This window comes from Gymnoscopelus microlampas (genome assembly GCF_963454915.1).
Source record: "Gymnoscopelus microlampas genome assembly, chromosome: 7".
Lineage (NCBI taxonomy): Eukaryota > Metazoa > Chordata > Actinopteri > Myctophiformes > Myctophidae > Gymnoscopelus > Gymnoscopelus microlampas.
This window is the reverse complement of record NC_139944.1, coordinates 50328429-50389623: the sequence shown is the minus strand read 5'-3', so window position 1 is coordinate 50389623 and position 61195 is coordinate 50328429. Positions and strand designations below refer to the sequence as shown.

The 61195-nt window shown below is 41.2% G+C and overlaps 2 protein-coding genes across 3 annotated transcripts; one reads left to right on the top strand and one right to left on the bottom strand.

Moving 5' to 3' along the window:
* The first annotated feature begins 470 nt into the window (after positions 1-470).
* On the top strand, positions 471-40030 carry pusl1 (pseudouridine synthase like 1). 2 transcript variants are annotated; one of them, XM_084061255.1, is made up of 8 exons: positions 471-716; positions 1409-1469; positions 2114-2301; positions 7163-7312; positions 32564-32734; positions 37291-37345; positions 37882-38044; positions 39921-40030. In XM_084061255.1, exons 1-8 carry the CDS (start codon positions 658-660, stop codon positions 39983-39985), a joined length of 912 nt encoding a protein of 303 aa, XP_083917381.1. In that variant the 5' UTR covers positions 471-657; the 3' UTR covers positions 39986-40030. The 2 variants fall into 2 exon arrangements, with proteins under 2 accessions (XP_083917381.1, XP_083917382.1); XM_084061256.1 differs by lacking the exon at positions 32564-32734.
* Positions 40031-44591: 4561 nt separating this feature from the next.
* Positions 44592-57511, bottom strand: ddx19b (DEAD-box helicase 19b). The gene is made up of 12 exons (XM_084061229.1): positions 57317-57511; positions 54621-54660; positions 54258-54398; positions 53134-53269; positions 52884-52976; positions 52619-52721; positions 52386-52500; positions 51445-51622; positions 50618-50855; positions 50042-50204; positions 47342-47533; positions 44592-44931 (listed from the first exon to the last, which is right to left on the bottom strand). The coding sequence occupies exons 1-12, from the start codon at positions 57371-57373 to the stop codon at positions 44870-44872; spliced, it is 1518 nt and encodes a 505-aa protein (XP_083917355.1). The 5' UTR covers positions 57374-57511; the 3' UTR covers positions 44592-44869.
* Positions 57512-61195: the final 3684 nt, after the last annotated feature.

Sequence of the window (61195 nt, the reverse complement as noted above, 5' to 3'; positions counted from 1 at the left end):
TTCTTGTGGTCAGGGTTGCCATGTCTGCTTTTTATAAGCGACTTTGGGCTTGTTTTTCTGTAAAGTTGCTTGTAAAATATTGGTTGTTCAATGCGGGTTGCTGTTTTTTTGGGTTTGTTTCTAAAGTGTAGTTGCTTATTTGGCCTCGTTTCCTAATGTTGTTTAAACAAACCTTTTGACATCAAGGACCCCCAAATTAAATGTGTTTGTCCACGGATTTTCATCAAAAAATATTTTGTGCCAGGGACCCCACCGCCCACCCCATACCAAATTCGTGTTCTTAAAATGTTTAAAAAAATATTCTAAATTATTTACTTTTTGAAAGTAAGTTTGAAAATAGCAGATCTACATATTTTTCAAATAGCCGATAGACCTCGTTGCTTATATCTCTTGCAAAGTCTGGCAACACTGCTTGTAGTTCACCGCTTCTTCGTCGCACATTTGTAGTCCTATACCAACCGACCCCGAACATGTGAAACAGCAACACAAACCTCCCTGTGATTACAAAACCAACCTCTATGGACTTCTATGCAGATGTAGAATCGTAATAATAAGATATTTTATAATATGTATACAGTTAGTTAACCGTTTAGCTTTTGTTTGTATTGCTTCTTTGAGAAACATGCTGAAGAAGTGTGACAGAAACCTTGAAGGATCATGGTGCACAACTGTCCACGTTATCTCATCTTTTTTCAATACATTGGAACAAAATACAGGTACAATATTAAGCAAAACATTTGCATATTTGTTAACTAGAGAAACCTCTGCATTTTTTGGGGGTATTGTGGTTATAACTTATTAATAATAATAGTAACTTATGCTTGCAATTAATCTAGTGGTGTAAATTAACTAAATACATGTACTCAGTCTCAAGTACTGTACTTAATTACAATTTTGAGGTATATATATATATTTCTAAACTTTATTCAGTATTTACAAATGTCAGTACTCTACCCCAATACATCTCAAGAGGAAAATATTGTACTTTTACTCCACTACAATTTATATGAAAACTTGAGTTACTATGGTTACTTGTAGATTTTTATTATTATTACAACACACGCTATATATATTTCGGCCATTTGAAAACAGCAGATCTACAAGCTCACAGTGCGTTGCAGTTGTGAGGCTATTTTCAAAAGATTTGTTATACATTTTGAACTTGTGAAATTAGACATTCTGCACAATGAGTATACTTTTGGTACTTTAAGTATATTTTGATGCAGATACTTCTGTACTTTTACTCAAGTACATTTTGAGTACAGGACTTATACTTGTAACAGAGTATATCTTATCTACATTGCAGTATTGATACTTTTACTTCAGTAATACATGTGAGTACTTCTTCCATCACTGACTGGTATTATTTGTAGTGTTTATTATGCTTGTAATGCATCTCTCCTTTCAGAGGCGTGGTGAAGGTGCCTCCACAACAGCAGGAGGTGAAAGGAGTTCAGGATTACTTGGAGGTATTTAATCATCTATCCATGTCACTGTTTCTCTTTTCTCTGGCTGTATTTATGGTCTCATTGATCTTCAAATGATGTCTAACAGCAGCACACAGCAGGCCAGTAAATAAAAGCATTAGTGCCAGAGAAATTTTACCCCATTTTCTCCCCAATTTAGTCTTTACGCCGAATGCAAGAACGCTTGCCCCAAAACACGCTCGCCCCGGGTCAAATCCGGCGACCTCGGAACGGTCGCCACCAACGTTTTTTTTTAAATATATTTTTGGTCTTTTCTGCCTTTATTGATACTGTGTAGACAGTAGACTGACAGGAAATGGGGAGAGAAAGATGGGGAGCGACACACAGCAAAGGTCGTCGGCATCAGGATTCGAACCTGCGACACGCTGTCAGGCAGCCTAGGTCATTAGCAGCCTAGGTGCCCGGACCGCTACGCCAGCTGTCCAGACCAGGTCGGTAAAACGAATAGAAGAACCACTGGGGCGTGCAGAAAAATTGGGATTTGGGGCGAGTGTTCTGGTTACCTTTACGGCAAGACGTTTCGCCCTTGTGCGGCCAGACTCATATCCACATGGAAAAATAAATTGGTGCGAGTGTGTTGTTTTGGGGGCGAGCGGTCCGGTTACCCTTTCTCTGTCTCCTTGCAGGGTGCACTGAGGAAGCTGAAGCCCGTCACTCCAGCGTGTGTTTACATCTCCAGCAGGACAGACGCCGGCGTCCATGGCCTCTCCAACTCGGCACACTTTGACCTCCAGCGCAGGGACGACAAGCCCCCGTTCACCGAGGACGTCCTGGTCGGGGCCCTCAACTTCCACCTGATACCAGAGCAAATCCAGTGAGTCCCCTCTTTGTCCTCAGATTAGGGCTATCACTATTATTACATAATCGCCTAATCGCATAATTATTATTTTTCGGCTAATTCCCATTGGGGTCGCCACAGCGGATCATCAGTTTCCAGCAGTTTTCTGCGTCTTCCTCTGTGTCTCCTGCCACCTGCATGTCCTTCCTCTCTCACCGCATCCATGAACCTCCTCTTTGGCCTTCCTTTGCTTCTCCTCTTAACTGGCAGCTCCATCTTCAGCATCGTTCTCCCAATGTACCCTTCATCCCTCCTTAAGTGTCCTTAAGGGTCTTGATCAAGCAGCATTATTAATGTATTGTGCTTTTTAGCCACTGAATTGCTAATCACAAAAGTGGAGTATATACAGCTTAAGTTGAAGTAAGGATTGGTCTGAAAATAATCAGGGAACCCTGCACTTTTTGTCCCCATTCCTTCAGGAAAAAAGGTTATTAGGCCATTTGTTTCCTGAGACAGTGAGGGCCCTGAACTCAGTTCAGGACATGAACACAACTTAACTGTGTCCCCTGGTGGCGTTTTTATGCTCCAGACACATTCATTTTGTTGGAGTATTTTTTATCTCCGCCAGGCCGAAAGGCATGGCGAGAGTATGTTTTATTTTTTTATATGTTTATGCTGATGTGTATTTGTATTTCTTGTCTTGTCTACCCTGAGCAAACAAACATCAAGACAAATTCCATTCAATGTTTCATTGAAATGGTTATAAATTATTCAATCTTAAATCTCGGAAGACAGAAACCAACTGAGCATCTTTTCACGCAACTGGATTCTGTTTACACGGTCTTATTACAGTATACTGTATGATCAGAATCTGGTCAAGGCCTTTTGCTCACGAAGAGACAGGCGAGAAGAATAGTTGATGTCATTATAGCATCTGTGTTCCCTATTTTTATCGGTCTTTTGGGGGGAAAAAAAGAACACTTGAATTGAAACATTAAAAAATAGAACATTCATGAAAATCCTGGAGACCAGGGTGGTTAATGTGGTTTAAATGAACTAAGTAACAACACAATGATGTCAGTGCATGTGGTTGGTAGGCCACATGGCTACTTTGAATACTCCCTTTGAATATTTTGTGTGTAAGTGTGAGCGTGCGTGCACTGGTTTCATGGGGCAGGTGAAGTGTGTCACTTCATGTTGGGCTAAGCAGAGAATACAGATGCGGGTGCTTCCTCTTTACCGCCTGGGTGTCACACTCAATCTACTCCCTGGGAAACGTAACCTAGTTTCCTCAACACACACACACACACACACACACACACACACACACACACACACACACACACACACACACACACACACACACACACACACACACACACACACACATACACACACACACACACACGCAGATATTCATGCCAAGTGTAGCCAGAAAAGACATCTTTGATGTACATTGTACTGGCATGTTTTCATATCCATGTGCCTGCACAGTTGTTCTCTCACTCCCACACACACACACACACACACACACACACACACACACACACACACACGGGGGGTCCCCAGCTAAATGTGTGAAAATAGCATTTATACTTTGGTTATTCAAAAATAGCAGATATACAAGCTCATGAGCTTGTAGATCTGCTGCTTTTGCTATTTTTGAATTTGAATCCTGAAAAGTAACAGTTCTGAACATATGAGGTTTCCACCCGTCAGAGATGATATGTTATATACAGTACACCCCCCCTCCTCAATTCTACCACTAATAATAATCATTTATCATTTTTAAAATAGGACTGCGGTGTCAGTTGGTTCCAACCAGTTTGTTCCGGTTGGTTGTAAGGAGAAGCACGGCCAGGGGAACTTTTTTAGATTCTTCTTAGACACGTTTAGTTTTTTTGTCCCCATGTCAACACCCGAGTCCTTTGTCTTGCCATGCAGTCCACTTAGCACATGCTAAGTTCCTTTTTATGAATGATTTATTTAGACTGTTCTAGTATGGCACAACATGGCACATTTCCACTCAGTGCCAGCTTAACGGATGTGTTTTAGGTGCTGAAGCACAGGGCACCAACCTTGGGGGGCGAAATTTAGAAGCAGCTGCTGCTGAAGGAGCGCTAAAACGATGAAACGCGCCGGTGAAGCGTAATTTCTTCCTGTGCCGTACGAAATTGTCAGTATATTTACTCATAGTTTTAATCATCATGCCATGGTTTTTATTTAGCTTTTATTTAGTTTTCATCTGTGAAAAAAGATAGTCGACAAACATTTTTCGTCATAGTTTTAGTCGACAAAATTAACACTTCTGCAGACCAGTCTATACAGCTTTAATCTGCTATCTAATGCAGCGGTTCTCAAACCATGGGTCACGACCCAAAGTGGGGTTGCGGGAAGGTGCCTTTGGGGTTGCGCATTGGCAAACCAATTTTTTTGTTTTTTTTATCATCAAGAAACGGTAAAAAAAAGGAAAGTGAGGTTGTCGCGACCAACGTGAAGAGGGCGGCCACTAGACTCCTCATACATGGGGCGATGGGAAAAATGTTCCCTCATAATATGGGGTTGTGGTATTAAAAAAGTTTGAGAACCCCTGATCTAATGCACTCTTTAAACAGCGGGGACATTTCAGACTTTTCTCACTCCACCTAGAAGACAGCACTACGCCAACAATTTTGCCTGAGCCTGACTACACCTCGTTTTAAGACCCAATAACACACCCATGGGTGCACAGATGGGCGCAAGTAGCCTACATTTGGACGCTGGCTGGACATGCCATGACAATGACAGCTGCATCGGCTGTAAACCTGCAATGACACACGTGCGCCGTGCTTTGCCCCCAGGGTGTACGACATAAGTACACCCACCGCCTACACTCCATGTCTCGTTAAAAATATATAGAATCATTATCCTCTCTGAAGCAGGCCTATTGCATAACCCATGCCAATATGTGTGTGCATATGCATATGTCGGGTGGGAATCCTCATATGTCCAAAACTGTTACTTTTCAGGATGGATGGAGGGGAAAGGAACTGGTTGGAATAACGTGTTCCTTCCATGCGCTACGTCCTACTGGGGAAACTTCCCCCGGTCAGGTGATAAGAAGGCTTTTTAGCTCTCATGCATTGAAGGAGGCATGAGCTCGGCTCTTCATAGGCTGGCAGAGGGAGTGTAGCGCCCAGGATTACTTAGACAATTGGCACTGGGTGAAAAAGAATTGGCTCGCAAAATCGTGGGATAAAAATGTAGTAAAAAATATATATATTTAAAAAACTGAAAAAGTTGCAGATCCACAAGCTCAAAACGCGTCGCTTCGCGCCACGTTTCGAGCTTGCATATCTGCTATTTTTGATGCATCTCTGCGACGCTGTAGTATGATCAAGTAGGGCCATTAATTTGTGAAAAAAAAAAGTTAGAATATGGAGATAAGAGGTTTCTTTCAGCCCCACAGCGACGATATGCAGTTCTAGAGGAAATAGCCTATGTTAGCTCTGCTCCCAGTGGAATCACATCAAAAGACTCCCCGGTCTTTGCTTTCTATTGTGATGCTAATCATGTTTGTTTGAGCCCCTGGCTCTTCAGGCCCTCTGGCACTGACATTCACAGCCCTTTTATCATTATGACAATGGATATGCTTTTGTGAGTTTAAAGCTGTGAGGCTGACATTTAGGACAGTGACATTTGCTCTGTTTTTTTTTGCTTGTTGGCATCAAATAAATGGGGCTTTTAAAAAACTGTTCCCGTTTTTTGGGTTGTTCAATCCGAGGAAAAACATGGAAATAAAAACGAACAGTCATGAAAAACATGGAAATAAAACCAGTTAGCAACAATCAATTATGTTTTTATTTTATTTTTTTATACCCTGATAGCTCAGCTGATAGAGCACTTACTATGTCAAGGCTAAGTCCTTGGACCTAAGGCCCTGTACTGCAAGTCATTCCCTCATTCCCATCTCTCTCTCTCTCTCTCTCTCTCTCTCTCTCTCTCTCTCTCTCTCTCTCTCTCTCTCTCTCTCTCTCTCTCTCTCTCTCTCTCTCTCTCTCTCTCTCTCTCTCTCTCTCTCTCTCTCTCTCTCTCTCTCTCTCTCTCTCTCTCTCTCTCTCTCTCTCTCTCTCTCTCTCTCTCTCTCTCTCTCTCTCTCTCTCTCTCTCTCTCTCTCTCTCTCTCTCTCTCTCTCTCAATTTACGTTCATTTCACAGTAGCATTTCTCTCATGAAATTGGACACAGAGCTCATATGCTATTAAAAGTTATTTGGCTGACTTTTTAATCTCATTCACTGAAACCTAATATCTCAACACCCCTATACGCCCACGCCCTATACATACTATGTGCTTCGTTGTACAACAAATAGTGAAAAAATGGCCGGATCTACAACACAACACATTTGTGAGCTTGTAGATCTGCTATTTCTCCATCTTTTCTTCGGCCTATAATGACCCAAAATAGGGTCGCGATAGCTGTGTTTTCACTACAGTGCCAGAATTCTTCCAGCTAAATTGCATAACTTGCTGGAATGGCAATGGGAGAGACTGTTTTCACATGCCCACCTTGGCAGCAAAAGTTGTGGTATTGCCTGATAAGCAACCGTTTTCATTTGTTTATTTTCCAACGGTATAGTGCTTTATACTCGCGCGAGAGGTGACTGTAAGCACGCGAGATTGTAACTTTAATCCATCGAAAGAACAGAGAATAAGCGAAGCGAGACCGTTCATTTTCACGGGGACGCAGGGTTAGTTGGCAGTTAGTTCTGTTTCTAGCCTAAAATCTCACGTCCAAGACGACATCTTGAAATGTCAACATCGCTCGTTTCTTCTTTTTTTTTTTACGACCACATTAAATCATACAATCAAGACAGCTGTGTGTGCATCGACTGACGAGCTTCTCTTTTCATTCTGCCAGGATCACTCACGCCCACCGAGTGCCGGGTGACTTCCATGCCCGCTTCAAGGCCCTGTCCAGGACCTATGTCTACAGACTGGCCCAGGGCGTGTCCCACCGCTCTCTGCTTCCCCTCACCGAGCACAGTCTGTGCTGGCCGCTCCGCAACACGTGAGTTCCTTGTAGCTTAATACCCAATGGTGGAAAAAGTACTCAACTTTTTTTTTTTAGTATCAATACTGCAATGTAGAAAAACATTCGGATACAAGTAAAAGTCCGGTAATCAAAATGTACTTGAGTAAAACTACAAAAGTAATGGCATCAAAATATACTTAAAAAGTACCATAAGTAAAAGTACTCATTATGCAGAATGTCCCATTTCACAAGGTATCATAGTGCATCTTTAGAAAATAGCAGATCTACAAGCTCACAACGCGTCGCATCGCGACGCGTTGTGAGCTTGTAGATCTGCTATTTTCAAATAGCCAAAGTCTAAATAGGGCTGAAGGGCTTAATGCATGTTTTTTAAATTCAAATCTAAAAAGTAACTAGTAACTAAAATTTTCAAATAATTGCAATAGAGTAAAAGTATAATATTTGCCTCTACTCTGAGATGTAGTGGAGTAGGAGCACAAAGTATTGAAAATTGGACGCACATGCACGCAGGCATGCACGCACACACACACAGCCACACATAATAAGCTCATATGAAACCACAGCAATAGAGCAAAACAACACATGAATAATCCACAACGTTAACACAGAAGCGCCACACATGAGCCGCAAATTAGGGCCAGTCAAACAAAAAGGGCTTATCTGAGCCGTCATAGCAAATAAAAACAAACAAAGGCGAGAGAGTTGAGGGTGTGTATGTGTGTGTGTGTGTGTGTGTGTGTGTGTGTGTGTGTGTGTGTCTGCTGCTTAGTAGCTTAGGTGTTGTGAATGCGGAGGAGGATGTTCTTTTTTTTGTATCCGTGATAGGAGTTGGTGGTGGGGGGTGAAAAAGCACATTTCGAAAAGCAACACGCAGTTATGAGCGTATGAACCAAAAATATGAGATCTACAAGCTTGCGATGCTTTGTGAGCTTGTAGATCGCCTATTTCTCGGCAAGCTACGCCGGCGTACGTTGGCGTACAAATCTTGTGTGTGTGTGTGTGTGTGTGCTCTCTCACTGCTCTTCTTCTTTCCTCACTTTTTGGGGAAACTAGGCCAAGTTGAGCTGCAGGCTTAGACACACACACACACACACACACACACACACACACACACACACACACACACACACACACACAGCGCAGCACCCACGCATCATCATGCTACTCTCACTATGTTTCTGTCTCTCGCTCTCTCTTGCCCCTATACTGCACTTTGCTTTTTTTTGCTGTCACTCTCTCTCCCCCTTTCTTTTCTCCTCTCAAAACAGCTTCTTTCTCTCTCTCTCTCTCTCTCTCTCTCTCTCTCTCTCTCTCTCTCTCTCTCTCTCTCTCTCTCTCTCTCTCTCTCTCTCTCTCTCTCTCTCTCTCTCTCTCTCTCTCTCTCTCTCTCTCTCTCTCTCTCTCTCTCTCTCTCTCTCTCTCTCTCTCTCTCTCTCTCTCTCTCTCTCTCTCTCTCTCTCTCTCTCTCTCTCTCCCCATCCTGCTCTTTCCACCTCACTTCTCTCCCTCAACAGACTAGTATCAAACGTTATTTCTATCTGACTCATTGTGCCCTTCCAGGGCAAAATTATGTTTTACGTGTTTAATCTGGTCTTCAGTCTAAACTTCTCAAAAATAAATTTGACAAACAAATATACAGACCATACACATTTTCAAGACCCATTACATCATCATTTAGTCAGAAGATCATTCAAATCTGATATCAAACGTGTCCACAACAAAATGGTGGCTCTCGCAATGTCCACAAAGCTCTGAAGCCAATGAGAAGATAGGGTTGGGATCCGGAACCATAGGAAGCCGGAGGAACCGGATCCAACATTGAGAAACCGGAATCGGTTCCATCACAATTTGGAACCGTTTCAAAGGACCACCATAACAACTCTGAGAGTGTTAAGGAATCGGGCCGTTAAGAGGGAATCGTTAAGTTATCGGAATTGTAGAAATCACACCCAGTGTGAAGTGAGTGGTGCCTTTGATGAGATAATTCCGCGAAGCCAGTGTGTGTGTGTGCATGTCTTTAAGTGGCGCATGTGTTCCACTGTCTCCTGTTTGTGTTGAATTAGTGTAACTGGTTTGTGTTGCAATCAGCTGCAGTTGTTGAGGCCGTGCTCGGAACGGACACTTGAGGCCGTGCTCAGACGGACACGCAAACACACAAGGTCAAATGTAGGAGTGGTTGGCACCACTCAAAAATCATAAAGGATGAGGATCCCAACCCTAATGAGAGATGGGGAGATGTCATGGGGAGGACAACAAACAAAGTAAAGTAAAGTTCCTCCAAAAAGCATAGGGAACTCTGGTGTGCCAGTCTTAAATTATCCACACAAACACCTCTCAGCATCTCTCTCTCTATCACATCATACAGTATTTAACCCTTTGAGTCCGGAGAACGCATCTCTGTTATTTTAAGATTTCTTTGGCTATTCAAAAATAGCAGATCTACAAGCTCATAGCGCGGCACTGAGTGCCGCGCTATGAACTTGTAGATCTGCTATTTTTTGAATAATTGTGAACATTTGTGCAAATACATGTCATTTTGGGGGGTCCTTGACATGAAAAAAGTTTGAGAACCACTGATATTATAGCAACATCATTTTGTGTTTTGTTTTTAACTGTTAGGATTTAGAAGACATTTGTAGAATCCCCCAGAAGCAAAGATTTGAGTTACAAACGTTTGCCTTAAAAAAAATGTATTCAAGGATTTGCACACATTTTCACAGTTTTAATTTTCAAAAAATAGCAGATCTACAAGCTCATAGCGCGGCACTCGCGCTATGAGCTTGTAGATCTGCTATTTTTGAATAGCCAAAGAAACCTAAAAATGACACACAGATGACGCGTTCCCGGTCTTAATGGGTTAAGAAGCGACGGCAGTCGGAGGAGCGCCCTGGAGAGGCTGGCTCCAGCGTTGGCGGAGGTTGGCATGCTTCGCGGCACGCCGTCTCACGTGGCGCGACCCCTTCACAAGACGAGACCCAACCAAGCATCAGCAATTTACATAAGTTCAATGAATAAATTACTCAGCTCTTGATGGCAGGAACACTGAGACCTAGTTAGCTGTGTATATATCCTGACCTTTTCACTTCTGAAATACCTATTTTCTTTGAAACATTCACTCTTACAGTACTTCTAGGAATAATTAAAGATGAAAAGCCTGATATTAAACCACATGAACCCTAGCGTTCCTATACGGTTGATTTCTGAGGAAACCACTTGGGTTCCGTTTATTTTACTACGGTATGAAAATGTACTTGTAGAGACTTGAATCCAACTCGTTTTGACCCTTCTACACAAAATCTCTTCGCCTAGAATAGCCGATCTACAAGCTCACGTGTTGCAACGCAACCGTGGATGAATTATAGACCAGGCCAGTGCCCAGGGGCCCTTGACTACCAGTACCAGGGGCCCTTGGGCAATTTACTCAAATGTATATAGGGGATTTTTTTTATATAAAGATATACATTTGGGTCTTTTTTTGCCTTTATTGATAGGAAAGTAGGCTGACAAGAGATGGGGGGGGTGACACACAGCAAAGGTCGTCGGGATCGGGAGTCGAACTTGTGACACGCTGTCAAGCTGGATTATCAGCCTTTGTGGTATGCGTATGGACCGCTAGGCCAGCGGGCGCCCCCAAATGTATATAGGTTAACTCTGAAATACATACAAGACCCCTCCTATAGGCCTTAACAGGGCCCCCGGCCATCCTATAGGGCCCTTTTAGACTGTATATCCAGTAAACAGGTCTCTACAGGTGCTTTTTCTGACCCACAAATGCCTTACAATCAAGGTTATTATAGTTAACGAAAACGAACGAAATAACAAAAACTAAAGGTGAAAAAACATTTCAGTTAACTAAACTAAATAAAAACTAAAAGAAAAGAGAAAAACGATAACTAACTGAAACTGTATTGTGTGTTTACAAAACTAACTGAAATTATAGTCAAAATACCCTTAGTTTTCGTTTTAATAAGCCTTTTGGATTGAAATTAATTTTATTCATTTCCCCACCAGTTTCACTGCAGTTTGCGCGACCGTGGGTACTCTGACTGAGTTCGCCCCAAAACACAGTCGCCCCAGGGCAAATCCGGCGTTATTCCCCTGCTATGGTACGGGGGAGAAATGGGGGCGAGCGTGCTTTGGGGCGAGACTTCCGGTTGCCGTTGTTGTTGACTTTCGGCACCGTGAGCAGAGCAGAGCAGCACGTTACTTTGGCATAATGGCGTCGGCAAAACAAGTTGGGAGAAAGAGGCAGAGTCCCATATGGGATTTATTTGAATACAACAACGAGAAAGACTGTGTATTTTGTGGGCTTGTGTGTCTTGTGGAGAACTATTGCATTCCAGCCAGCACGCCAATGTAGTTCCCATATGGTTTCAAGGTGGGCTAAACCATATGGAGCCCATGTCGGCAATGTCAGCGGGATCCACTTGAGTCCCAACTGGGATGCCCTTGTGGGATATACGTGTCTTCTACCTGGGCCTTAGGTGGGCCTCAACTAGGCAAGTTTATGTGGGACCGAGGCGGGTCCTAACTGGGTTTGCCCATGCGGGCTTTAAGTGGGTTCTACCTGGGCCCTAGGTGTACCCCAACCAACCATAGTGCAGTAGCCATCGCTCCAAATGTTGTGAAGTCAGGGCTATCAATACTGCACATTGGGGGAGGAGGAGGGGCGCAGGGCAATACTCAATACCATCAACATTCTTAGCGATCCCACATTGTTTCTTCAGGAACAGCACTTTCTAGTTATAATGTATTTTTCTTTGCAGTTACATATTGGATGATAATATTGTAAGATACAAAATGTGTTACTGAAATATAGTATGGAATTAAATGTACCGTATTTCCCAACTGAAATGATTGAAATCTAAATGATTGAATTAAACACATCATAGCAGATCCTTTGACGTCACAGTTTTATTTAAAGTTAAATGAATGGATGATTAATGGTTGAAACAAACAGTTTGCATCAATTCAGGACATGCTATTAAAGTGAACTGACTGAAAAATCATAAAGTTGCAACATTCTAAAGTTTTTACCAACTTGTCTGGCTGATAGAATAGATGTTGGCATCTCTGACTGGATTACTGCATTTAGTTCAATCTGATAGAAAACAGAATATATAACTGATAATGTTTTCAGAAATCAAAGATGTACTGTACTGTTATAAAATACACACAGATAATAGAATTTCTGCTTCTATGTTTGACGGCAACTAGTCCTTCATACTTTTAGCTACAAACTACGTTCCAACTCTACAATGTTCGGCCTACTTAGGACATGTCGGGTACCATTTGAATTTTTGAAATAATTAGTACTTTTAGAGATATTTCACTTTTAATTGCCAAAAAAATCCCATTCATTTCAAAGGGGAAATTCATACGTTTAGCTAGATCTCCGTTCTGACTCTACAAAGTTTGGCCTACTTAGGACATATCGGCTACCATTTGATTTTTTGAAATAAGTAGCGCTTTTAGAGATATTTCACTTTTAATTGCATAACAAATCCCTTTTATTTCAATGGGGAAATGCCATTTAGCTACAGTGGAGCATAGCAACTGCTTGTTAGACCCTAGCAACACCATATTAGAGCCTAGCAATCACATATTATACCCTAGCAACCGCCTATTAGACCCTAGCTACCTAACTTGTCTGCATGATAGAATAGATGTTGGCATCTCTGACTGGATTACTGCATTTAGTTCAATCTGATAGAAAACAGAATATATAACTGATAATGTTTTCAGAAATTAAAGATGTACTATTATAAAATACACACAGATAATAGAATGTCTGCTTCTATGTCTTTGTGGCACCGCGACCCATGATGGACTTCTTAGTGTTTCTCTCAGGTTGCAAAAGCATTATATAACACTTTGGTCCAAACAGTACCACCAAAAGGCCAAAACTAGATGCTAAAATAGCAAATACCTCCACTACATCTGCATATTTGCCTGGAGAGCTGATATATGCTGGGATGAAGGCTATCCATACGGCACAGAAGATCAACATACTGAAAGTGATTAACTTGGCTTCATTAAAGTTGTCTGGAAGATTCCTTGCCATGAATGCTAAGACGAAGCTGAGGAGTGCCAGTAAACCAATATAACCTAGTAACACTGCAAAACCAACTGTTGATCCGACTTCACACTCATAGACAACCCTATCAGTGTGGTATTGTGTGTTTTTATGAGGAGTTGGTGAGGCAGACACAAGCCAGGTTGTGCAGATTATTGCCTGGATGGAAGTAAGAACCAGAACTGTTCCTCTCTGCTGCATGGCACCAAACCACTTCATAATGTCTGCGCCCCCAGGCTTGGAGGCCCTGAACACAGCCAACACCACCATAGTCTTTACCAGGATACAGGAGACACACAGCACAAAGCTGATCCCAAATATTGCATGCCTCAGCTGACAAGTCCAGAGTCTGGGACGGCCAATGAACAGAAGGGAACACAGGAAGCACAGTTTGAGTGACAGCAAAAGTTGGAAGCTGAGTTCTGAGTTGTTGGCGCGTACCATGGGTGTGTCTCTATGATAGATGAAGATTCCCATGACAATGGCACTGATAAGTGTGCCTAGCAACGAGATGGTTGTCAAGGAGATACCCAGGGCCTCATGGTAGGAGAGGAACTCAATGCGCTTAGGGACACAGTGGTCACGCTGGGGATTGGACCAGAGTTCCTCTGGACAACTGGTGCACTCTGTAGAGTCTAACAAAAAGATGGCATTAATGGGACAGACAAGTAAAGTATCATACTAAAGATAACCTACATTGCTTCATCCTACAATATCCTACTATAATACTATCCTACTGTAATTGTGGAAATGTCTGTCTGTCTGTCTGTCTGTCTGTCTGTCTGTCTGTCTTCATCCATTTATCTCCTCATTGAGTCGATCTGAACTTGCACATGGGCTTTGACTGAATAGGGCGGCTATGGTTTGAGCCCATTGTTGCAGCCAGCACCACTGTGAAGAACTTTGTTTATCTATAATGATGAAACTAAGAGAGATGACAGCGAAAGAAGAGACTAGCGGAGATGGCAATAGTTTTGTGTCAACGTAGATTGGGATCAATTCGCTTTGCAGGTTGCAGTTCCGGTCTAGAGTGGATACGGAAATGGCTTCTGTGTTTCCATGTAAACTGCTCAAAAAAAGTTTGGAAACTTAACTTCGGTCAATTATATCTCCCCTTTAATAATACCAATTGGTATTGTGTTTTATATAATTTTTATCGTTCATTACAGTATTCACCTTTACAAGGAGGTACAGCTTGTAAGGATCGGGCATTCGTGAAATGAGCAACACAGCTAAACGTCTGGGTAGTGCCTCCAAAAAAAACCCAAATATGCTTCTGTTGGTAATCGCTCTTGTTTTGAGCGACCTGCCAGCACACACCTGCTGAGAGGTGTGTGCCAGTAGTCACAGGTGAGTGACTGGCACCTGAACATGGGTTCTGCAACTTTGTTGAGTTGGAGTGTGTATGCTCCAAGCAGTAACACTTCCCCCATGGAAAGATGCCACTTTGTCCCTTCAGAATAAGGCCCATGCAATAGGGCAAGTGAAGCTGGTGTTCCGTTACACAGATTACGCATTATTTGATGTCAGTCCTGGTACCATTTACAGGCAGGTGTGTGCCAGTCACAGGTGTGTGACTGGCACCTGAGCATGGGCCCTGCAACTTTGGTTCCGTTGTGCAAATCTTGCCTGGAAATCTATGGTTCCTCAGTGAAGCAAGGGGTCTTGGGTTGTTGTCTTCCTTGTTGACTTCACCAGTCTCACAGAACTTGGTCCTAAGTTTGCAAATGGTACCAGGGCTGACACCAAATAATGCTGTCACTCTGCATAACGGAACACCAGCTTCACTTGCCCTATTGCACAGGCCTCATCCTGAAGGGACAAACGTGGCATCTTTCCATGGGGGCAGTGTTACTGCTTGGAGCATACACACTCCAACTCAACAAAGTTGCAGAACCCATGCTCAGGTGCCAGTCACTCACCTGTGACCAGCACACACCTCTCAGCAGGTGTGTGCTGGCAGGTCGCTCAAAACAAGAGCGATTACCAACAGAAGCATATTGGGGGATTTTGGCAATTCTTTGCCAGGTGCTACACGTTTTGCTGTGTTTCTCATTCCACGAATGCCCAATTGGTATTATTAAAGTAGAGATATAATTGACCGAAGTTAAGTTTCCAAACTTTTTTTGAGCAGTTTGTGTTCGTGGAAAATACTGGATATAGTAGGAGGGCTCTAGATAGGATCTGTGTTCTGAACAGTAAATAGAAACCAGGCTTTCCAACATTACTGTTGATGTAAGGTTAGTGGCAACAGCTTCATACTGTGGGTAAAGGGTGGAATTTAGCCTAGGGGGGAACATTTAGCCCGGGGAAACCTTAATATATCTCTCTCTCTCTCTCTCTCTCTCTCTCTCTCTCTCTCTCTCTCTCTCTCTCTCTCTCTCTCTCTCTCTCTCTCTCTCTCTCTCTCTCTCTCTCTCTCTCTCTCTCTCTCTCTCTCTCTCTCTCTCTCTCTCTCTCTCTCTCTCTCTCTCTCTCTCTCCCCCCCCCCCCCCCCCCCCCCAGTGTGAAGTGGGCGGTGTGTGGTCATCACAACATGACTCACTTAAAAAAAGGATAGGTGACTTTTTTTAAGTCCATACTGCTATTCATAGGGCTGCACATGTGTCATGCGTTTCGCTAGCCAATCACAGTCCTGAATTTGCAAAGTCAGCCAATCACATTACAGCTAGTGGTGATGACACTAGCTGTAATGTGATTGGCTGACTTTGCAAAAGTATAGATTTGCATTGACTGTGGAAGGGTTAGGGTTGTAGACTGCGTTGTAGACTATTGGCCAATCACGGTGCAGGATTGTAAGTAGTGAACTTATTCATGAATAAGCCATTTATATACATCTGTAAATGATTATTAAATCATTTGTAATGACCCATTATAAAGCATTTATAAATGTTTATAAGCAGTTTGTAGACTATTAACAAATCATTAACAACCTGTTTGTTGACATTTGTAAATTATTACTAAAACCTTTATAACTATTGTAACAAATCATTTATAAGGTATTAGTAAGTTGTAAAACTATTCATGGATAAGCCATGTATAATACATCTGTAAATGATTATTAAATCATTTGTAACTGATGTTATATAATATATACAAGCTATTTGTAGATAAAGAACTACTCATAGACAAACTACTTATATACATTGGTTAATGGTTATTAAATAATTTATAATAACATTGTAGAACATTTAAGAATCATTTAACCATTATTTAAAACCATTATTTTTTACTCAAGTTTGTTCATCATTAAATAATGTCATTTAAATTGTAGGAAATCGTTTGTAAATCATTTATAAAGTGGTATAAATTGAGTTTTTTCGTGGTTTACAGGACATCTCCTTAAACATGTATTAAGACTTCATAAATCATGTGTTAAATCTTTGTTCTAGCCCAAGGCATGAACAACAAATAATTTCTAAGCAATTATTACATATTTTCTAAATGTACAAATTAAACATTTAAAAATGATCTGCAGATCATTATTTCCACATGATCAATTTTACTTGACGGTAATTTGGGAAATGTGTTTGTTCATTTTTAACATATGTACTGTACTAAATCCTTAGTACTGTACATGTTATTATGTGCCCTATAGTAAAGTGAAGACAGTTCATCATTTACAACTGTCTGTTAATGTGTTTGTTCATCCTATAATACATTTCTAAACCCAAAACCCCCCAAAAAAACCTGCCACTGTGTGGGACTAAACACAAAAACAACATATCAATGTCACTAACAAGACACGCCACAACGTGCAGAATTACTACGCGCAGTCTGTAGGCCACTTCATACTGCTCAGCACACATCTGCCCCCTCGCAGCATAATTAATTGCAGCCAACACAAACTCACAACATTACAGTCGGCCATGTTGTTCCTTAGCGTCATCGCCGACCACCGCCCAACGAGACCCAAGTGAGGTCAGACAACACACTCCATATTTGGGCATAGCTCCATTGGGAACATCTCCTATTATGGCTTTATATATTATAGAGACCAACAAACACAAAGCACCGCGCAGCGGATAGGGGGGAGGGGCGTGCAGCGCCCCGACCCTCTAGTGTTTAACATTGTAAAACATTCATAAAATATCTATAAATCCTTAGTACATGTTATTGTGTGCCCTATAGTAAAGTGAAGACAGTTCATCATTTACAACTGTCTGTTAATGCTGTTTGTTCGTGTTTAACATATGCTTTGTAAAACACTCCTAAAATATCTATAAATCCTTAGTACATGTTACTGTGTGCCCTATAGTAAAGTGAAGACAGTTCATCATTTACAACTGTCTGTTAATGTGGACTTTCTCCTTACCTGTTGCAAACTACAGTACCTGGCTTTCATGAATGCAGACACCAAACAATTACTAGAATTATCTTTTATGTTTTGCAAATTATTCGTAAGACATTCGTATAGAGTATGTAAACCATTTGCAAACGTAATTGTGTGCCTTGTTGTAAAGTGAAGACTATGCATTATTCTTTCATGTTTACAATTATTAGTAAAACATGTGACATCAAAAAGTGGCAGAAGTAATGTTATAGAGTATAAAAGTATAAAACAATTTATTAAGATAAAATGTAACAACTCTCAGCACACAGAACTGACATTTAAACAAAGACATTCACCACAACAGAATCACAGAGTAGCAGCTTGGTGCCTCTGCAGTCACCACCTCCCAGTGCAAGTTAGCTTTAGCTGCTAAGCTAAACTGCTAAGCATGGAGGACATTACTAGCCTACACATCAAAACAACATTGTGGAGACAAACAGCCAACATAAAACATGAATTAGATATATTTCTGTCCTGTCTGCAACTGCATCACTGTTCAATTCCTCCCTAGTAAGATACTGCAGGTGTAATGCAGGTAATCAGTGTTGCCAGATTTTGCAAAAGAAACAAGCGGCCCAGTCTATGAAAACAAGCCCAAAAGAAGCAACTAGGCTCAGGCCCATGATAACGTCTGCAAATGGTTTACTCTTTATGAATGTCTTGCTAAACATGAAAAAAAAACTCCCTAAAAAAAATACATTTATACCACTATGTGAATCATTTCCAAATGATTTCCTACACATTAAATTACATTATTTAATGATGAACAATATCGAGTATAAATAATGTTTTAATGTGTTTTAAATAATGGTTAAATGATTCTTATGTTCTACAATGTTATTATAAATTATTTCATAATCATTAACCAATATATATAAATAGTCTGTCTATGATTAGTTCTTTATCTACAAATAGATTGTATATTAAAGGCATTGTGGGGAACATTAAGCCTAAATTTAAAAAATATTTATATTTTTTTTTTTTGCATTTTCCCCCCTCTATCAGCCACTATATAATGATGCTGGGGTGTTTTCCTGCATTGAAACACAGTACTCTTTCTGAAAACCCTATTTTCCCTGCATTGTTTGTAAACAATGTTTGTTTGTGCAGTTCGTTTCCCGGCCACCAGGGGGTGATGCCTCCATAGACTTCCATAGACTTCCTTACCACCCGGACAAACATAAAAACAACAACAACAATAGGGAAAATAGGGTTTTCAGAAAGAGGCCTGTGTTTCAATGCAGGAAAACACCCCAGCATCGTTATATAGTGGCTGATAGAGGGGGGAAAATGCAAAAAAATAAATAAAATAAATTTAGGCTTAATGTTCCCTACAATGCCTTTAACATCAGTTACAAATTATTTAATAATCATTTACAGATATATATAAATGGCTTATTCATGAATAGTTTACTACTTACTAATACTTTATAAATGATTTGTAACCATAGTTATAAAGGTTTTAGTAATCATGTAGGCTACAAATGTAGTGCTCCGAGGTTTTGGGTCACAATGAAGAGGTAGTACACCAAAGACCAAACATCCAAATCACATTGATAAACCAGCGAAGTTTGCGTGATTGCTCAGTGCGTGTATGTATCTAGATCGGTGAGTTGTAAAGGAGGGGGGTCTCAAGATTTATGTTGGGAGTTGCAGGCCAAAAAGGTTGAGTATGAGAACCACTGGTCTCTCTAGTCTGGGACAGTTGCAACGTGCTTCATGCTGAATGGCAACATTGGGTTCAGAGAGTCTGTGTTGTTTGTGTGTTCTTTGCCTCTAGCAATGATCTACTGTATATGCAATGTAATCTATTATGTAAAAGCCTGCCCGGGGAGTGGCCGAATATTGTAGTAATCGTTATTAATAGCGTTATAAAATAATATCATGCTTACAAGAACATGGGTGCCAGATGAAAGTGAAAGTTGCAGTCCTTAGTCTCTAGTCTGCATGTAGTTTGGGTGTGAATATCTCCGGGTATGGACTAATATAAAGTAAACCAACCTGTCTGATTGCTGATCTCTCCCTCAGAACAAACAATGCAGTCAAAGCAGCATACAGGTTCTCCTTTCCTTAAGGCCCTCCAGGTTCCAGGAGAACAGCTCTCACTGCACACTGACCGAACAGGCTACAGAGTAAAGAAACCATAGTCAATTTCAGTCTTAAACTAAATTACATTCACATCATGAGCTCAACATTAGCATTTCAGAAAGCGGAAGTGACCTTTTTGGAATCAAAGTTCCAGAAGATTTTGTCTTCATCAAGGATGAATTCCTCATCTCCAGAGGCTGTCTCCTTGAACACACCTACATTCTGAACCTTTACACTTCCATCAGGGAGCCACACCCAATTTGCAATATCCCAGATTGGTAAAGTATAACCATTTTCATCAAATGATACTTGTTCCCCAATTGATGTGGTGAAGTTGACCTTTTCCAGGTAATACGCAAGCTAGAAATGGTGATGAGCAAAATTATGAGTTATGAGTGTGTGTACACACACAAACAAATTACATTTCCTGTATACAATATACACTATATACTTACGTGTGTGTGTGTGTGGTGTGTGTGTGCGTGCGTGCGTGCGTGCATTTGAGTCCAACTAAAAACATTCACAAAAATGTGAATTCATACCACACCTGCCATGGTTGTATTGAATGCAAACTGGCACAGCTGTGCCCAATGAAAGGCCCGTTCCCTGGCACACAATGTAACATGTCATGGAGGGCATGGGCCAGAGCATACACAGACTTGTACACATTATACTCTGTCCTTATTGTTGACATATCCAAAAAGTCTGGACCTAATGTGACTCTGTGAGTATTCTTTAGGTCCTCTTGTCCAGTACAAACCGGTAACCCCCACCACCACCATGGTGGAACGGGTGTAAATGTACACCAAAATGAGTGCTCCCAAAACTCCCTCACCTGAAGAAACACCATGATGTCTTAAGCATAAATAAAATAAAATGTGAATGACTTTAAAACACAGTTTGAAATTGGTAAATGAAACTAAATGAAACAAAAGACTCACAAAGATGTTGTAAGGGATGTTGTAAGGATGTATTTTTGACAAGAAGTCCTTGAGACCTGGTATGTCTCCATGGTGAAGGGTCGTACCCAGGAGGCTTGTCATGACAGGCATGTGCTCGGGTCTCAGGAGATGTTCGGCTGTCGTTGTGCTCGTATAGGTTATCCATTGCAGACCTGTCACGTTCTGCTTTATCAGCTGTTGTGTTGAACAAAATATATTTGAGTATATTATTGCTAATACCTTTCATTGGTTAAATAAACATATTTATAAAACCCACAGACAAACGTTATAACAATTAGGTAGCCTATAGCATTGAGATGTGTGAATGGTGTGATCATCTGTTTGCTTATTGTGCAGAATATTAACCTACTTACGCGACCCAAAGCAAAATAAAAGAAAGTCAGTGTAAAAAACTAAACAAAACAAAAAAACAATAATACACAATTACAAAATGATGACCTAGAGAGTAATTGAATTGCATTACAAAAAAATGCTTGCCAAAATGTTTTACATTCCTTATAAAATTATGAATCCCCAAATTAAGTATCATAACTCCAACCTCAGGCATGAGGTGGCCCATATATCCTAGAATTACAATGACAACACGAGCTGTTGATTTCTTTATCACAGTGACAATCCTCTGAATTTCATCATCGTCGAATTTCATGGGCACAAACTCATAGTATGCCAGACAACCCAACCCAGTCCGTTCCAGCTCAGACTGGAATACTCGGTCGACCGCTCCATCAGGACTAGTCAACAATCCAACCCATGTCCATCCAAACCGCTTCATAATCTGGAGAAAAGCTTTCACCTGCTGATTGATTACAGAATGGGGAAGTGTTATTAATCACATAGTGGTACGTCAGTGAATGAATCACCAGATTCCACAAATAAAAGGAAGTGATCTAATCATTCTCTTTTGACAGTGACACTGTCAATAATAGGTCTTTAAAGACCGATCAGCACCAGCAGTAATATACTAGCCTACTTGATATCGACACATCTTTAGAAATTTACCGGAAATCTGGGACTTGGGACTGTTGTAAAGAAGGAGGGGCACCGCCGGTGCGGCTCTAACAAGGAAAGGTAACCGACCTGCAAAAGGTACAAAACATCTGAAATATGCTCTTTTTTAACAAATGCCCTATGCAAACAGAGATTATGAGCATGAGAATACAACAATAAATATTGTGGGATAAGCATTCGAATAGACTCATTAAATGAGTGTGGTATAAGCAGCAGAAAGCCGACAATTCAATTTCAAATTGTAGCCTATCATTTGATTGAGTGATGATGAAAAAAAAAGAAGACTGACAAAGGAATTAACCATCAGACTTTGCGGATTACAGAAACATTTGAATGACAGAAATATGATCGAAATGCATTTTATATTATTGTTGTAACCTTATATATTGATCACAGTGATTGATAGAAAAGGTTTACGGTTATAATATTATACATAACATTGTGAATATGGACTCGGGGACATTCGGATTCTTTTCACACCAAGCACGATAACTATAACTGTAACAATAACAATAATTATGTGGGCATCCACACTGATGAACATTACATTCTGTAAGTGGCACCAAACAGTAACATCTGCACCGTTCAGCTGTGTGAGCCTGTTTCTGTGTCAGAGCCCACACGGAGGGGGGGAAGGGCGGAAGGGGGGTTGGGAGGTGGGGCAGAGAATGAGAGTGAGAGAGCGTGAGACAGACAGACGCAGAGAGAGAGAGAGAGAGAGAGAGAGAGAGAGAGAGAGGTGTGAGTTCTCAGATTATGGCAGAAGATTGGGAGTTTGCAGTCCTAACTCCAGACAAGTAAACTGTAGCCTACTCCTGTAATAATATTGTTACTTTAAATATTTAGATATTACTCAAATAATAGCAAAAAGTACTATAAATACTCAAAAGAGTACAGAAATACACAAAAGTTAGTTGAGTAAATGCAACAGAGAGAGATATTATCTCCATCTTGGTGGTGCTGAAAAACACATGCAAACAGGATATATTAAAAATCCTTAATTATAGGGAGGCGAGTAGCCTACCCAGGTAATGCCTGCTAGGATTACCTATTAGTCGTCTCCATTATTAACAAAACTTTACGAGGCTGAGTGAGAGCGATTGCCTGACCTTTGTCATTAGTTGTGGCACGGACTGTGCCACCCACTTCAGTAAGAATGATTATTAAAACAACATATTTATAGTTATCGTTATAGTTATTGTGCTCGGGGTACTCGACCATCTGCAGACCTGCTTCACACTCCATGCAAAATCTGCCTGCCCCACTCACATTCTCTGCCTGCAAGCTACAATGCATTTCAAGCTGTAAAAAAAAAAAAAAAACTAATAAAATAAAATAAAATAAATATATTAAAAAAATAAAGTATAATCAAATTGGTGATGGTAAAAGGGGATTCAAGTATGAAACTTACCATGGGCACGCTGTACAAACATAATACATTAGCGATGACATGAGTATATGTCATGCCAGGATCACTCAATATTCCGAGCACTGGGGGTGAAACACCACAGCTCTCATTCAATTGAAACCGCTCCTCTCTCCCATTGACCAATGACAATGATGCATCGAGTGCAGCTCTCATTTTGCCACAACTATCATAGAGATCATATCCCAGAGTCACATTGGGTAGCAGGCTGGTGTTCTTGTTGATCTCATTAATGGCAAAGATCATGGTCTGGGCCTCCCTGAAATTCTTAAAGGAAAACCTAACACACGAAAGTCCACTGTAGGCCTAATATTGAATATTTATCTTTGTAGAGATACACAACATATTATCTATAAAAAACAAGTTCCCCATTCTCTTGCTTGCTACTGTATTTGTGATACTCACCCTTCGCAATAGGCATCCATGCCATCCTTTGGCTTGGAGGTGTAAGACAAATCAGGGTAGTCCGGGACACCATTGTGGATATGAAATGAACCACCCAGAACAAAGTCCCCAGCCTTGTAAAATCTGTTGAGATGAAACTGTGCCTGTGACTCACAAGAAGAGGAAGGAGAGGAAGACAAAGCAGAGAATGAAGAGAACAATATCAAGATCAAGTACGAGTATGAAAGCAGGTGTATGTCTGGAGAAGCCCTCATGACTGCCCTCCTCTTTCTAACCCCCTCCCCCCTTTTCTAAATCCTTAGTCCAGTTGCTAAGTTTTATACACAGTGCTGTGCCATCCCCTGTGCCAACGCATCTGTGCTGTGCCATCCCTAGCTGTGCCAACGTATGCCCCTACGTAATCTTTCACAACACCCATCTGGGCCGAGGTAGAAGTATGGGCAGGACTTACCACACAGTAACAATCCTTCCATATCAAAAGTGTGTGTGTGTGTGTGTGTGTGTGTGTGTGTGTGTGTGTGTGTGTGGTAATGTGCACTATTTTGCCAACTAGTCACCCACTGATTTTAGAAAATAATTTGTATTAAAAAATAATAGTAACAATCACGTGTGGCCATAATGTTTGTTTGATGTTCTGTTAGTGTTTTCCCATGATGCTTTTAGGGCAGAGTGGAATAGCCTGCATGTTTTGATCTGTGGGTGCATGCAAACACACTCTAGCCCCAGAATTCACTCTGTTGCCGACTAGTTGGTACTATTGAACTGGACCATTAATGAGGTTCAGGCAGAGCCGGTCCACCCTACACGCACACTACGCAGGTTGCGTAGGGCCCCGCCTACCCGCCGATCAAAGAGGCCCCCTCTCCGCCCCCTCCCTTCAGCAGAAAATAACGTGCATTACTGCGTTCACATCAGCGTAGGCTGCGCAGCACACTAAAACCGAAATAAAGTAACAAAAAAAGTAACTTTATCCGCGGGAAACCCGAAAAAAATCACGCGCACTAGGGACACATGCACGCGCGCGTGTCCCGTATCCTGCGTAGGGCCCCTGTGGAGTCTAAACCGGCACTGGGTTCAGGCCCCTGTCATGTGGTGGTGAGTGAGATCACAGGCAGGCCCAAATTGGGCCCCTCATCCACAACCACTCCAGCACATGATCCATGTCTTAACAGCCTATACCCTCTTTTCAAGTTTTTGATCATTATCAATAACTGGTCTTTGAATTGCTTCTTCTGCCCACCAGCTGGTCAGCGTGTAGCTGGCCGCCATAGAGGACTTTACATGGGTGCCTGTGACAGGCCATGCTAATAACCCAGGCCCAAGACACCTGAGTTGATTGTGGTTCAGGTTAGACTCCACACTGCAACTGCCTGCCGGTTCCAGCACCCTGTCGTCCCAAGTGATGCTGATGATCTTCCAGGGGCATCTCACATGGAAGGCCTCCAGGCTTCTGAGATGACGGCTGTAAGGTGGCCCACGCCTCACACCATATAGTAATGTGGAGATGCATACTGCCCTGTATACACTCACTTTGGGTGTGGAGACTGAAGTCGTTGTTCTGGAAAACCTTTCTCCTTAGACAACCAAATGATGTTGAGGCTTGTTTGAGTCAGTTTTGGAACTCAAGGGTCATTGTGCAGGTGTCAGATATTATGCTATCCATATATATAACACACTACGGTCATTTAGCAGACGCCTTTATCCAAAGCAACTTACAATAAGTGCATTCAACATAGGTAGGGAACGAAACTACTAATAATTAATTATAAAACAAGCAACTTAAGAGTATACCTAGCGCTAAAGTAAAAGTGCAATATATCAGCTACAGTACCTACTTTCATAAACAGATGAGACAAAATAGGAAAATCAAATGAGCAAGAGCTAAAATAAATAAGTGTATCGAATAAACAAGATCCAATAAAACAATAAAACAAGAGTTCGTACAACTAGTTAACAACAAGTAGGCAATGCGAAGTGGAAGGATAGTGTTTCCTGAAGAGGTGGGTTTTCAGCTTGCGGCGAAAGATGGGCAGTGACCTGACATCAGTGGGGAGTTCATTCCACCACTGTGGGGCCAGAACAGAAACAAGAAAGAAAATGACTTGAAGTCATATTCTACCAGGTGCTCTGTGTGTGTGTGTGTGTGTGTGTGTGTGTGTGTGTGTGTGTGTGTGTGTGTGTGTGTGTGTGTGTGTGTGTGTGTGTGTGTGTGTGTGTGTGTGTGTGTTTTCATAGACCTGATTACTTGTTTTTCGGATTGCTTGTTTCTCTCGCCAAACCTGGCAACAGAATTTGCGACGCTAAACGCTAATAATGTTTTTTATATAAGTGGTGGCAACATTTTTAGACACCACACAGGTCTTCCCAACAATAGCGAAGATTGAAGTCAGTGTGAACATGGCCAAATAATAACTTAATAGCCAAACTAGGTCTAATGAAGCACGCTAGCATTTAGGCTAACTGTCCTGCCTGAGGACGCAATACAACTTACACTGTCTGCAACTGTTACAGTGTGAATGAGGGGAGCGGACAGCGGAGCTCTGTTACTGTGGGGGGCGGGCCGTCTCCCCATTCGTGTGGCCATTGGCTTAAAGGAGTGAAGGACAGCCAGGACAGCCAATGACAAATAGTTGTCGTTTACCCATAGCTTGGGAGGACAAGGTGCAGAGTATGGGAAAATATCCCCATTGGCTTAAAGGACAGCCAATGACGCAAATGTGTCGAAAATGTGTCGAATGACGCAAATGTGTCGAAAATGTGTCGAATGCAAATCTGTAATCTGTCGAACTCTGCCTTGCCGATTCTTAGACTCAGGCGCTCTTCGAGCACCTGGTAAAAAGCTGACCGCGTAGATCGGCCAGAAGGACCACTGAGCGACGAAGCAACCAGTCGCCCTGTGGCGGCAGACCGAAGTGGTCGGGTAGGGGTATAAGCATCGACCATAGCCCGGAGATAAGAAGGAGCTGTTCCTTTCACTGCCACCTAGCTAGCACCAGGGTTTTAAACTGGATGTGATTCGCTACGGCAAGCCAGTGTAGAGAACGGAGAAGGATAGTTGTGTGGCAGAACTTGGGGCGGTTGAACACCAGACGAGCCGCAGCTCTCTGAACAAGCTCCAGAGGTCTGATGGCAGACGTCGGGGCACCAGCAAGGAGGGAGTTGCAGTAGTCCAGACGGGAGATGACAAGAGCCTGGATGAGCACCTGGGCTGCCTTCTCCATGAGGAAGGGGCGAATCCTCCTGATGTTGTAGAGGAGGAATCTTCAGGACCGTGTCACTGCTGCGATGTTTGCTGAGAACGACAGTTGGTCGTCCAGGGTCACACCCAGATTCCTCTCAGTCCGAGTTGAGGTCACCGCAGCATTATCAATGGTGATGGCCATGTCTCGGTGCGGACAGCCCTTCCCCGGGAGGAACATCAACTCTGTCTTGTCCAGGTTGAGCTTCAGGTGGTGCGTCGACATCCACTCCGAGATGTCAGCCAGACAAGCAGCAATGCGTGCCTCCACTTGTGTGTCAGAGGGGGGGAATGACAGGATCAGCTGGGTGTCATCGGCATAGTAGTGGTAGGAAAAGTCATGGGAGTGGATAACAGCACCAAGAGATGTAGTGTAGAGAGCCTGTGTGGTTCTGACACGAGTGACCCACTTTGGACCCAGACTGGTGGGAGTCCTGCAGGTTGTTCTGGTGGAGGTACGAGGACAGTTGTTTGAAGACAGCACGTTCAAGAGTTTTAGATAGGAAGGATAGAAGGGAAACCGGTCTGTAGTTCTTGATCTCAGAGGGGTCAAGTGTCGGTTTCTTCAGGAGGGGGGTGACTCTGGCAGTCTTGAAAGCAGAGGGAAAGCAACCAGACGTGGCCAGTTGTTGCCCTTCTGCTGCGAAGGCTGTTGGGTATGTGGGAGGCCAGCACACATCTGACAGATTACTGCGTTTTTGGGTGTTGATGGTCAGTCCCATACGTAGGTACGTACGCAGTCTATGTACATACGTACGTACGCACATACATATAAACTTACTTTTCGTACTGTACATACATACAAACATACTGTACATATATCCAAACATTCAAACATACATACATACATACATACATACATACATACATACATACATACATACATACATACATACATAAGATACACCACAACATTGGGATTCCCCTATATTTGTCAAAATACTTCAAAGACGTTAATGAAGTCCAGCTCCACGAATCATGCTCAACCCAGATTTGGCTCAACAAAGGGAATGAACTCGTTCTCATGCTATTCAACAAAAATGTGGAATGCCCTATCTAAAGGAGTAAAGGAGTGTAAAACCCTACTCACTTTCAAAACTGCCCTAAAGATACACCTTCAGGAGGCTGCAATTCAAAAATGCCCCCTGTCAAAGTCTTAACAAAGTTAATATACATTAATATTAATATGTTATGCCTGACTTTCAAATTTTCTTAATGTTCATCTAATTTTCATTTTGTTTTCCATAGTAAAGTACAAGAAGAAAAAAAGAAAGAAACAATCAATGTCATCCCTTGTGTTCCCAAGAGGAACAGGTTGTTTGTGAGCTCCAGCATCTGGAAAATTACCAGAGTCTCTGAAAATGTCACTCAACAAGAGAATGATGCAATCTCCCTGCCTTCGTTTGGAAAACCTGGAGGAGACTATTAGTTAGACAAAATTAAAACTGCAATGCAGAACCAATCAAAAGCTTATAGGGTGGTCCTTCATATTGGGGTGATGTTATGATTGGTTTCTAAAACAGTGGGTGTAGATTTGTGTTCTCGCTGGTGTTCTTGCAACTGCCTTGCATTCAGAAGTGTCCAGACGCATTGGTGGGCGGACATCTCTAATCGTCTGGCAACACCAGACTATGCCCAGGTGGTTACAAATTAATGAGCTGTGCAAAGCCAGGTGTGTTTTTCCCCAGTGATGACATCTGGCCCAGGGGTGATGAAATAGTGGTTCAACAGGTGCAATGTTGGAAGATAATTAATTTTCATCTCCAATGAGACAATTGAGTCTAACCGTAAGCCTTCAAAACAACAATTAAAGGACACAGCGGGTGGCTTATTTACAACTACTGTAAGTCTACTGTAGTACAGTAATACAGACAGAGATGGACAACATCCAAAATGGTTGTCAATACAAAATACCCAAAATGTAGATGTATCAAAATAAAGTACAGTTTTGTAAGACTGGTGGGCTTCAGATCATTCTTGTATTTGAAAATGAAATGGAGAGGGGGCGACAGCACAACTACCCCTCTCTACCATGCTGATGTGACACATTCACATTGATTACAACACATAACACATGAACCTCATGACAGATTCAACCCTATAAACACATTGCATTTAAAATACTAAATAAAAGAATAGCACATTATGCATAACAGACAAAGCACGCCAAGGCAGACTTGCCCTCCACCACCAACAGCCCCGGACACTACGCAGTCCCCACCTGAGATGTTCTACTGTCCCCAGTAACCCACTCACCCAACACAAAGTCCACCTGAGATGTTTATTGACCCCACTAACCCACTTCCCCTATGAATTAAGTTGAACAGCTCTCTTGTTTCTCTTAGGCCCGGAGGCTCAGACACCTCAGTGTTAGGGTATAGCATGGTGTGGAGGTGCTCTCTTCCTCTCAAATGGGTCAAGCGGCCACACCCGTGCTTTCAATGGAAACTTCTCACATCAGTACTCACAGGACTATTTTGGGGTGCCATTGTCAGCATGAACATGCTGCGTGTCACAGCCAAAACGATTCTGAATAGGTTCTTCATGATCAATTAAACTAATGCAGTCTCTATGCACTCGTCTCTAGGTTATAAAGAGCAATCTCCTGCAGTGAATTCAGATATATTCAACAGGTCAGCACATGTTGTAAAACGTGTTTTTGCAAGCGTGAGTACCTGTAAGCAACGGTGTGGATCAGCCCAAGCAAGATCTTCTCACTATGACCTGTGATTTTGGAGTTCATTATATTTGTAGAGTAGGTTCTATATAATAATCTATATCTATCTACAATATGACAGGTACAATGACCAACATAAAAGTGAGATTCATGATCATTTCCAAGTCTGCACGTGATACATTATGGTCACGATGTGAGGATCAAATGCAATCTTTTCTATTTCCTTCCACAGATCATGACAGATAGCCTTCATTCAATTGCTCGGCATGCAGTCTCACATCAATGCGCCCATGCAAAACATTAAAAAAACATCTTTCCCGCCGTTAGGGAACGTGTCCGTTTGGCAGTGTCCATTTGACGGTGTCCTTTTGGCGATCGTGTCCGTTTGGGCTGAATCGTGTCCGTTTGGCACTAAAGTCCGCCCTCCGGCCGCGCCGGGGCATCTCGTGCCGCTTCAGCCCCCGAGGGCCCTAAAAATAGGGGGCCGGGCCCCCCCAAAAAAATAAATAATCCCCCGTCCGGACGCACCCGGCCCCACGTTCCCCCACTGGAGGGCGACGTCGAGTCAGTCCTGCCAAAAAGACATCGCGGATCGGAAATCGGTACCAAAAGGACCTTACAAGAGTTAATGGTAAAAATACACTGTTGAAAAGGACATTCATTGCCAAAAAGACAGGGGGTGTCTAGTGCCAAAAAGACAGGGGGTGTCCAATGCCAAAAGGACAGGGGTGTCATTATGGCACTAGTCACAACTACAGAATTCCCATGCCAATCGGACTGTCGTTTTGGGAAGACCACTTTGTCCATTTGGGCATGAACCGTACATCTTATGTAACAATTGGATTTTTGTTATGTAACAACACATCTTTAGCTTATTTGTAAAGTTATTTAGGTGCTATATCACCAACCACGGTCAGTTAATCATGTTTCAATTTCAATAATCAGATTATGCAGAGTTTTCGCTCCAGACCGTCCGTTGGAACAGAAAAGGGGCCTAACAGCATCCTGCTTTTTTTTCATTTATTAAAATGCCTTAGTTCCGGAACCGTGTTATATAACGACGTCACCTTGTTATATTTGTTGATATCCCTAATTAGCGCACATGCATTATGGAAGCTCCTCGGGGCCCAGAAACCAAATAGTGCCAAAAGAGCAACAGCTGCCGAGGCCTTGTGTCCTTTTGGTATGACTTGACAAGAATGGTCTAAGAGACTCCCTTGAGAGCCTTTTGAACAGAAGTTGGTCATTTAAGCCAAACATTTTTTCTACCGTTCTCTGAGGTTATGATTCTGACATATGTTGATCAGCACTCGATTTAGAGTAACCCTGTGGTGGTTTTACCTCTCCAGGTGTCTTGCAGGCATTGGGCAAGAATGGGGTTTTGAGTTGGGCAAAATCACATGCATTTACATGCCAAATGGACACCAATGTGAAAAGGCCATGAGGTCATTGGATGTCCACTTGGCATGGCCCTGGCTTTGGGCCATGCCAAGTGGACTTTTTGGGATGAACCATACATCTTATGTAACAACTGGATTTTTTAAATTTAACAACACATCTTTGGGGATTATTTTTAAAGTTCTTTAGGTGCTAGGAACACCAAACAGTGGTCAGTTAATCATGTTTCAATGCTCTATCAGAATATGCAGAGCTTTTGCTCTGCATGCTCTACTGTGGAGAAATAAATGCTTCACTTTTGGGCCCTCGAATGGTCTAAGAGGCTTAGCCCTTGAGAGCCTTTTGAACAAAAGTTGGTCATTTAAGCCAAACTTTTTTTCTACCATTTCTGAGGTTATGATTCTGACATATGTTGGTCAGCACTCGATTTAGCCAATTGGACACCCCTGTCCTTTTGGCACTAGACATCCCCTGTCTTTTTGGCAATGAATGTCCTTTTCAAAAGTGTCTTTTTAGCATTGACCCTTGTAATGCCAAATGGACTGTGCTTTTGGGATGACTACTTGTCTACTTGGCATTGGGAAACTATAGGTTACTGATAGTAACCTCGGTACTCCTGTCTATTTGGCAATGAATGTCCTTTTCAACACTGTCTTTTTAGCATGGACTCTTGTAATGCCAACTGGACTGTCCTTTTGGAATGACTACTTGTCTACTTGGCATTGGGAAACTATAGGTTACTGAAAGTAACCCCGGTACTGTGATTAGTTGCAATCAACCACTTTGGCTGTAAGTTTGACTAAGTCACCCTACTTGGGTGACTTTGACCAATTAGGGAAACTACAGGTTACTTAATGTATAGGTTGGTTATACATGGCTAACATGGTTATAGGTTATAGTCTATTGAATGTGCATGCGAACTGGCAATGAATGTCCTTTTCAAAAGTGTCTTTTTAGCATGAACTCTTGTGCCATAATGACAGCCCTGTCCTTTTGGCACTAGACACCCCCTGTCTTTTTGGCAATGAATGTCCTTTTCAAAAGTGTAATTTTAGCATTGACTCTTGTAATGCCAAATGTATCTCTAAGCGCAAGCGATTCTAGCCAATCTGCAGTCGGCCAATCAGGCAGTTGGACTCCGCCTTTAAATATCACTGCCTCTGACATGTCATTCTCATTCCAGCATGCAACAAGTTACAATTTTATTGCTTTGTTTTCGTGGCCACCCTACTGCCATTCTGCAGTGTGGGGGGCCCTCAAAGAGGGCCCTGTGAGTCTTAATCCGTCCCTGAACGCAACGCGTCCTGTTCTCCCTCCCAGAATAGGGACGTCACGCTACAGTTCAATTCCAACACTAGTACACTAATCAGGTTCCATGGGGAAAAGTCTATACTGTCACTCGTTATAAACCTGTTTGTCTTGTGCAATGGTGTAAAGTAACTAAGTACAAAAAAAAGTACATTTACTCAAGTACTGGACTAATTTTAAGGTATCTTTACTTTACTGGAGTATTTCCAATTGCCAATACTTTTACTCAAGTAACATTTTTGAACACAGGCCTTTTACTTGTAACAGAGTATTTCTACATTGTGGTATTGCTACTTTTACTAAAGTAAAATATCTGAGTGCTTCTTCCACCACTGGTGTCATGACAGGGAGTTGGATGTGGGAGCCATGCGGGAGGCAGCCGCCATGCTGGTCGGGACTCATGACTTCAGTAGCTTCATGGCAATCAACTCGGACACACCGTTTAAAAACCCTGTCAAAACCATGGATGTGGCTAGAATAGACCCGGGGACGTCCTTCGCACGTGCACACTTCCACAGGTACTCTCTCTCTACATGTTAACACACCGATGACTGGCAGACAGTGTTGCCAGATTTTGTGTGAGAAATAAGCCACCAGGTCTATGAAAACAAGCCCAAAAGAAGCGACTATACAGACTACACACGAGTCCCACTTTAAACCTATATTGGCTATTTGAAAATAGCCAATCTACAAGCTCACGGAGCGTAGCGATGCGACTCGTCGTGAGCTCGTAGATCTGCTACAGATGCACACACACACACACACACACACACACACACACACACACACAGGCATAACAGACACCAGTATGTCATGATTGATGACCAGTCAAGCATTTCAACACGTCATTTAATAATAATGAAAGATGTACGTTTTGGGAAGACGTTGATAATTGTATTTATTTTAATGAATGATTCAGAACCTCTACAACTTCTGAGGAGGAGACCCATGTAAACACTTGGTCTCAGTCTTGCACTCACTGATGCACAACAAGTTGGCAGACGTTCTGAATCATTTACGATCATCACTCCACTCGACCTCCCCCTGTGTGTGCTGACAGAAACATCTCATCAGAACCCAATAGCATGTCCACAAAGTTCCTGTGTCACTTTGCGGACTGGCTGATCTGTTTGATGTGATATTTAGGAATTCATGTGAGCCACAGGACCACTGATTCCAGTCCAAATGATAGAACTGAGTAATATTTTGACTGGAACATCTCTTTCCTCTTACTGTAGCTGCTGCACTAAAATCAGTGTATTAAAAAGAGCTTGTGACTAAATAAATAATAACTACATTGGATTCCATTGGAGACACTTTTTTTTTTTATTGATTGATTTTGACAAAATGTGCATATACTGGTGGGGTTGGCGAAAGGGCCTTTCTGTGTGGCGTTTGCATGTTCTCCCGTGTCCCCTAGGATAGGTACCCTCACTAAAATCATGCAGTAATCCTGGTATCTATACTCCCACACCTGATGGACGGGAAAGGAACTGGTTGGAATAACGTGTTCCTTCCACGCACTACGTCCTACCGGGGAAACTCCCTCCTGTCAGGTGACAGGGGGGAGCATGAGCTTAGTTCGGGGCTCTCCCCAGGCTGGCAGAGGAAGAGTAGCACCCAGGATTACAAGCACTGGGTGACAAAATCATGGGATAAAAAAAACTTGCATATACTGTACATGATGAAGTTGTACATATTTGTCAAAAGGATAAAATACAAAAATGCTCAAGAACTTATTTCCATTGTGGTCCTTTGATTGCAAATATGTAGCGGAGAACAGCGATGATATATACACATATTAATTATCGTCTCTGTCGGGTAGAAACCTCATTATGTCCAAAACTGTTACTTTTCAGGATTCAAATTCAAAAGTATCAAAAGTAGCAGATCTACAAGCTTGAAACGCAGCGCGAAGCGACGCGTTTCGAGCTTGTAGATCTACTACTTTTGATACTTTTGTGTGACGCTGTAGTATGATCAAGTAAGGCGTTAATTTACGAAAAAACTCAAAAAGTTAAAATATGGAGATAGGAGGTTTCAACAATCTGCATAATATAATATAAACACGTCATGGCATAAATGTGTCTTTGGCAAAGGAGAGCAGATTTAATCCATCTCAGAGGTGAGGGTTAGAGGGCTGGATGATTGGGGGGGGGGGGGGGGGGCACATGATGGATTATATATCCATGGGGGTCACTGTGTGCCAAATACCACTTACATAGCTGTTAATTATTTATGAGGAAAATATGGCCCACAATATGGACACGGGTAACTAGGGCAGTGATTCTCAAACATTTTCATGTGAAGGAACCCCCCCAAATGAATGTGTATTAGGCCAAGGACCCCCACCTGAAATGACTTTGTGCCCCATAAAAGAAGATTTGTGTTGATTTAAAATGTAAAACATTATTCCAAATGTTTCACAATTCTTCGAGCTCACATCGTTGTGACCTTGTGTAGAGATATAGCCCCCGATCTGCAGGCTCACATCGTCCTGAGCTTATAAATAGGCTAGGATAGGCTATTTTCAAATAGGGTTAAAGTGTCCCACATCAGGGACACCAGAGATACAATTTACAGTTTATAATTTACGCATTTAGCAGATGCTCTTAATCCAGAGCGATTTACAGAAAGCAAGGTAAACACGAGGTAGTACATCAAATGCATAGAAATAGTAATCTAGGATCATAGGTAAACCAATAACCTACAGTCTAAACAGTATAATATATTTAAAAAGAAATCTGTACATTGAAACTATACAAACTATAGGATGCCAGGTCAACAATGAACCTGGCATCTGTCCAAATAACATGCTATCTAAATGACATTTTATCCTTTGCATAAGCCTGCAAGGTGGTCACGGCTAGGTCAAGTGCTACGGGTTAAGGTGGAATCTGAAGAGGCGAGTCTTCAGATTACGGCGTAAGATTTGGGAGTGAGTCTGCAGGGAGGGATAATGTGTTTGAAAACACTATCAAAGAAACTGTCCCCTGCCCGCTGTGGGAGAACTATAACTACAGCCTTCTGGTCCCACCAGAGGGCCTTGCTGTCGCACTGCCATGTCAGTGTTGCCAGATATTGTGAGAGAAATAAGCAACCAGATCTATAAAAACAAGCCCGAAAGAAGCGACTATAGGACACGCGACCACTTGAAACCCATATCGGCTATTTGAAAATAGCCGATATACAAGCTCACAACGCGTCGCGATGCGACGCGTTGTGAGCTTATAGATCTGCTATTTTCAAATAAAATGTGAAATATTTGGAAGGTTTTTTTAAACATTTTAACAACACAAATCTGGTACGGGGCTCCGTGGCACAACATATTTTCAGATGGGGGGGGGGGGTTAGGGAGGGACAAATACAAATTGATTTGGGGGTCCATGATGACATGAAATAGTTTAAACAACATTTAGGAAACAAGCCCAAAAAAGCAACTACACTTTAGAAACAAACCCAAAAAAAAAACACAACCAACAATGTTTACAAACGACTTTACAGAAAAAACAAGCCCGAAGTGGCTTATCATAAGCAGACATGGCAACACTGCCACTGCCACTTACATGAAGGTCACTATTCTAGGCAACAGGGATAAAAAAACGAGGGGGAAGCGAGCGGTGAATTATTGACGAGTCGACCGCCGAGCTGCACTTGGGATGTGGTGGGAGGACGGGACGGGGCACTCCGCTGTGTGTGAAAACAAATTGAGTTTCCTGGTTTAGAATCCACAAGGGAGAAGAGAGGATTCCCCGGCCCTATCCGGAAAGAACTGATGTCATAGCCATGTTGTACACTGTTAAGATTGTGGCCTGGTCCAGGCACCTAGGCTCTAAAATAGCCTGACAGTGTGTCGCAGGTTTGAGTCCCGATCCCTCCCCATCTCTCTCCCCGTTTCCTGTCAGACTACTATCCTATCAATAAAGGCATAAAAGCCACAAAATAAGAAGATTGCACAAATGATGGTGCATTTGTGGTACATAACATAATGGTACATTGTTGTACCCTCTCAAGAGTTGCAAATGGATCATTTTAGGGCTGCAACAGTTAATCGCATCGATTGAAACTATACACACTTCGATTGAAACTATACACACTGACTATAGGATGCCAGATCTACAATTAACCTGTCTGTCTACATAACATGCTATCTAAATAACATTTTAGCCTTTGCATAAGCCTGGCAGGTCGTCAAGGCTAGAGCCAGTGATACGGCAAGAGATTTTACAGTATGTGATTGTGTTTTGACATAATGGAGATCTGACCACCATCCTCATGTTGCTTTGCTTTTGAACTGGCCCTGTGGCACTAGAACATTCAGTCAGTGACGCCATGTCTTCAGGGTGTGATGCAGTGTTGTTTTTGACACTGAATTTTAATTTAGTTTTAGTCATCTGAAATGTTTTACTGTTTGTCTAGTTGTAGTCACCTAAATATCATACGATTATAGTCGACTAAATCTACAGTTGATTTAGTGCCTTGATGGTGTCGTAATGGCTGATTTTACACTTGGCCGCATGCTGAAAATAGCAGATCTACAAGCCCACAACGCGTCGCAGCACGACGCGTTGTGGGCTTGTAGATCTGCTATTTTCAGAGCGCAACACCCTAGTGCAGCCAAACATAAAATGACTTGTCTTAGTTCTACTGGATCTCTTCTCCACTAGTCCCTCACTAACATCTAGTCTAGTTTTTATTTGTTGACGAAATTGTCAATATGTTTAGTCTTAGTTTTAGTCATCATAGCTTAGTTTTTATTTAGTTTTCGTCAGTGAAAACCATCATTTTTCGTCCTAGTTTTAGTCGACGAAATCAACACTGGCGTGATGTTATTATTATCACTGTGATGTTATCTTGTGGAAATGCTATCTTATGATGAAGCAAGACAAAATAAATTAATAAAAAAGGAAGACGGAAAAAGCGACATTTTGTGATGCATCTTTTTATATATATACTGTATGTAGCTTATGCTTTAAATTGTTCTAATTATTCTGTCTGTAAAACGAGACCTTTATGTTATGGACATAATAGCAGTGCATTGTGTGTTAATATGCATTTTGTTTTTGTCTTTCAGAGAGATTCCATTCTGGGAGCTGACCTTTAAAAGCAGGTCCTTCCTCTATAAGCAGGTTAGTGTTGCTTCATAATCATAACCCAAAGATTAGTTTCAGTGTGGCCACCATGGGAGGGTGACATTTTATACATGGTGAGGAAATAGCACCATCTGTCTATAATTAATAAAGTTTACATTTTAAAATATAACCATATATAATATATTCATAATCCTTTATAATATAATCATTTTCAGACTTCAGTTAACCACTTAACTCCTGGCATCCCTGTTTTCAAAAATAGTAGGTCTGCAAGCTTCACAATGTGTCGCATCTCGAGGCTTTGTGAGCTTGTAGAACATATGCTTCTTTTTTTTTTTATGTGGGGGCTTTAGTGGTTAAATAATGGTTCATTAATTGTAGGTACTTTTAATTAATTTAGTCTCTGTCGGGTGGAAACCTCATATGTCCAAAACTGGTACTTTTCAGGATTCAAATTCAAAAATAGCAGATCGAGCTTGTAGATCTGCTACTTTTGATACTTTTGTGTGACTCTGTAGTATGATCAAGTAGAGCAACGATTTGAATGTCATTTTGCATACGTGTTCCTGCAGGTTCGGAGGATGACGGGGGCGCTGGTGGCAGTGGGACAAGGACAGATGTCCCAGGCCCAGTTCAGTGAGCTACTGGAGGCTGCAGACTCTCTGGCGTTCCCCAAGGACACGACCGCCCCTCCATACGGCCTCTTCCTGACCAGGGTGGAGTACAAAGACACAGGTGACTTGAACCCAAGACAACAAACAAAAAAGAAAAGAAAAGAAAGACCTGCCATCTCCGCAGTGTTGATTTCGTCGACTAAAACTATGACGAAAAATGTTCGTCGACTACCAAAAAAGGTAGTCACTGACGAAAAGTAAATAAAAACTAAGCTATGATGACTAAAACTAAGACTAAATATATTGACAATTTCGTCAACAAATATAAAACTAGACTAAAATGTTAGGGAGAGACTAGTGGAGAAGAGATCTAAAAGACAAGTCATTTTATAATTGTTTGCACTTGAGTGTATGTGCTCTGAAAATAGCCGATCTACAAGCCCACAACGCGTCGCAGCGCGACGCGTTGTGGGCTTGTAGATCGGCTATTTTCAACATGCAACCAAGTGTAAAATCAGCCATTAAGACTCCATCAAGGCACCGCCAAAATAAAATTTAAAAGATGTAGATTTAGTCGACAATAATCTTATGATATTTAGATCATTAGATTTTGTCTAGATATTAAAACTAGACAAAAACTAAAATATTTCAGATGACTAAAATATGACTAAAACTAAATGGAATTTTATTCAAAAGACTATGACTTAAAACTAACACTGCATCTCCGGTTTACTTCCCGTATCTGCGTGACGTAGGCGGCCGCCTTTTTTTAGGAGACTGGAATTAGGTTTTTTCATCTATTCACCGAGTCTATTCATTCCAATGGGAGAAATGAACGTGAACACAGCTTCTGAACCATTCTTTAGCCCTGTGGTCACTGAATTAAATATTGGACCCGATCGCCACAAGCCACACAATATTCCCAACACTTTTGACACTTAAAATGGCTTTTTTTCAGAGAGACAAATCAGGAGAAAATCAATGTTATTATCGACCTCTCTCTGTCCCAGCAACACTCTCTTGTGAGATCTAGCACCAGTAAACATAGGACATTCGCGAGATCTGCCGCCAGACTGCGCCCCACTTAGGAGACCATTTGTATGTCATTTGTGTACCATTTCGCCTCTAGTGGCTACAATAGAGGTTATGTGCGTGACATCATCGTACCCGAAAGTTATGTGGGAACGCCTAAAAAAGGCAAAAAACGACTTTCTGGCCTTGACAGGCCATACATCCAAACAGAAAAGTCCTATATTATATGTATTAAACAACGTTAAACTCACCAACATGGCAGCTGTATGGAAAGCTTGAATTATCCGCTTTCTATCTGCAAAGTTTTTGTTTCATGAAACTCCACCATAGACATGTTATGAGCTACTTTCTGTCAATAAATTCTGTGCAGCTGAGTTTGTAAGCGCTCGTTTTCAATAATGCAACGTCCTGCTGCCTCCTGCATTATGTGACATTTAGAAACAGGTGGTACGCAGGACCGTTGAGTGATTTCCAACGAGCGCTTCCAAACTCCAATGCTCCATGCTGCTCAATGTTTTGCCACTCAGTCTAGATGAGGGGGGCGTGTGCATTTCCAACCATATCTTCATATAGTTGGTCCCCACTAAATGCTCTTTATAAGATGGCACCATCTCCGTCTACTCACTCTGTGTCTCATTGGTCACCTACAGTTCAGAATCCTGCCCACCAATGACATTGTCAATAGGGATTCCAGGGCTACTATAAACTACAGCTTTCCTTTCCCTGGAAAGTTAGGAGGCTGAAATAAAAGCCCATTTTAGATGGTTGTGTGCCAGGGCTAACTAATTTAGCGGAATGGTGCCAAGTTTGCAGCTCTGTGTAGCATTTAAATTACATTTATGAAAAGTGGATGTAAATCTTAGTTGCAAAGGCTAGGATATCTATGTACAGTATGTATAATGCAGTGATTATTGTTTGACAGAACATTGAAAGGCTTGTTCTCTTCTTAAAACTTATCTCCACAGACCTGCAGTTTACACCACCTTCCTCAGAGGGGGGTTCATCTTCCAGTGGGAAGCAAGAGGACTAGAACTACTTGAGCATTGTGATGCTTCTGTATATGCCATATTCTCTGAATGTATACAAATGTAATAAAGGTTGCTTTTTGTTTTTATTTAATAACATGTCCATGGTTCTTCCAACTTGAGTCACAATGACTTGACTTGCACTCGACTGTGGCTCTGGACCTGACTCAAGACCACTGACTATTTAGCCCCACCTGAAGCTCATAAGCCCATTATGGCCCAAGGGCTGATTCCCTCTAGTCTAGGCTAAGCGCTATAGTTGCTTTCCCATGTGGATGACCAGGGTTACGGATTGTAGCTTTAATTCACAAAGGTGTATAATAAGATTTAGGCACAGATTAAATAGCTACATAATATGAACAGTCTTAATTTCACATAATTCTTTATAAACTGGATGTGTCCATGAATGCAGCTCAGCTACAGAACACATAATAAACACACCATATAACTATTACAGAGGTACACGCAACCTACCTGGTTTATAAGCAATGTTAACTTTTATTCTGTAGATTATATGATTATGCACCGATTTACTGGTAAATCTATGACATTTATGGAACAACAAGGTATACAAAAGGTGGAGTGTTTTTAAAGTCCCATATTATAGCCAGAAGCTGCTGTGTGCATTCATGGCTCAACGTTGTACAAGTGGCATTTAATGTGCACCCACACCACACACACAACCGTTAATAAGAGTTTAGGATATACATCCAAATGTCCACATCAAACTGCATTATCGTTGCTGTCTGGGCAGAAACCTCATCTCCAATGAGTTTTTTTGGTAAATTAATGCCCTACTTTAGTGGTTTTCAACCTTTTTTGCGTCAAGGACCCCCAAAATTGACACATTAGCCCAGGGACCCCCATTTGAAAAGATATGCCGAGGGACTCAACCATTTTGATTCCTTGGGGGTCCCAGTCTACACAGTAGTATCATCATCAGTGTTCATTTAACTCTGAGAGTGTACAAATTTGTGTACACTCAGAGTTACAGACACATAAGGGTCAATTTGGTTCCTAATTATTAATTTGGCTGGGGACCCCCTGGAACCCCCTCAAGGACCACTGGTTGAAAACCACTGCCTTACTTGATCATACTACAGCGTCACACAAAAGCATCGAAAGTAGCAGCATGTGGATCTGCTACTTAGGAATTTTGAATCTTGGAAAAGTAACAGTTTTGGACAGTAACAGTTAGGTTTCCACCCGACAGAGACGATATACTGATGCTCTATAGACCTCCAAATACGCTGGTTTGGATTTCACAGACAAGTAGTTCACTGTTCTATGGGATTTGTCCATACACACACACACACACACTCATTTAAGATTTGGCTGCATTTGCTCAATGAATATTGTAATGTGTTCAGCTAAGGCTGGGCGTTATGGACAAAAATCAAATAAAACTTTTATTTGCTTTTACCAAATACTTCAATATCAATACTTTTTTCCCCCTTTACTTTCAAAACCTTAAAAAAAAAATAGTTGTAAGCTTGTAGATCAGCCATTTACTATTGACATTTCTTTTCAAAGTGTAAAATAAAGCTTCATTGGTTAAAACCAGGAAAAGACAACACTTATGCCATATCACAATATTACCATATCCAAAATCCTATACAGTATTTAGTGTCGGATCATGATATGGACATATTGCCCAGCCATATGTTCAGATAGTTTCCCCCAAACGGTCCATTGAATTTGACTCACTTAGGCCTGTCACAATTATTTCATAATTGCAACTTTTGTTTAGATAATCGCAACAATTTTGCATAATGGTCATAATCGTTTCCATGTTGAAAAGAAATAGCAGATATACAAGCTCCAACTCTTGTAGATCAGCTATTTCTTTAAACATTTTTTTTAATCTAAAAGCTTCCAACTCGAAGCAATGCGTTGGAAGCTTGTAGATCAGCTATTTCAGCTTTTAAAGTATACATTTATTAAATATGCCAGTTATGTCATATCTGCCCTGTGCAATTTTTGATTACAAAGCCTAAAATGCAAACAGAATAATATGTTGCGTTATGTTCCAATGTTCAATGCCAAAAACACAATGAAATCGTTAAAGGCAATTATTTGTATGACAAATCTTCAACTTAAATGTTGTACTCGTGACAGCCCTACTCACACTGCCATGAATTTCAGCACAATTTCAGCACCAGCATGAGCTAGATGAGGTTGTAGAAGGAACAGAATGACCATCATTGTCCATCACATATTTGATCCAGTATATATTATATAATGTATTAAGTCACCCATTAATGCATTGGGGGTTTTTTTTAGGCTCACCATGAACATGAAGCAAACTTGAATGTGTATCAAAACTTGAACCGTGAAAAGGAATGTTTTTTTTTGTTTGTTTTTTGTTTACACTTCTCAGAAGTGACAGTCAATCATTCAGCCACACACAATTTCTTTGACCTAATATTTTACAGGTACGTTTAGTCCAGTTGACCCATGTTGGAGAGAGAAACGCCATTAAATCTGATTGGCATACTGTAGTAGTAGGTCCTCATGTCAAATCAGCATTTGGCTTCGAGAAGCAAAAAGAGAATTCACACATCCCTAAAGACGTCCACATTCCAATATACATGTTCAAAATGTTCAAGTGTTGCAAATATTGTAGATCTTTGAATATCAATAGCAAAAATCATATAATGCACTTGAGGAAGGCATTGTGTTATTATTTTTTTCCACCTCACAATCCTTGTGTAATAAGAATGGCAGCTCAAAGGCAGCACAGCCTGGGGGTGAAGGATATAGCTGACCAGGAGCCAAAAAGGTTGAGACCCTGATTCAAAAAGACTTTTGCAGGACAATGAAAGACGAAGGGGGGGGGATTGATCACAAAAGACCCTCAACGGGTCACTTTTTTTTGGAACAAACAGGATTTTTTAAGATATGGACACTGATATAAGAACAAGAATGACTACTGCTCAACAGTGACACCAAGTGTGTTGTGAAACAACAGCCATCTTAACCCATTCAATCCGGGAACACATCTGTGTAATTTTAGATTTCTTTGGCTATTCAAAAATAGCAGATCTAACAAGCTATGAGCTTTTAGATCTGCCATTTTTGAAAAATCTTTACATTTTTTGCAAATCTTTGAAAATATATATTTTTAAAGCAAGCATTTGTAACTCAAATCTTTGCTTCTGGGGGGTCCCTGGAACAAAACATTTTGGGATGGGGGTCCACGGCCAAATACATATCATTTTGGTGGTCCTTGACTTTGAGTACCACTGATATAGCAACATACGTTTTTTCAAAAAACAGCCAAATTGCACACATTGGTTCTCATAATCAGCTACAATTCTTTCAACAACTGCAAATAACTCCTCAGCAACCACAGCAATTCGCTGGTTGTACAATGACTTAACAAGCTCTATGAGCTTGTATATCTATTTTTGAAAGCCAAAGAAATCTAAAATGACAGACGCATTGCCGGATTGAATGGGTTAATAGTTCTTAAAACTGCTTAAAAGAAAATGCCTGCGAGATGATTGATACTGACTGAACAATGCACACAGCGAGTGCTCGATTGAGTCAGGAGTGTAAGAAAGGGACCCTTACAGGTGCATGTTTACAATCTTAAAATAACATCCTAGGATTTTACAGTGATCTATAATAAGTCCATCATTTAAAACTAATATTATTGCCCTATATGTAGACTATCTGACCTTTAAATTTAAAACCCTGCCACTAAAACTGAGGTTGTTTTAAGGATACATGATTTTTTTATTTCCTGAATAATAAAAGGTTGATCATTTTTGATAATGGCACAGGCTGTAGTTTGCATAGACCATTTAAACCCAACCATCACCAGTCTCAACAATGTTACCTCAATGGTTTAAAAATAAAAAGCTACCTCACACCTACAATCATACCCTATTTCACCCTTCGTACTCCAGTGTTTTGGTAGTTTTAACCTCTTTCAACCTGGTCGCTCCGTCATTATAGGTGAACGGCGATACAAAAGAAAAGCGAAAATAGCCGTTCTACAGCTCATAACATGTCGTGATGTCGCAATGAGTTGTGAGCTGGTAGACGGACTAGCCAATTCTGAAATTGGTCTTAAAGGTTCACCCAAAACAATTACTTATTTTCACACACCCGATGAAGCCTCGAATTCATGGAGATGTTTTAGTTTTTGTCGCATTCCTAAGCCAATAATTCGATGACAGGGTGGCTGGTCAGTACCGGAGACTTCGCCGGTCATCAAATTATTGGTTTAGGAACGCGACAAAAAATGTCCATGAATTCAAGGCTTCACTGGGTGTGTAATTGATTACTCCTTTAAGTTATAACGGAGCACAAAAATATTACAACTAGTATCAGGTGGTTACATTCAGTTACGTGTATCTGTGGAATCTATTACCACTGTGGCACAAAAGGAAATAAGTTCTCTTCTGGTAAACATTGGAATAAAGATTGACTGTTCAAAAAAATAAAAAGGAAAAAGGAAATCTAAATCTCTTCTCTTTTGAGAGCAGGAAACTGCTTGTACCATGCCAGCAAGCGCAGAAAAGGTTTATAATGCAACACAATGTGCAGTAAAATGGGAGCCGACTATTACCCTCTTTTGCAGTGTCAAAATGTACACAGCGCTAAAAGCTTATAGACTTTATTTAAACGAAGTACAAAGAGTGAAACAGGGTATGCTGCTCCATGGAAAAAAATAACTAAAAACGGAGAGAAGAGAAAAAAAAGCCACCTTTCTGACATAAGCTGTCCCCACGTGTAAACATATGCTGTGTTGTGTTTGTGGCTTTGCTCTTTTCTCTGACGACTTAAAAAAAAGAAGGGAAACTGTCCTGCGGGGGTGGGGGGGGGTATAGAAGAGGTTCAGTCAGCGTAGCTCATGATGCCACCGCACCGGTTCCGCTTTAGCTGGAAATCTTCTCTATTTCGTCCAGATCGTCAGTGTCCAGTCTTTCAATTTTCTTATCTGGAGGGGAGGGAGGACAAAAACCGTTTAGTTCATTTGAATGATACTAGTAGGCGGCAGTGGCTCAGGCGTAGAGTGGCCGGTAGAGCGGCCCGGATGGGAACCATGAGGTTCCCTGTTCGATCCCGGGCTCCCCCAGAGTTAGTGTCGAAGTGTTCTTGAGCAAGACGCTGAACCCCTAACTGCTCCCGATGAGCAGGTTGGTGCCTTGCATGGTTTCCTCTGCCATCGGTGTATGAATGGGTGAATGTAAAGCGCTTTGGACAAGTGCACTATATAAATGCACCATTTATATAAATGCACCATTTGGTATGATTTCATGTATTAAAGTGGTACAGTTCATTTGGAAGAAATGAATGATACTAGTATGCTTTCATGGATTAAAGCGAAAAAGAATCTCACGACTGAGAATGTTAGTATGACCAAGTCCTAATGTGCAATTTGTGAGTATGAAAGGAGACCCTATGCTTTATCGGTAGGTCTACGGACGCTTCATGTCCCGTTACACACTTAGGGGAGAGGAGAGAGAGAGGATGAGACTTTACAGTCAGTCCATGCAGAGACCCGTGAAGGTTACATTACGAGAAGAGTCTCTGATCTTGCTACCGCTTGCAATGCGCGTTCACTTTACTTCAAGAGAGCAAATAAAATGAGTCCCTAGAGTTGGAAAGAGAGAGTGAGTGAGGGTGCATCTCAGGTTCTTATTCTGATCTGTCCTATCTCCTACGGGAGGTTGAAGTCGGTCGGCCATTTTGTTCCTCGCTTCAAGTCTCTTATGCCTGCTCGAAGGACATAGGAAATCGGATTAGGAAGCATCACTGAGGAGGTAGGACGTAGGAAACCCAAGTGCTTGCTACCAAGGAACCTTTTGAAAGGAGAAGTCGTACTGGACGCCGGGGATGCGCCATGACATGGCAAACCTCGCACCGGAAGTTTGATGAATTACATTGCAGTGAATGAAGCCGGCTGGACCAGCTCATGAACAAACATTATTTCTTAACGATTGAGACCTTGGTCATCGGTGTGAATCGGTTCAGGAATATAAAAGACACATCACAGGTTGTTTTCTAATCACTTGCTTTTCGATGTGCACAGTACATAATTTCCTGTTCCTATGATTACTATTATTACTATATACTCGAAGTACTATATACTATTGAAATATAGATATATTTAAGGTAGAGTAAGTGATATTCATATTCAAAATAACCTTAAATCTGTTTGACATTTGAGTCTTGGGAGAATGAACAGGCAAGTTGAACTCTATTTAACCTGGCTTCCCGGGAACAAAATTACCCCACCTGCCAGATTCCCCTTGGCTGGCAAAATGTGTCTATCCATCCATTGTACCCAAAAGCTGGTGACGCACATCTCTGCCTGGATGCATGCTCTCTAGTAATACTGTCTGTCTGTAACAGACTGTCTTTCTCAATGTATTATCTCTGCAATTTTAGAACGATGCAACCCTAAAATATTAATTCAAATCATAATTTAATTGCAAAACACGTGTTCTGCAAAATAGCATTTTCTTTTAATTGACAATAAAAAATGTAAAGGATGTCAATGTCCTGAAGTGTCCAAAGTACTTTTATTTTCCTGTGTTAAAATGTTGTAAGGCAGCACCATGGACAGTAGTGATGTGTGGGTAGTTTCATGTTCATCTCTAGTTGAGGTTTTGTCGTTGATGCCATGTTGTGTGTGTGTGTGTGTGTGTGTGTGTGTGTGTGTGTGTGTGTGTGTGTGTGTGTGTGTGTGTGTGTGTGTGTGTGTGTGTGTGTGTGTGTGTGCTCGTTCCAGACGAGGAAGACGGTGAATGATAGGACAGGAAATGGTGGACAATTTTGCAATACTGTGGCCGTTCAGAAACATACTTTGTGCTCTTTAACACATTCCACGCCAGAGTTTAATATGATAATGTACTCACCAGTGCCAGCGATTTATTGTTGTTTTTTTCACGTCGCCACAGACCTCGCTAAATACCTTATGATCGCGCGTTAAACTGTTAGTAGACACACAGGGTAGCTGTGTGAGTGGCCCAGAGAAGACCGTTTCAATCTGCGACATTCCATTTTGCAGTAGTCACGGTTTCTGTTAAACAGCGTTCAGCGAGGAGAAAAACAACTCCGTTTCTCTGGATACGGATATTTCCATATCCGGGTGTGCTACAATGAAATGTGTCACTGCGAGGGAGGCCTACAATGAAATGTGTCACTGCGAAAAAAAAAAAAAAAGACCACTTCGCGTAGAACTACGCGACTGGCACGCTGCGCAATTATTTTGGTTTGCGTAGAACTATGCGATTGGCAAGTAATGTGTTAAATACCTCTATAAAATGATAAAGTGTACACATCGGAAAGCAACACTTTTGTGTGGGTGTGTACGCGTGCGTGTGTGTCAGTCTGTCTCTTACTGAAATGCTCCTGGATTCTGTTGAGGATGTTCATGCTGAACTTGCTATCCACCATGTTGATGGCCAGCCCTCGCTTGCCGAATCGGCCCGTGCGGCCAATCCTGTGCAGGTACGTCTCGTTGTCCGGGTTACCGTCCTTGTCCACCGGCAGGTCAAAGTTGATCACCACGGAAACCTGTTCAACGTCAATACCTGAACGGATGGAAAAGGGTTGATATGTCACATTATTATTATTATTAACACTTTTAACCTGGCAATCCTATTTCGGGCATGTCATTCTAAGCAAACATAATAATAAGACCAATTTCATCCCGCGGGGGAAATTCAGTTTTCATCTTCACCCAGGTGAGAGCTGCCCAAAGAGGGGTGTGAGTGGGGGGGGCGCGGGGGTTAGGGGTCTTGCTCAGGGACACCTCGACACATTGCCGGCACCTGGAATCGATCACCCGTTCAGCTATGGCCGATCCCCCCCATTTAAAAAAAACAAAAACAATCAGCTATTCTTGCCACACAACACCATCATACATATTTCAAATTGTCATGACAAATGGCAGTGGTGTTAGGAACAGGTACAGGTGTTAGGAACAAATGGACCAAATAAATAAATTAACAAAGTATCCTCAAGGCCTATACATGAACAAACAACATTTTACATGAAAGCTAATTAAACAAGAGCTTCCTTGTTATATGTTGTACGATATATTTTCCAGACGCACATGACTAGGGCTGTCACAAATATTACATAATCGCCTAATCGCAATTATGAGATAATTTTTGAGCGACAATTAAATCGCCAAGTCAAATGTCCTAATCGTGACAGCCGTACACATTAATGATATACTGTACATTTTAATGCAATAACGTTTTTGCCTTCTGTGTCCTAAGGCATACATTTTCCTCAAAGGAATACATAATGTATGTGTGAACCAGTATTTCAATATTGCATATTACAAGGACAGAGTAAAATCCACAACTCTATTTATACATTTGGTTCCGATTTGCATTATTCCCAGGCACACTGACTGTCCTTTTGTTCCCAGTGCCCACTAGCATTTTTTAATACCGCAAAGGACCTTTTTTTCCCCACAACAACAGACATCTTGGCAGGTAAAATGCCTGAAGGTAATAACTTTGTCTGATGTAAGGGTTTGTGTGTGCCAGCCAGCATGAAAGCCACAGTCACAACACTAGAGGGAGCAACCATGATCTGGTACCATCCAGATTTAGAACAAAATTCTGCCACCAAAATGTGGAATGCCCTGACACACACCATCCGTTAAAAGGATGTGTATCACTGGTCTCTTTCAAAATTGGCCTGAAAAAACAGCAGGAGGCAAGATGAGGTAAATGTTATTTCCCCATTTACTTTTTACATATAGTGCTTGTATTTGTTGATGACATGTATTATTGTGTTCATTGTCTATGCTATGTTGATGAATTGAATACATAGGACCACAATTTTGTGTTGTCCTTCTTACTGTACGACGTGCCGTTTACATTTCTGACCAATGAAAGAAATTCAATGAATCAAAAACTGTGCATGAGCCGTCTACGCCCACACCAAAATGAAACACCCATTACGGTTAGGGTTGATATACTTTAGGATTTTAACGATTCCCTCTTAACCCATTAAGACCTGGAACTGTGTCATTTTTAGATTTGAGCTTAAAAGCATTATTTTACACTTTGGGCTATTCAAAAATAGCAGATATACAAGCTCATAGCACGGCACCAAGTGCCGCGCTACGAGCTTGTAGATCTGCTATTTTTGAAAAATCGTGAAAATGTGTGCAAATCTTTGAATATACATATATCTTTAAAGTGAACATTTGTAACTCAAATCTTTGCTTCTGGGGTGTCCCTGGAACAAAATATTTTGATTGGGGTCCGCGGCCAAATACATATCATTTTGGGGGTCCTTGAGATGAAAAAGATTGAGCACCACTGATACAGAAACGTTTTTCAGAATACTGTTGAGACTTAGGAGACATGTAGAATCGGCTTCAGGTCTCAATGGGTTAATGGTCCGATTCCTTAACAGGTTCCCTTTCACGATTCCTATAGGGGGGTTCCAAATGGACCCTTACAGGTCTGTAACTCTGAGTGTACAAATGGAACCGTAAGGGTCCATTTGTACACTCTCATAGTTATGGTGTTCCTTGATATTAAAAACATTTGATAGCCACCAGTATTATAATCGTATAGCAGACATGAAGTCCATAACCAGCTCTAGGTCTGTTCACACAGAGCACTATAACTATATCGTTAATCATTATATATTTTTACATCCACTTGATTTTTTTTTCTTCTTTTTTTTTACTCCACATAGAACCATAGATAATGTGTTCCAAAGTTAAAGTATTTGGGAAATATTCTGTATCTCGGCTCCTGTGTTTTACTATGTATTTTTGGCGATCATGCCATTTTCAACTGGCTGCAATTATGGAACAGATTACCGCGATCAGATATTCCCCCCCCCCCCCCCCCCCCCCGATTCTACGAGACCCCTGTGTGTAATGAGGGGATCACCGTGAGAGAAAACCTCTGGCATTCAATGTGTTAAAAGTGTGATAAACATGGTTCCGTAAACTGTTCCAAATGTGATGGACCGGTTCCGGGTTCCTCCGGTTCCGAACCCTAATTACTGTCATTAGCAGTGTTTTCCTGTCAGAGGGTCTATATGACGTTTGGGGTCCGTACCTCGTGCACACACGTTGGTGGTGACCAGGACCTTCTCCTTGCCGTCCCTGAAGCGCTCGATGACAGCGGCTCTCTGCTCCACCTGCATCTCCCCGCTCAGCAGCGCCACCTGGTGGCCCTCCCTGGACAGCTCCCCTGCCAGCCAGCCTGCCGTCTTCCTCGTCTGGACCACAAACGCACAACATGGCAACAATCAATCAAAAACTCAACACGGGCAGCCAAATCTTTGCATTCGGGGGTTCCTGGAACAAAATATTTGGCCACGGGGGTGCGTGGCCAAATACATATAATTTTGGCATACTGTAATCAAATGCCATGCTAAATCAGCCTCAGTTCTTATGGTAATGCATCAAATTTATAGAAACTAGTCCATACCCGGGGATGTGCGCAGTCATAAGTATTTGCAGACTTGGGGTTATACACAGTAGCCTATATGCTTAGTTAAACTTTGGGAGACCAAGTTTCACTCTCGTATTCAAAATACAAAACAGAGTAAAAAACACAACACAACAAACACTAACAAAAAGTTAGAATATGGAGATAAGAGGTTTCTTTCCCCACAGCAACAATACTAACATGACAGAAGATCATAGCCTGGGCGATGGTGATGGCTCCGTAGATGTTGCACAGGGCTTGGAACTTCTCCTCCTTGCTGTTACAGAGCACGTAGTACTGTTTGATGGTGTCCAGCGTCTCCTCCTCTCGCTTCAGCTTGATGATGTTGGGGTCGGGCACGATGCGCTGGGCAAAGTTCCACACAGACTCCTCAAACGTGGCTGAGAACAGCAACATTTGGCAGTTCTTGGGCAGCATTCTGAGCATGAGGAAGAGAGAGAGAGAGAGGGGGTAAAAGACCAGGAACGTAATCGATTATGGGATTGAGGAAAACTAAACCGGGATTGATTCAAGGGTCTGTTCTTAAGACCCTTTCCCACAGAACAAAAAACCCCACTGACACCTGGCTTTTGTCCAGTGATGTCAGAAGTACTCACAAGTTTTACTTAAATAAAAGTATCAATACTGCAATGTAGATTTACTCTGTTACAAGTTGAAGTCCCATATTCAAAATGTACTTCAGTAAAACTACAAAAGTATCGGCATCAAAATACACTGAAAGTACCAACGGTAAAAGTACCCATTGTGTCCCATTTCACAAGCTCAAAACGTATAATTTATTTTTTGGAAATAGCAGATCTACAAGCTCACAATGTGTCACACTGTGAGCTATACGACGCATTGTGAGCTTGTAGATCAGCTATTTTCAAATATGCGTGTGTGTGTGTATGTAAACATACCAATTTACATATTACATAATATATAACATACCAATTTTGGAGGTCTTGGCACGAAAAAGTTTGAGAAACTACTGATTTAGAAGAAGGCTAAAAGAAATACAGCCTGACCTCTGGATGCGGATGCTCTGGTCCTGGTGGCCTTGTGTGGCGATCATGACGTCAGCCTCGTCCAGGACAAACACCTTGATCTTCTTGGGGTCGATGAACCGAAACTTGTGGCACCAGTCCAACATTGTGCCAGGAGTGCCAATGACAATCTGCTCCTCCAGTGTTGTGCCCCTCTGCACTGGAACATGTACATACACACACACAATGACAATCTGCTCTTACAGTGCTATGCCCAGCTGCACTGCAACATAGTACATACATACTGCAGCGTTATGCCCATCTAAACTGAAACTTGTACATACATACACACAGTGTTATGCCTCTGCACTGTGACGTGTACGTAACGTATGTACATACATACATACATGCATACATACACACAATGACCATCTGCTCCTGCTGTGTTATGCCCTTCTGCACTGAAACATGTACATACATACATACACACACCGTTAGGATTAATAACTCAAAAGCTGTCAATAGCATCATTACTTAAAGTATAGTATGTTTTCATTTATTATCATTTCCTGTCTTGTAATTGTTAAACCAGCACCATGTAGTTTGGGGCATCAGTGGCCACATTGGAGACGAATAACATGGCAGCCGACGTCTTTGACTTCATTACCCAAGAGTCTCTGAATGCATGTCCAGCGAGGACACGCTGTGACTTGGCCAGTCTTCGCTTTGACTGGCAGTTCTGCCTTGGTAAATGCCAGGATGAAACTCAAGGTCTCCCCTATTCATAATAATACAGTCAAGCCCCTAGCAATGGGGGCCTGTGGCCTAATAGATTTGTTTGAGGGTTGTTAATGTGAAATGTTTGAGAAGAACCACTGCAATAAAGAAATATAGCCTTGTAAAAACAATAAAGATGTGCTGTGGCTATATAGGTCGATTCTGCCCAACTACGCCGTTCCCGAGTGCAGTGGAGGTAGACTTACACTTGTTGCCTCGGATAGCGTAGACCAGCTTTACTTCTGGGTAGTTTTTGCCCATCAGCTCGATTACCTTGCCAGTTTGAAGTGCCAGCTCGAAGGTGGGCGACACACACAGGCACTGATGGAAGACAATAAAAATAGAACTTATGTTGGAGGTTATGTGATCCTGTAAGAAATGATGCTACATTTTCCCCGGTAACATTGTAATAATTATGTCAAGCTACTAAAAGACTAACCTGAGGATATCTGTTGTTTGGGTCTACGTGACTGAGCATTGCCAGGACAAAGGCAGCCGTTTTCCCCGTCCCTGACTGTGATTGGGCAATCAGATTCTGTGGACTACAGAAGGCAAGAGGGGTTGGTGAACAGTCCTACAGCAACAGTGGCTGCCAGCCACTGTTACTTATAATGTCGGTTTCGATACATTTTCGGTCAATTGCCATGCCCTACAAAGTAGACATCATGAAAGACTCAACAATGTGAGTGTGCTGCTATACTTACGGTTCTGCCAGCATCATGGGTAAAGCAGTCTCTTGGATTTTGGAGGGTCGGTTAAAGCCCATGCCGTACACGCCTTGAAGCAGCTGAGGTTTGCTGCAGCAAAGAGGAAATGAGCATCAACACCATTGGGTGGAGGGGTGGGGGGGGGTAAATACAAGACATGGGGGGATGGGGGGGGGGGGTCTACACAACAAATCTAACCACATGAAGAGATGGGGTGGGGGTGGGTGGATTCTCAGAGATCACTCACAGTCTGAGCTCCTCAAAAGACTTGACCGAATACAGCGGAGAGTTGGGATCCCTCTGAAGCACCTCCACTTGGTTAGTGGTGTTTATTAGATTACTGCGGATCAGCTTGTTCAACAACGACTGGGCCGCTTTGTCATCTGGAAGGGAGGGAGATAAAAAATTAAACCCAGACATGGCGACGTGTCATTTTACAGAAAATTATAAAGACTGAGGGACTAAACATTTTTTATTGTTTTGCCATGTTAGGGGATGAAACTTTGTAGAGTTATTCCGAAACCAACACCAGTATGGGAAAAGCTGCCGATACTGCCTAAAATGTTGGTATTGGTGGGGTAGGTCAGTCTATGCCATTCTGATGCAATTGTAACCATGTAATTTATCACATGATGATGTGTCATTTACAGTGATCAATTATTTTGTATTTTGAATGCTTCAGTTGATGTTGCACTACTGTTTTACTCTTACTGTACTACTTACATCAATATTTTACTAACTTGTAGCTGCAACTATTGTTTTGGATCAGTACTCTGTATCGACCGAGTCTCGAAATCGGTATTTTTTTATCGGTACATCCCTAGATAAAGCACTGGCTAAACCCAGTTGAATAATATAGCAGGAATGTGTTGATTTCGTCATGTGTTGATTTCGTCGACTAAAACTATGACGAAAAATGTTCGTCGACTACCTTTTTTCACTGACGAAAACTAAATAAAAACTAAGCTATGATGACTAAAACTAAGACTAAATATATTGACAATTTCGTCAACAAATAAAAACTAGACTAAAATGTTAGTGAGGGACTAGTGAGATCCAGTAGAACTAAAAAACAAGTCATTTTATGTTTTGGTTGCGCTCGGGTGTTGCGCTCGCGGCTATTTTCAGTATGCAACCAAGTGTAAAATCTGGCGTTATGACGCCATCAAGCACCACCAAAAATACATTTTTGACGACTAAATCAACTGTAGATTTAGTCGACTAAAATCTTATGAGTAGACTAAAACTAGACAAAAAGTAAAACATTTCAGATGACTAAAATATTAATAAAAATAAATGGAATTTGATTCATCAGACTATGACTAAAACTAAATCAAAATCAACACTGGTTAACGGTCAGGCTCTAGTCACCCTTGTCATCCTCCTCTGACTTTGTTGTTGTTGTTGTTGTTGTTGTTGTCGTCTCCCCCCCTCCCTCCGTCTTTGCCGGGGCACTGCTTGCGACTATTGTTGTTGTGGTGGTGGTGGTGGTTGCTGTTGAGGTGGAAGTGCCTGTGATGCGGGACATCATTGACATTATATTCGTCATAATAGGTTGATTGAATACTTTATTAACAGTTTTGCAAATAGTGCAGAGGTAGGAATTTACAATGATTGTTAAAAGGATAACACAAAAGGCCCTTGGGGCTCGTTGTTTCCATTGTGGGCCTGTAAATACATAGGAATAAGTAACTTAACTATATGATTAATGGTGTTTTTTGGGGGTAAACTTACCATTTTCTTCTGGTTTGTCTTTTATTTGAAGGCCACCGATCTGTGAAGATATAACATGATGAGAATGAACAGTGGCTGAGCATTTGCATTACGATCAGTGGTGGAAAGTACATTTACCAAATTTTCAATACTTTTACTTCTACTCCATCACATCTCAGATGCAAATATTGTGCTTTTACTCCACTACAATTATATGAAATCTTTAACTAGTAGTTGCTTTATAGATTTGTATTATTACAAAACACACTAACTACTGTCTTCAGCCCTATAAATATATATATATTTCGGACATTTGAAATTGTGAAATGGGACCTTCTGCACAATGAGTACTTTACTTTTGGTACTTTGTTTATTTTGATACAGACACATTTTGAATACGGGAATTCTACTTGTAGTACATTGATTGCAGTATTGATACTTTTAAAAACATGCGAGTGCTCTATCCATCACTGATTACGAAACAATACACAAGCCCCCGGGCATCTCGATTTAAAGCATGCTATTTTGAAGTCTCATCAGTTGCACAAGAGCATTGGTTCTCAAAGTGGGGTCCGGGGACCCCCAGGGGTACTTGAGGGGGTTCCAGGGGGTCCCCAGCTAAATGATGGATGGGAACCAAATGGACCCTTATGGGTCTGTAACTCTGAGAGTGTGCAAATGGAACCAAATGGACCCTAACGGGTCCATTTGGTTCCATTTGTACACTCTCAGAGTTAAGATAACATTGATTTTACAACATGAATTGGGGTCCCAGAGATAGAAATGCCATTAAATGGGGGTCCGTAGCCCTAATGCATGTCAAACTGGGCGTCCTTAAAATGTATCTTTTCAAATGGGGGTCCGCGGGCTAATAAGTGTCCATTTGGGGGTCCTTGACATGAAAAAGTTTGAGAACCACTGCACTAGAGCAGTGGTTCTCAAACCTTTTCATGCCAAGGACCCCCAAATTGACACTTATTAGCCTGCGGAACCCCATTTGAAAAGATATACCAGGGACCCCATAAGACAATATTTTTTACGGCTCTAGCAGTGATTCTCAACCATTTTGATTTCTAGGACCCCCAGTTTGACATGCATTATAGGCTACGGCCCCCATTTAATGGCATTTATATCTCTGGGACCCCAATTTAAATAGTCAAATCAATGTTAATTTAACTCAGAGTGTACAAATGGAACCTAACGGGTCCATTTGGTTCCATTTGTACACTCTCAGAGTTACAGACCCATAAGGGTTCATTTGGTTCACACAATCATTTAGCTGGGGACCCCCTGGAACTCCCTCAAGGACCCCTGGGGGTCCCCGGACCCCACTTTGAGAACCAAGGCACTAGAGGCTAGTAGCTTGGCAGCTAAATGCTAACAGACAGAGCTCATGTGCTAATAGCTCTGGTCAGAAGAAGAGAAGTCCTTCAAACCCTATGGACCAGAGCTAATGAGCTAGCTCTGTAGCTCTGCTGTATGAGTGGACTCACTGTCATGCAGCATCTCTGTAATCAGCTAGCTAATGTTAGCTAACCCGGTGCTTTAACCTAATAAACCACTGCTGTTGTCTAGTTTAAACAGGCTGGGATATTTTTAAATCATCCAAGTCACCAGGTATAGCAGTTAGTTAAGTTAATTCTACAACGTAGACACAGAGGTGTAAGAAGAAGAATGGGTGGAAAAACATTAAAACAACAACGAGTTGTTAGCCTAAAAGTTAGCACAACCAGTGTTGCCAGGTTCTGTGAGAGAAACAAGCAACCAGGTTTGGGAAAACTCACAGACTACTAGGCCATTATGAGCACTTTAATCTGTATAAATTGAAAATAGCAGATCTACAAGCTTAAAGGTCCGCTATTTTAACAAATTCTTCTTGTAGATTCTGTAGATCTGACTGACATTTACAAAAAAAACTTGAAATAAAATGTGGAATATTTGGAAGATTTTTAAAACATTTTAAACATCACAAATCTAGTACGGAAGCCCCCCTGGCACACAATACAATTCAGATGGGGATTAGGGACAAATACATATTTATTTGGGGGTCCACGACATGAAAACATTTGAGAACCATTAGTTTAAAACCATTTAAGAATTGTCCAAAGTCCAAATAAGCAACTGCACTTTAGAAACAAGCCCAAAAACCACCAATACTTACAAGCAACTTCCTAGAAAAATAAGCCCATATGACTCCTTTGTTTCTTTTTTTTTTGCTTTTATTTTAATGTTGCTTTTCTTTTTTTCCCTTTATTGTTAAATTTGTACTTTTTCTGTACTTGTATTCTTGCTCTGTAAAGCAGTGGTTCTCAAACTCATGTCAAGGACCCCCAAATTGACATTTCTATCACTTGGACCGCAATTTATATTGTAAAATCTATGTCAATTTAACTCTGAGAGTGTACACATTCTAAATGGACCCGTGTGTACACTCTCAGAGTTACAGACCCATAAGGGTCAATTTGGTGCCTAATCTATCATTTAACTGGGGACCCCCTGGAACACCCTCAAGGACCCCTGGGGGTCCCCGGACCCCACTTTGAGAACCAATGCTGTAAAGCACTTGAGCTGCAATTCATGTCATGAAAGGTGCAATACAAATAAAGTTTATTAATATTATTATTATAAGTCGCTTACAATAAGCGGACATGGCAACACTGAGCATAACAGCAGGCCCACAGACAGAATAAAGCATTGATTGAACCTGAACTACGTACCGACTCAGCCGCTGCCTCCTGCTCGTCCACCGCCAGCGCCCAGGAGTCTGTAGCCATGGTGATAGATAGTTCTATTACGAATAACCACTAGAATAACTCAGCCAGGTGGTAGAACCCAGCAGAAAGTTACTAAAAGTCTGTAAATGTAACAGAGAAACTATCTTCTCCACAATGGCGTGTTCTGATGAGACGAGATGACGTGGGTACGACGCGCTCAGAGAGCCGAGTGGGAACTTAAACTATAGGGGCGAGAGGAGAATGGTTCCGGGCCCGGGTTGGCACCGATATATTATAACTCTATGGTTGATTGAACACTTTATTTAGACATTTGTACATGAAAGTACAGTTCAAATACAAGGTCAACTAAATAGGATAAAAACATTGTTTCTATTTGAAATACATGAAATGTATGTAAGACATTCAGGGCTATCAATTCATAGTGAGTTGGCACTTGGCTCGTATTGTTTTGATTAAAAAAAGACAAACAATATACATCATTATATTTAAAATGTAAAGGAAACAGAAATATTTTTTTTTTTTTTTTTTTGTAAGTGTGGCAGACTGTCACTGTGGGCTGAATTCGAATAACTTATAGCATTATTGTGCTCAACCTGTAGATGTCACCAAAAAACATCCTGCATCAACACATCTCATACCACATAGACTGGTAAATAGAATGATTGATTGATTGATTGATTGATTGATTGATTGATTGATTGATTGATTGATTGATTGATAGCTTATTAACATTTTGCAAAAAAGGTACAGTGGTACCTGTGCCCCCCCAAAAAAGCACAGGTCTTGTTTCCATTGATATCCTGATTTGTTGATTGAGGTCCCAATTTGATCTACCACTCCATCATCACTATTTTGCAGAAAAGCAGTGGTGGAAGAAGTACTCTCATTCTTTACTTAAGTAAGAGTATCAATGCCACAATATAGAAATACTCAGTTACAAGTAAAAGTCCGTTATTCAAAATTGACTTGAGTAAAAGTGCAAGTATTGGCATGAAAACATACTTATAGTTCAGGAAATAAAAGTACTCATTACCCAGAATGTCCCATTTTTCAAGTTTTCAAAATGTATAAAAATATTTTGGAAATAGATCTACAGCCTTGTAGATCGGCTATTTTCAAATTGCCAAAGTATATATATAGCCTAGTTCTGAAGTGGTTTTGTAATAAAAAATAAAAATCTACAAAGTAACTAGTAACTAAGGCTTTCAAATAATTATAGTGGAGTAAAAATACAATATTTACTTAAGTATAGTACGGTACAGTATCATAAAAGTAGATCATGATCAATAATTGTAGTTCAGTAACATGATATATGATTCTGAAAAGTGACTTCTACATAATCTACCTTTACTTTTGCTATACTTTTAAGTATACTTTGATTCTAATAGGCCTAGTAATACTTTTGTACTTTTACACAAGTAAACTTTAGAATACAGGCCTTTTGCTTGTAACAGATTCTTTTTTTACATTATGGTATTGCTTTACTTTTACTTAAGTTCAAAATCAGAGTACTTTTTCCACCACTGATTGGTTGTCATTGTCACACATTGGTTTTCACACGCTGTGCCATAGTGTGTGGCATAGCAGGTGAGACATATACCAGTCAATTATTAATAACACGTAGCGTATAAATAACTGAGAAAATCATGTGATTGCTGGCATTTTGTTGCTGGCCTTACCCTGCAGTAACTTACTGTATTGTACAGTAAGCTACTGTGCAATACAGTGTAAGATAGCCTATCTTTTGTTTTGTTCCATTTTAGTTGGGGGACAGGTGAAACCAAATAGTAATAATAATCATCATCATCACCATCACCATCATCATCATCATCATCATCATCATCATCATCATCATCATCGTTGAAATAGGTGATTTATGGCAGTATTTGCGTAAGTGATTTCTGTTTTGTTTTTGGGTCCCTGACACACTGTTTGGGAAACAGTGAACTAATGTACCATACCTGGATTTGTATAAAAGCACCCCGGGTGTCTGTACAGTACGTCTCTGCCTGTCCAGGTATCCTTTGTCCACATATTCAGATTCCTATCCACTGTCAGTGGACCTGTTCTCACCTGTCTCTTGATGCCTCTCTCACTGTCTTTAAACCAATGGGCTGTATCATATCACGTCTTGAAAATGTATTCCATCTCATTTCCATCTGCATGATGTATTCTTTCACCCTGCTGTACCTCAGCTTGAAGAAGAACTGTCTGACTGTGCATGTCAGTTGTGCAACAACATCTCAAAATGATGACTGTGAAAGATGTCAACACTGTTGCGAATCTTGCTCCAATATTATAACAACAAGCCGCAACAATGTGTCCAGCTTTACCTGGACCATGTGCACTTAATAGACAGTTAGACATTTTATTCTATTTTGGCATTAAAAAATAAAATATGCTTTGCATTACTGGCAACTTACTTGTTGCCAGTAATGTAACTGTAATTACCAGCTTGCAGTAGCTTTACTCTTATGATGTGTTATAGTGAAATAGCTTTACTCTAAGCAGTGTTAGAAGTGTTGATTTCGTCGACTAAAACTATGACGAAAAATGTTCGTCGACTACTTTTTTCACTGTTGAAAACTAAATAAAAACTAAATAAAAAGTAAGCTACGATGACTAAAACTAAGACTAAATATACTGACAATTTCGTCGACAAATAATGGTTCTGTGCGTGTACATTGCGTGGACTTGATGAGAATAATCTAAAAATTGCATGGTACAAACGCCATTATTGCTATGGGTTTCCCCAAAAGCCTCTTTCAGTTATGCTGGTCGTGCATTGCATTGTTTTATCCACAACTATCTTGTTCTGAACACGTTTGTAAAAGCCGGTCTTCAAAGGGATCTGTGGTGCTCTGCTCTCAAAATGCCTGAGTGGATTCAAACCCCTTCAAGTAATCCTTCAGCTTCACACAGTGATGCTCTCTAAAGCGTGGGGCTCTCCAAGGTTAAGGCAAGGTCAGTGGAATGTGTTTCAGACACAACACACAACTGCAGCAAGAAACCAGCTCTTGCTAATTATATTTTTTACAGTGGTGGAAAGTAACTAAGTACTACATGTACTCAAGTACTGTACTTAAGTACAGTTGTGAGGTACTTTTACTTTACTGGAGTATTTCCAATTTGCAATACTTTATACCTCTACTCCACTACATCTCAGTGACAAATATTGTAATTTTACTCCACTGCAGTTATTTGACAACTTTAGTTACTAGTTACTTTGTAGAACATACATTAACCACTTCAGCCCTATTTAAACTTCAGCTGTTTAAAAATAGCCGATCTACAAGCTCACAATGCGTCGCGACGCATTGTGAGCTTGTAGATCTGCTATTTTTAAAAGATTTTTTATTCATTTGAAAACTTTTGAAATGGGACATTCCGCATAATGATTACTTTTACTTTTGTACTTTAAGATCATTTTGATGCCAATACCTTTGTACTTGTACTCAAGTAAATTTTTATTACCAGACTTTTACTTGTAACAGAGTGTTTCTGCATTGCAGTATTGATACTTTTACTATTTTCCACCACTGTATTTTTCAAGCATCTCTTTTAATAGAGTGTTCACAGACGTTGCGTTGCGTCGAGACAGCCTCCATTGCAGTGTGTGTGACATATAATGAAAGATTCCTAAAAATATACAGTATGTCTATACTGTAGGTGGCGGGTCATTTGAAATGATTAGTCACATTCTTTTCCACCGTGTTCATTTTAATTATTAAGTCCATATTCAAGGGGGAAAAATACATCATAAATAGGACTACAGGCCCCATCTGAGAATATTTTGTGTCAGGGACCTCCAAGATTACAAATATTAGGTATAAGGGATCTATTTGGTTCCATTTGTACACA

Bases quoted from the DNA above. Each gene is read 5' to 3' on its own strand.
- pusl1 (XM_084061255.1), top strand. From the start codon at position 658: ATGGTGCACAACTGTCCACGTTATCTCATCTTTTTTCAATACATTGGA. The intron at 32,735-37,290 runs GTACTCTCTCTC...TTTGTCTTTCAG, and splicing joins GCACGTGCACACTTCCACAG to AGAGATTCCATTCTGGGAGC. The intron at 38,045-39,920 runs GTGACTTGAACC...TTATCTCCACAG, and splicing joins GGTGGAGTACAAAGACACAG to ACCTGCAGTTTACACCACCT.
- ddx19b (XM_084061229.1), bottom strand. From the start codon at position 57,373: ATGGCTACAGACTCCTGGGCGCTGGCGGTGGACGAGCAGGAGGCAGCG. The intron at 51,623-52,385 runs GTAAGTCTACCT...TACATGTTCCAG, and splicing joins CGCTATCCGAGGCAACAAGT to TGCAGAGGGGCACAACACTG. The intron at 47,534-50,041 runs GTACGGACCCCA...CCATCCGTTCAG, and splicing joins CACCAACGTGTGTGCACGAG to GTATTGACGTTGAACAGGTT.